General features: G+C 43.8%; 7 protein-coding genes and 3 long non-coding RNA genes across 16 annotated transcripts in view; 6 read left to right on the forward strand and 4 right to left on the reverse strand.

Moving 5' to 3' along the window:
• Window positions 1-6,074: 6,074 nt before the first annotated feature.
• On the reverse strand, window positions 6,075-7,199 carry LOC112268881. Its single transcript, XR_002960371.1, has 2 exons — window positions 6,994-7,199; window positions 6,075-6,490 (listed from the first exon to the last, which is right to left on the reverse strand). It is a non-coding gene; the product is annotated as an uncharacterized LOC112268881 (long non-coding RNA).
• Window positions 7,200-11,052: 3,853 nt separating this feature from the next.
• Window positions 11,053-19,240, reverse strand: LOC112272509. Of its 3 annotated transcripts, XR_002966431.1 has the most exons (5): window positions 19,116-19,240; window positions 18,958-19,037; window positions 12,782-12,948; window positions 12,613-12,705; window positions 11,053-12,520 (listed from the first exon to the last, which is right to left on the reverse strand). It is a non-coding gene; the product is annotated as an uncharacterized LOC112272509 (long non-coding RNA). The 3 variants fall into 3 exon arrangements; XR_002966429.1 differs by having other exon boundaries at window positions 18,958-19,222; XR_002966430.1 differs by lacking the exons at window positions 18,958-19,037; window positions 19,116-19,240 and adding an exon at window positions 17,069-18,942.
• On the forward strand, window positions 12,446-16,028 carry LOC100834345 (serine/threonine-protein kinase D6PK). Its single transcript, XM_003576241.4, has 2 exons — window positions 12,446-14,018; window positions 14,871-16,028. Exons 1-2 carry the CDS (start codon window positions 12,481-12,483, stop codon window positions 15,700-15,702), a joined length of 2,370 nt encoding a protein of 789 aa, XP_003576289.1. The 5' UTR covers window positions 12,446-12,480; the 3' UTR covers window positions 15,703-16,028.
• A 249-nt stretch (window positions 19,241-19,489) lies between the features above and the next one.
• On the reverse strand, window positions 19,490-20,505 carry LOC100839853 (light-harvesting complex-like protein OHP1, chloroplastic). Its single transcript, XM_003576320.4, has 3 exons — window positions 20,227-20,505; window positions 19,886-20,008; window positions 19,490-19,783 (listed from the first exon to the last, which is right to left on the reverse strand). The coding sequence occupies exons 1-3, from the start codon at window positions 20,365-20,367 to the stop codon at window positions 19,715-19,717; spliced, it is 333 nt and encodes a 110-aa protein (XP_003576368.1). The 5' UTR covers window positions 20,368-20,505; the 3' UTR covers window positions 19,490-19,714.
• A 246-nt stretch (window positions 20,506-20,751) lies between these two features.
• On the reverse strand, window positions 20,752-28,952 carry LOC100837107. Its single transcript, XM_003576139.4, has 15 exons — window positions 28,600-28,952; window positions 27,140-27,234; window positions 26,927-27,040; window positions 25,609-25,713; window positions 25,451-25,522; window positions 24,876-24,988; window positions 24,628-24,762; window positions 24,479-24,547; window positions 24,294-24,381; window positions 24,112-24,183; window positions 23,933-24,033; window positions 23,443-23,560; window positions 23,292-23,351; window positions 22,520-22,630; window positions 20,752-21,122 (listed from the first exon to the last, which is right to left on the reverse strand). Exons 1-15 carry the CDS (start codon window positions 28,784-28,786, stop codon window positions 21,015-21,017), a joined length of 1,548 nt encoding a protein of 515 aa, XP_003576187.1. The 5' UTR covers window positions 28,787-28,952; the 3' UTR covers window positions 20,752-21,014.
• A 60-nt stretch (window positions 28,953-29,012) lies between these two features.
• On the forward strand, window positions 29,013-32,051 carry LOC106866784. Of its 5 annotated transcripts, none has more exons than XR_001407664.2 (5): window positions 29,013-30,278; window positions 30,378-30,583; window positions 31,042-31,176; window positions 31,303-31,396; window positions 31,684-32,051. It is a non-coding gene; the product is annotated as an uncharacterized LOC106866784 (long non-coding RNA). The 5 variants fall into 5 exon arrangements; XR_002966428.1 differs by having other exon boundaries at window positions 29,013-30,104; window positions 30,214-30,278; window positions 30,378-31,176; XR_002966427.1 differs by having other exon boundaries at window positions 29,013-29,867; window positions 29,965-30,278; window positions 30,378-31,176.
• Window positions 32,052-43,018: 10,967 nt separating this feature from the next.
• LOC112272510 lies at window positions 43,019-44,759 on the forward strand. The gene is made up of 3 exons (XM_024463550.1): window positions 43,019-43,237; window positions 44,061-44,157; window positions 44,546-44,759. Exons 1-3 carry the CDS (start codon window positions 43,126-43,128, stop codon window positions 44,739-44,741), a joined length of 405 nt encoding a protein of 134 aa, XP_024319318.1. The 5' UTR covers window positions 43,019-43,125; the 3' UTR covers window positions 44,742-44,759.
• A 664-nt stretch (window positions 44,760-45,423) lies between these two features.
• On the forward strand, window positions 45,424-46,574 carry LOC100834639. Its single transcript, XM_003575472.2, has one exon. The coding sequence runs from the start codon at window positions 45,434-45,436 to the stop codon at window positions 46,505-46,507; it is 1,074 nt and encodes a 357-aa protein (XP_003575520.1). The 5' UTR covers window positions 45,424-45,433; the 3' UTR covers window positions 46,508-46,574.
• A 4,846-nt stretch (window positions 46,575-51,420) lies between these two features.
• LOC100841363 (auxin response factor 24) lies at window positions 51,421-57,909 on the forward strand. The gene is made up of 15 exons (XM_010238960.3): window positions 51,421-51,689; window positions 51,790-51,911; window positions 52,699-52,797; window positions 52,899-52,952; window positions 53,034-53,210; window positions 53,329-53,413; window positions 53,809-53,899; window positions 54,017-54,181; window positions 54,378-54,497; window positions 54,604-54,679; window positions 54,762-54,933; window positions 55,017-55,936; window positions 56,958-57,148; window positions 57,242-57,418; window positions 57,526-57,909. Exons 1-14 carry the CDS (start codon window positions 51,647-51,649, stop codon window positions 57,375-57,377), a joined length of 2,451 nt encoding a protein of 816 aa, XP_010237262.1. The 5' UTR covers window positions 51,421-51,646; the 3' UTR covers window positions 57,378-57,418; window positions 57,526-57,909.
• A 9,575-nt stretch (window positions 57,910-67,484) lies between these two features.
• The window catches only part of LOC100835251 (isoflavone 3'-hydroxylase), a 1,981-nt gene continuing 142 nt past the window's right edge, over window positions 67,485-69,323 (forward strand). The window contains exons 1-2 of the mRNA XM_010240647.3: window positions 67,485-68,613; window positions 68,770-69,323. The exon at window positions 68,770-69,323 is cut by the window's right edge and continues 142 nt beyond it. Of these exons, the coding sequence (XP_010238949.1) occupies window positions 67,642-68,613; window positions 68,770-69,323 (1,526 nt within the window). The 5' untranslated portion in view covers window positions 67,485-67,641. The remainder of the gene's footprint in view (window positions 68,614-68,769) is intronic.

Here is a 69,323-nt window from a genome sequence, read left to right on the forward strand (position 1 = left end):
TGGCAGTGCCTATCAAACATGAGAAGAGAGAAGAAAACAGAAAAATTATTGCCAAATTTTTGGTTTCCTTTTTTTATTAACCATTATTGTAGTAAAATAAAATCTTTATATGGACCGGGCCGTAAATTCTACGTGGCGACGACCAAGTCAACGTTTCCCAAGCACGAGTCAAGACGTCCACATGGCGCGGTCAATCTTACGTGGTAAAGAAAAACAAGTCAACAAGTCAAGCCTCTCATGCCATGGTCAAAGGGTCAAATGAGTTAGAGTAGGGGGCAAGAAATGTGTGGGATGAGGCTTTTGGTCCATGGTGGACCATGGATCATCCCTCACTTTTCCCTCATGGTGCGCACAAAAGTTATGGACCAAAGGAGCTACTTTTATCATTTTGCCCTCACTTTTTTCTCTCCTTCAAGGGTACCATGGTCTTTTGCCATGGATCTCTCGGTTATAAATACCCCCCATGGGGGCATGTACCATTCACTCTCACTTGAATAAACTCAAGGGGAGAGGGCTAGAGTGTTCCCTTTAAGGTTCGCTCTCGCGCGCCGCTCTCGACTGAAAGTCGATCGGCTTCGAGGAAGCCTTCTAGGGGACTCTAGTTTCGAAGCTCCGAGCTAACCTTGGTTGGCACGGGCTCGAAGGAGAAGGGGTTGGGTTAGAGTTTCGAGGGTATCCTAACCTCGATACTTGGAAAGACGCGTTCGGTCCAAGTACGAGGCGGCCCCGACGAACCTCTCGTCAAAAGGTGTCTTGGGAAGATCCGCTCGGCCCAAGCCCTTGGCTAAGAACCCCCTCGAAGTCTTTCCTAACATAGGATTAAGTCGCACCCGCAAGGTCGACCGAACCTATTCAAAAAATATCGACGTGTCAACTTGTCCAAGTGTATGGCGACCTTCGCTATAAAGCCGGCGTACACGCCATACTTTTATACCCGCACTTGTGCCATCGAGCATTGGCACCCCTTACTCTAAATGTTTTCGAGAACAACAACAACCATATTGATGGTGTGGAATGTGTACAATGTGCGGTTTGCCAAAACAAAACCAAATTTGGCTACCATTTGGCTTGTCTGCCAACAAACGGACGGATGTCTAGCATTTGGCGAGTCTCGTCGGATGACTACTTCTTGTCCGCGAACAAACCGATAAATGACCAGTGTTTAATAAGTCCCATAAGTAATAAATTGCTTGTTAAACATGAAAAAAGCCCAGTGATTCAGTGAAGTAGCACGGGGAAAATAGTTAAACCCCGCATAATTTCTTAAATCTTCGGCTGTCATCGAAATGGGATTCTTGTTCCATTCTAGGCCAAATAAAAAGACTTCAGTTCCTGTTTCTTTATTTCTTTTTTTTTGCGAGAGAAAAAAAGACAAAAAAAACATCAGGTGTACTCTAAAACACAACATACTGGCAGTTCAGAAAATAAAAGCCATTTAAATATAGCAACCCAGGTTTATACATTGTAAAAATCTTGAAATCAAGAATAGATAAACGGAACATGACTCTGTTCCGCGGTCAACTTGCCGACAAAAATGATAAATTTACTCGAATAACCCAATGGAACAATCTGTAACAGCATCCCAGAAGCTGCTATTAAAAAAGGTACGAGTACATATTTGTTCAATGTCATCTTCATCAACGTATTTGTAAAATGTCATGTTCATCAACGTATTTGTAAAATGTTATCCATGTGGGAATTGGCTATCTGCACCAAAGATGAGGCACAATATCTTCCCTGCTGTCAGTTTCCACGTTCAAAACACCAATATCCCGAGGGTCATCCTTATATATATACACTGATAAATAACTGATATTGTGTGGACTAAACACAATTTGCCCTTAGTTGTGGTTACTCTTCAGCATTGAGGCATAACGATTGGTTCTGGCCAATAAACAGATCATCAAAGCCATTTGTTTCCACAAGCTCTTTACCTGCCATGTCAACTTTATATAACAAGATGTCTTCAGTTTCCAGTATGATCTCATTATCTTTCCACAAATGTGTGTTCTTGTTCCCAGTGAACTTGCAGCACATCACCCAACGGAGTCTCAACAGCGTATGTTTGATAATGAAGATACAGGCGAGATCAAAAGTATGGATTCCTCCGGTTTTCGTGAATGCATATAACAGACCACCCATGAAGATGCAGTCTCAGTAGTAGTCACCTGGCCCCCGCGAGGTCTACTTACAAGCTCGGACCCTTGCAAATGAAAGTTGATATTCGGGACCGTGGAGGAGCACCATCCTCTATTGAGAAATCACAACACAGAAAAAGGAGACCAGACCAGAAGTGGACGAACATGGGATGAGAACAGAGGAAACAGAGATGAGAAGGGTTCAGACTAATTCATTTCATCGACGTGGCGATGTCGATTACAGAGGAGAGTTCGCCTTTCAATAGGCATCTCATAGTTCTTACCAGCATAACCACAAAGTATGCAACCATGAACAGGTCTAGCTGACTGCAAACACTTTTTTCTTTCAGAATTACATATATCTGTAAATTATGTATGAGACCAGAAGGAATAACTAAATAAAGGAGATTTAAACTGAATAGCATAATAGTGTTCGTGATAATATCACTGCACTACTACACTTACCAATAACTCAGACACCAAAAATTAAGATGAACACTTTTTTTTATAACAACGAAGATTCTGCGGGTTATTGGTGAGGAGGGCTTGGCATGGGCTGCGGCTAAGCTCTTTAGGGGCAGTGGCTTTTGCTTTTCACAGTGGGTTGTAAGCTAGTAATCGATAAACTTGGCCCAAGGGCATTGTAACCACCTCGTGGTATTCGTTTTCAATATATGATACACCGGCTTTGGTGTATTCTATAAAGAAAAAAACGAAGATTCTGAACTAGCTACCTAGGAGCATGTCCGGTCCGATCAATAATCCTGTAGAACCTTTGTGTAATGAGTTCACAACAGATGAGCCTTGTGATTTGTGAGGCTTATATACTCCGGTGCCAGTAGCCCCCTAAATTTGTAAGGTGCAGAATTCGAACATAGTTATTCACCCACATGGCCACAGATTTGTATAAAAACCTATATATACACTGCCTAAAGAATAACATATCATATAGAAACAATGCATTGCTTGTGCACCTGGTAATAGCAATGCAAACATGTAATGTTACTATATCTAAACAGCGCAAACATAGCAAAACATAAATTCATCTCAGCCTGGAAGATTTCGCAGAAGCAGCAAGCATTTAAAATATTCAGAAATAAGCAATTAGATGGCGAATGTCTTAATTTTCTGCTCCCTCAACAACCAAACATTCGAACAAGGGACAGTTGGGCAGGACAATAGAACATGACTCACACTCAACACAATCCTAGATGCTACTACTTGACAATGAACCTGCACACCAATTCTAGTCCTACTGTAAAATGGAGCATGCACACACCATGCTTAGCTTTTTCGCCCAATAGGTTTTTCAACAAATTAATCCATTAAGTAAATTATGCGCATGACATATCTATAGATAGTATAATAAGGGTATACAGCAAACACGGCTCAACAAGAATTTAAATCATCCACAGATCATAGAGCACTGAAGACAGAGACAACCATGATAATTATTAGATCTCAACATCTCATAATAACAGGTCTAGTGGACATATACCAATATATTCCTACACGGTTAATATTAAGATGCCATAAAAAAATTGATTAAAGCCGACATAACGACACCCCAGGCATACATTGGCCGAACAAAAAATAAGGTTGTGCCCTAAAATTGAGATGCAAACTTCACGACATGTCAGAATCCATGAGTAGATCCTAATTTTGGCTAAGTATCAGTTTTGCAGTTGAATTCCTTATCATCTTCATCCATAAATGTGTCATGGGTAATTAATGTGGAGATCACAGAAGAGCAATTTTTCTCCCCGAAGATTAGCTTTCTTGAACTTTTGATGTAGTGTATTTCTAGAGCAAACAAACGACGGAATATGTGATCAAAAGTGAAGTTGTTTTTAGAGTAAATTTCAAAAAACCACAGTTCTTGGGGCAGGTTTCTCACAGAACCACACTTTTTTTTAATTTAATCGCAAAACCACACATCTTGAGGCTAATCCTCTCAACTTACCCAAAACTGATGTTTAAACCGTTTTAACAGTTTTTCTTACATGTGGGGCCCGCTGTAAGTTGCCACGTCGGACGCAAACCTGACCCGACCCGTTAACCCGGACAAACTTTCAACTCTTTTTTCCGTCCGTATGGTTTGTTTCTATGATAAAAAAAATACTTACAACAGGCCCCACATGTAAGGATAACTCTTAAAATGGCTTAAACATCAGTTTTGGGTAAGTTGAGACAATCAGCCCGAAGAAATTTGGTTTTGCGAACAAATTACCAAAAAGTGTGGCTCTATGAGAAGTCTGCCCCAAGAACGTGGTTTCTTGAAATTTACTCTTGTTTTTAGGAACTTCATAATTATTGACGTTACATTGTCAGTTGAGGTGATGAGAGACTGTCATATGTGTATCTACACCGAGTGACGTCTATTACAGAAGTTGATTGTTATGGCAACAATGGATTAATTTTCCAACGACAACTGTAGCAGCTGTTTTGATTAGCTCACGTCTAGTTTTGCTGCAAATATTGCTCAACCTAGTGAAAAATTGCTTGCAAGGCGACAAGACTGGCGCTCTATAAAAAAATTTGCTACCGATGCGCGAGGGGCAATGATGCAATGCACCGAACCAACGAGCACCTGCGTGCGCTTCTCTGCTCTGCGGCCATGCATATGGCGTAGCATGGCATGTCCCCTTGTTTGCTTGCGCCTCAAGGGCTGCGTGGAAGAATTATTGCCATGCGCATCAGATGATATAATTTATGGCTCTATACCAAGTTCAGCTTATATATATACCCCACGATGCAGTTTACTACGTAAATGGACACGTAGAAGATGCAGTTTAGTACTATCTCTCTATTGCTAAATGTAAAACGTTTTCACTTCTGCTCCTCCTGCACACACCCTCCCCCAAATTCAAACACAAAAGCGACTCGGACTGCATGATATCCTTCGGTAAGAAAAATAAGATGGCCAATTTAAAATTTATAAGCATATTTCTCTTCCTCATTCCTAGCTCTCTCTCCCTCTTCAGCGCCTGTTCTCTGCCTGCTCTCGATGGCCATGGCGCCGCTCCTCACCTCGCCTCCCTTGGTACCCCTTCTATCCTAATATTTTTCTAATTTTCCCCATCAATTGAATCTCTAATCTCACTTATTTCAAGCTTCGTCAAGCGGGATTCGAAACGCCAACGCCAATCGAGCTGTTGATGCTCTCCAATTGGTGAGTGGTTCCCGTTAGGGGCCCGTTCCCCATGCCGCTTCACCTTCCTGAGGCACGGAATGGTGAGGTCGCAGTCTATGGTCGCTGTTGTTGGTTTCCATGCAGCTCGGATTTTTTTGGCTTTTCCCAGGGCAGCGTTGGCACATTGCAGGAGAGAGGCAGAGACGCCGCTGCGAGGAGGGAGTTGGCAGTGCGGCGAGGGCAGCGCTGGTGGGAGATGATAAAAGTCTGATATTTTTGTTTAATTTCCATACCAACATAAAAAGTCTATAATATACATTTAAGTTTGACGAGGGGTGTACCGAAGCAGGCCTCAAATGTTTTAACTTTGTCTTAAAGACAAACATATTGTATCGTGAAATATGATTATTTTTCTTTTCACTATCCCTAGGAATTTTATGATTATTTTCTTTTTACTATCCGTAGGAATTTAGAAGAAAATTACTATCCGGTTAAATATTTGAACTTTATTTTTACTTTGTCACAAGTATACATTCATAATGTATTTATTTGGCATTGTAAGTATTGATATACGGATGGGATTAAGTGAAGGTGGAAGCTCCGCACGTGAATCTAACCACAGGAAGCAGATCGGAGGGCTATCGTTAATTTGATTGCACGATTGCATTAGTTTGGTGATTGCACAGCAATCAGACCCATACATAAATGTAGTCAAATTTCTCTACGCTTGACTTAGGACAAACCTAAATCTACAACTATTTAGAAACAGAGGGGTATAGAAAAGGAGACGTAAACCAAACATGAAAACACGAACCGTAGATCGATATTGATATTGCAACTCTACAAGGATGCAAGACAGGGGACATTTTCAAAAGTTGTTTGGCTCTTCCGCGGATCTAATAATGCTATAGAATTTTCTCTTGAAATCTTTCTGAACCCTAGGGACTCAGCCATGTGTTCCAAATGGCAATGTGAAAATGCTGCCGATAATATTCACTACTTCAACATAATCCTCTCGGGTCCAATTAATTAAGTTTACCAGCAAACAAGAAACTCGGTAGAGCTGAGCTAGCTAGCACCGAGAATGAATAATCCTTGCTTGCAAGTTGTAGGTTATTATACTCGGCACGCTCAAGCACCAAAACGAGACAAATGACCCCCTCCTGTGACGCCTCTTCGTCGCTCCCGATTAAGTCATTTTTGTCCAAAAATGTGGTGCCTACGTATCAATCAAGCTCGCTTAATTAGCAAACAACAAATCAACCGTGTTTCCTCATCAATTATATTGTGCTCAAGCTCAAGTTTAACTACTGCGTCAACCAACAAAGAAACAAATCCAAAGAACAAAGGCCAGCTAACCCATTTGATTGTAATCATTGGAAGGTGTAGAGATTTCGAGGTGGACCTAACACACTACGAGAGGGCCTATTCACCTGTACCAACTACTTTGGTGTAATTGATTAGTCCCTTTTTATTTCTACTTACTTAGTGCAAGCTTCCGGGCGGCAGAGCCACTCACGTTAAAGCAAGTCTTGAATCGGGACGGCTATGCCACTCACGTTGAAACAAGACCGTTGTGATTCTGAACGAATCCGCTCACGTTAAATCACAACTTATATGCACTAAGTACTTAAAAATAACAATGCCTAACCGGAAGACTTATATGAACAAAGTAGTACTATATTGCTTTAGGAATATTAGTACAAGAGAGAGCATACACACCTTACACTTGCTCACACCTTGTTCTCCACCTTTTTCACTTCCTTATTCTCTACTACACAAGCTGTGAGGCAAGGGCCTTTATTTATAAGACTACATGGCCATTGGATCTTTGACATGTGTCAAAATCTTAGCCATTGATACAAAATATCTAAAGCCTTCCACACACTTCTACATAAATATCTAGGTACTAGAAGGTTTCCTATTTATTTATTTGAAACTCCTATTCTAGAGTATTCCAAAGCTTCTACATAATTCTTCATGCATATCTAAACACTAGAAGGTTCCCTCTTTATTTATTTTATATTCTAGAGTATTCCATAGTAATGTCTTCTTTCTTGTAATATTGAGAACACTCTAGAAGTTTGTATTGTATTCTCCAACAGAAGGCAAAACCGTCCAACACCCAACCAAATTTTGCTCGAATTTCAAAGGCATAATTAATCGTCGGTTTCTAAATTTAAAATGATATTAAAACAGCGACAAGTATTTAGACACGGAGGTAGTATCATTTTGAATTAGGCTACAAGTAAACACATCCCCCACACACAGAGGCAGTGGCGTTGCTAACGAACCCACCAAATGCAATTAGTCACCGCCGTCACCGACTAAGATTCGTTTTTCATTTTCATATGGTTGCGCGGTTTCTTTTGTTGCGAATCTAGGAAGAGTTGTTGTCGTAGTACCCTCCATTTATTAAACAGAACACAGACACATCAGCTTACCTCTGCCTACCTACCCATGCTAGCAATATTTATCTCCGGTTCTCCACTCGTGAGGTAAGCAAATTCTTCGCCACCGAATCACGATGGAACGACTGAATTTGGTCCACGCAGGAGAAGCCCGCAAGTATGTTTTATGACTGAGATTTACAAAGAAAACTAATTAGGCAATCAAAGTTCAGCTAGAAAAATAAAATGGGCCTCTTTGGCTCTTTGGTTCAGATAAAATTCGTAAAAACATTGGAAGATTATATTCCTTAGATTTTTTTTTCTATAGAACTAATTTTAATTTGCATGATTCGGAACCACGTTTTTTTTTTCTTATGCATCATTTTGCATGAAATTTTGAAGTATAATTTGTTAGAATTTTGGCTAATACGGCGCACACGCACGCACGCACGCACTCTTCTTCCTCCGTCGCACCCAGGCCAGAGCGGGTTTTCGAATAGAACAAAAATCATATTTGGAGTCATCATACCTAGAGTCCTCTCGCCCTCAACACCCTATATTGGTCGCATAACTATATCTTCACAAGATCGACGAGAGGCATGCCCCTAGACATATCATCGACAGTTCCTATGACAACTATGACAAGGACCAAATCCTTAAGGGAGTTCCTATGTGCAACCAAACAACTCCATTTTCCTGATTTGTCATGACACGACATCAGAATTTTTATGTTTTTTGCTATCCGTGCATTTTTTTTTGCAATCACTCCAATCAAGGACGCCCCAACTTCAAAGAGATAGAATCTTCATTAGGAGGTCATTTTTTTTGGTATATCATCAAAACCACTAATTCCGTAATTAATTAATTCACCGGTTATGAAAAATGTTAATGTTATTGTCTTTTTATGTCCATACATACAGAGTTTGTAGAAATTTTTAATTTTTGCAAAAAATCACACCGCCCCAACACCATTTAAAAAAATTAATATTCTAAGGCCTTCAAACTTAGTTTATCCAAAGTTCTAATGTGATGTGTTTCACCGGATATTTTGTTGGTCACATGGACATGTAACTTTTCTAGTAACACACAGAGAGAATGAGTGGAAAAAACAACACGTCCGACCGAGTTAAGACGCACCTATTCCTGTGTTGAGCCACACCCAAAGCGCTCTCTCACTTAGCGCACGTGTTGGGGTAATGGATTTTCACAGTACAGTGCTAGCAATGGCGACCAAGAGGCGCGGAAGTGGCGGTGGTAGTAGGGCCAAAGAGGCGATTCTTGCATAACTTGGAAGGCGAGATGGCTCGCACAAATCGTTTCCTACCAGCTGCTCAACTCGCCTCACTCAGTTCGCCCAAATCCCCCTTGCGTGATCACTCGGCACGACATGTGGGACCACCTTGGCAGGAGTGGGGTCAATTCCTTAAATGGGATAAAAGTCTGTCCAAATTAGTCTCTTAATAGGGTAGTTTGGAAAAAAAATCACTAAATAGTGTAAAAGGTGGCATAAAGTTTGCTAGATGTGGGTAAAAGCAAAATTAATTTTTAAGATATCTTCTCACAACTTACAGGTTCCAAGTCCACAAGCCACTTTCTTTACTGCTAGCTCCTACTACCCTCCACGGCTCTACCCAATCTTCCTTTTTCTCCTCCGCGCATTTACATTGGCAGTATCCAGCCACACAAAATAACATTTATTTGCGTCACTTTCGGCGCATGTAAACGTGCCCTCCTTTCTCGTGAGATGAGCAAATTCTTCACCCCAACTTCTTCTTTGCCACATTTATAAGTAGCGGCCTAAAGTCTACGAAAATCTAGCATTTCGTGCAGATCTTTTGCCTCATGCGTACTCCATTGGAAAATCTAGTAAGTAACTTCATTGTTTTTGTATAAACATACAATTGGAAGTAACTCCTCGTGCTTAGCAATAACTCATTTCTAACGAAATTTAGGTGTAAGATTGGACATTTTCCCGTACATGTTTGATAATTGGTGCAAGGAAGGCGACCCTGGGCACTTTAGCTGTGTTTTCTTGGCGACGTTGATTCCTGTCGCCGTCTAGATGGTCGGATCTCTTTCACTTGACAGGCAAACAAAAAATCAGACGTACTGGCCAGGATCTGCGTTTTGCCCATGCAGTTCCAAATTGTGAATGGTTGCCACCTTTTTTTTTTCTCACGATTGCATTTAACAAAACACATTTTTTTAAGAGAATGGTGCAAGGCTGCATGTATAGTAAAAATAAGAGAGTACTATATGTTAAAAAAATTCATATAATTATTGTCTTGGATCAGATGATTTATCAATGTTCTTCTCTCGCTGGTATGTGCCAAATCAACAGATGACGTTGTTTAAAAATGGCACATTGTTATCACGAACTGAAACCTTTAAAAAGGAGTAAACATATTGGTGTAACGAGAATCGTTATGCTATCGCGACTTCGTCAATCTCAAAGCTCCACGACTCTGGTCTTGTGAGAGTGCATACATGTGTGGTGTATGTGCATCTATAATATAATCGGTGTTGAATGTTGTTCTTGCAGGCGTTGTTGTCACGGTTGTTGCCGCCCTGCCGACGGCTTCGGCAACACAGGCAAAACCTTTATAAATCAGCATCTGGCTTAAGAAAAACATCTATTAGGCTTTCAAATAACTACACTAAGCATAATTTTTTTTGCCGAGCCCGGCCAACCGCCCGGGGTGGTAGCTCCACCAGCGTTTGTCATCTAGTGCGGAGCCGTGGTAGCGAGCCAATCAGTGGCGTAGCCAGTATTTTGAGTTAGGGTCGTCCAATTGACAAAAATATATCACATATATACCTATCCTAATATACGCCGAAATCCCTGCCTCCGCGCGCCATTGACCGCCTTGTGTCATGCCACAGAGCTCTTTGCTCGCTAAGATTTGGGGACACCAAACGAAATGGTTGTGTTCGAGTAATCAAGTCTAAAATGGTGCGACCAGGATCAACCAATATACGCTATACAAATAAACAAACATGACTCATACCCAAGAAGATAGCAATCTAGACACCTAGACTTGGATGTGGTCTATATTTTTGTAATTTTTCAGCAAAATTATATAGGCATATGGACTAATGTAAAAATCTCAGGGTGATCCATATAATCTAATATATACCAATGGAGCCAATAAGGAAGAGTGCGATCTTCTCTACCTTAATATCATTTCGAGTTCTAATCTCTGAGATTTGCACGTTGTTTGAGAGTTCAATATTAATTTTTCCATCTTGAATTAATTGATGTGGATTTATGCAAATCCATGCCAGTTAATTCGGGACGGAGGAAGTATAAAGTTTGGTAGGTCTATGCATAGCGCTGAGGAATTCCTTCCTTTAAAAAAATATAATCAATGTTTTTAAAAAATATCACAGCTTGATCAAAAGTGTCTCCGATGAACTAGTCAGTAAAACTTTGAAATCTCATTTATGTCAAAAGAGATTTTATAAAGAGGGAAACATATGTCCTGTGTTTCTCATAACTCGGAGCAGTACTACTGCACTCCGAGATTACTCACCAGCACGTTGATCCCAACCAAATACGGCGCTTCACACAATCACACGGCCAGAATGAGATCTCCTACCACATGGCCGGACCCTCTCCTCACAGAGCGAATCCAGCCGTCCGTGACACGATCTGACGGCCCCAGAACGTGCCAACCGGAACACGGACGTCTGCCCCCCTCTTCCGTGTTGCTCGCTGCAGGGACGATCCGGGAAATCCCTTGCTCTGCTCACTTTAGTTTTAGGCCGATTCGTCTTCGTGGGGCGCACACCCCTCCGGCTCCCTCCCCTTCTCCTCTCTCTCCTCCGAGCCCCCCCCTCTCTCTCTCCACCTTCCCCCCGAAGCCGCCATTCCCGAGATTAGCAGCTCAGCTCAGCGCCGAGCTCTACTGCCCAGAGCCCAGGGAACGCGAGCTGCTCCTAGACGCCGTTTGGAGATCCGGGCGGCCATTTTTTTGCCTGGTAAGCTTCGTCGGCTGCGCTCTGGAGCGACTTCTCTGATCCCAAATCCCGTTTTTGTTGGGTTACCCGCCGTTGTGGTTGGTTTGCTCGCGAAATTTGCTGTTGCTGTGGAGCTTGGGGAGGCTCCCGCGGAATGTAGCCTCGCAGGAGCGCCGCCGGCGCCGGATCTGGGAGCCAAGCTTTGTGTGCTGCTGGAACTCAAAAGCTTTTAGTTTTTTTAACCTTTACTTCTCTCTCCCTCTCGAATTTTTTCCTAGATTTAGCTGCCTTCGTTAGCGATCTTTCTCCTTCTTCTGGGTTGCTGCTTGCTGTCGTCTGCCGCGAGAATTGACTTGGATTGGGGGAGTGAAAATGGGTTCTTGCTGGGAATCTGGCCCTCTTCCCCCAAAATTTTGGCTTCCCGAGTTCCTGATTCACCTGCATCTGCTTCCCGGTTGTGAGTTGTGATAGGAACATCTCCGTTGGTGTGGTTGCTTTTGTACCTTTCTTCTTGGACTCTTGCTTATCGGTTGCCTTCAGATTTCTTCCCTTTTTTAAGAATTTATCAGCAGTTTTTGGCAGATGCAGCTATTGCCATGTCTCGATCACTAACTCTGGATCTCATCATCTTTGCAGGTTGGTCGCGAGCTCAACTTTTTTTTTCTTTTTTTTGAAGAAAACAAAAGTTGTTTCTTTGGCTGAGTCTCCTAGCTGCCGAGTCTTTCCATCTTGGTTGACGTCTCGGTGAAAAGGCACAAATGCAGTAGTATGAACTGCCTGCCTTGGATGGCTCTGCAGACGGTGGGCTAGATAAGTTGCCAACTGTCAGTCTGTCTTGAATTTGTCTATTAGGAGGGTGATGGGGTCATCTGGTTGCTGCTCCGAGATAGTCGAGTCCACTGAAGAATTGGATAATGCACCTGTTAGTGGCTCCAGCTTGCTGCATATTAAAGTGAAACCCGAGGAGAAAGATGGAAAGTGCCGTGGTTACCCCGTGGAAGATGAGCTCGACCAGCTCCTTAAGGCAATCGATAGCAGGACATACCGCCGAGCACTTAGTCCTGGCCAGGCTGGTGCAGATACTCTGTTGAAGAATGCTCAAAAGAAAACGTCTAGGTCAGGGTCATCTCAAAATACAGGGATCGGGATATGCTCCAAACCTGTTAATATGAAGCAGGCGCTGAGAAGGCTTTGCATTTCCCAGGCATCAGAAATGGCTGCCATGAAGAGGTTGTCGATGTCGCCTGGGTCATCTAGTTCATCTGAAGCAGGGACTATCCACAGGCTCTATGCCTCCTTGATAGTCCAGAGCAGTGATGAAAGCCCTCTGCATGATGACGACAAGACAAACTTGATTGAAATATCAATCACTCCGCAAAAGATTAGTAAGAATTCATCTAGAGGAACAAGTGACTTCAGTGAAGACTGTGATTTTGAGACAGCTGATGGAAGTGCAGTCACCTCCCTGCATTCTGCATCTTCTACCTCAGCTGATATACGGAAGATCAGGATCCAAGATGTCATGGGTGGTGATCCTATAGACAGCGAGAGCTCCTTTGTGGAAAATGGAAAATTGGGTGAAAACGTTTCTGCAGCCACTGATGATAGCTCTCCCAGACTCACTATACTGAGCAAACCCATCACAACATCCCGGCTCGTGAAGCCAGTATTTCGGTGCAAGACGAACAGTAAGAGTAAAATGAAAGAAGAACAATCTTCACTGGGTAATTCCTCCAATAGTACTAAATTCTGCTCTTCAAAGGAGTCCATTTCCCTTGCATCAACGAGTTGCTCTTCAGCATCCAGTATTACAAACCCCACCAGCTGTGCGGAAGAACAGAAGACGAATACAGAGCCAGAAATATCTGATGAGAGATCATCTGAATGGTTAAGAACACAGGAAAAGGGTGAGTGTTCTCAGAATTCAAAGAGCAGCATTAGTGAGTATGGATGTAGCACTAGTATCAGCGATGAGAGCCAATTTGGATTATGTGGCTATACCAACAGGCCCCACATGGCGAAGGATATCCGTTGGATAACCATTCGCCAGCTGGCATTGCAACAGGGATCCTTAGGACTCGACAACTTCAAGCTTCTAAAGAGACTTGGATGTGGGGACATTGGAACTGTATATCTCGCTGAGTTGGTTGATTCAGACTGCTTGTTTGCCTTGAAGGTTATGGATATTGAGTATCTGATTAGTAGAAAGAAGATGCTGCGGGCACAGGCTGAAAGAGAGATACTGGAAATGCTGGATCATCCATTTCTTCCTACACTTTATGCCCATTTTACCACGGACAATCTTTCATGCTTGGTCATGGAGTACTGTCCAGGTGGTGATTTGCATGTTCTTCGTCAAAGACAACCTGGGAGAAGCTTTCCGGAGCCATCTGCCAGGTAAATTTCATGTTGTACTTGGAACTTTAGACATGTGAACACTTATTATTACTGTGGAAGAACTTCTGACATATCAACACTCACTACTCCACAAGTGTCCATCATTTGTGTATTTCTTTTCTTGCTCTTATTAATCAATGTGCTAACTTGAAGTTGTCTAGTGATTACACTACCTTACGTTAGCTAGGTCTACAGAAGCAGCTCTTGATGTTCCAAATTTCTTGTTTGCTAGAAACTATACATGCTAAAATCTACAAGCACAACCATTTAGGTCTCTTTGGAGTTTGAGCGTAAACGCATCTTCATGTTCTTTTTCTGCACAAATAGCTAAATTTGGATCTGTGTGGAATCATAACCAAGTCCTCCGTCTGTTCACCATGAGACAATGAAGGTCCTCTTTGTTTCCATATATCTGAATAGTCTTGAATGAAATCTTCTGCATATCATCAGCAAACAAACGACACTAACGCAATTTGCACTTCAGTGTTAACTATAATTACATCATTTTCTAGTTAGCTGTCCTTCGTACTCTTATGTGACTGGCTTTGATTCTGTCTAGTGTCTACGGATCTATTGCATGCTAGATCCTACTACGTGTTAGCTACTCATGGGCATATACTAAATCTGTTACTTAGCGTTAGCTAGCCATATGACATTACTTTCTAAAAAGACTGACCTATTATCATTTTGTCATTGTGCGTGTTTTCTATCTTTTGGTATGCCACTTCACAGATGAGCATTTAGCAATGCCATTCTATTTTTTTTTATGTTCTTGTATTTCTATTTTGAATTTGTGTAGTCGCCATCTGGTCTGTTGCTCTTACCTGCCCTAATTAAATATTTGATTTGCAGGTTTTATGTTGCAGAAGTTCTCCTTGCACTGGAATACCTTCACATGCTGGGAGTCATATATCGTGATCTTAAGCCAGAGAATATCTTAGTCCGCGATGACGGTCACATCATGCTATCAGACTTTGATCTCTCGCTAAGGTGCTCTGTTAACGCTGTGCTCCTGCGGTCATCCTCTGTTGCAGTAAATCAACAACCAAAGAAGCTTGCAGGACCTTGTGCAGAGAGCTACTGCATAAATTCTTCATGCCTACAGCCCTCTTGTGCCCAAACGTCTTGTTTCCGGCCACGTCCCTCGAATCCAAAGTCTCGGAAACCTAAATCTTCTCTGAAGAGGCTGCCTCAACTTGTTGTGGAACCTACAGAAGCACGCTCCAATTCCTTTGTTGGCACACACGAGTATCTCGCGCCAGAGATCATCAAAGGGGATGGTCATGGGAGTGCTGTTGACTGGTGGACCTTTGGGGTCTTCCTTTACGAACTTTTGTATGGGAAGACACCCTTCAGAGGTCCTGGGAATGACGAAACGTTGGCAAACGTTGTTTCCCAGAATCTCCGGTTCCCAGACAATCCAGTGGTCAGCAGCAACGCCAAGGATCTCATCAGAGGTTTGCTAGTCAAGGAGCCAGAGAATAGACTGGGAACGTTGAGAGGAGCAGCTGAGATCAAGCAACATCCATTCTTTGAAGGCTTGAATTGGGCATTGATACGATCTGCTGCCCCACCAGAAACACGGCCTTGTGATGTAGTGACTCTTGCGACAGTGAAGAAGAAGAAAGAAGGCAAATGCCTCGATTTCAGGAGTACCGAGGAGTTGGAATTTGAAGTCTTTTAGCAAGGTCTTGGTACACTTCATCACTATTTCGCCGATAGAGCCTACAATTTTTCTTTTGAGTAGCCAAAGGCTGGGGGTGTACATGTAGATCCTTGTATGTTCAGTTACTACTATATATGTTCCTGTTAATAGGTGTCGCAATTAAAAGGAATGATCAAAGCCCATGACATCATTATTGTCGCATGATGGTTTCTTCTCTTGGAGGCTCCAGTAGATTTAGTTAGACCTGCTCCTATTGTGCAGTCAAATACTGCTGAAGCATGTAAGATTTGCTGCCTTGCTATTTCTTACTGCAAAGAAGGAAAAAGTTTACGTTTCTTCTCAAAGGTGAAAGGAAGCATGAAAGCACTTCAGTTTGATCTGCAAGATGGAGTTAACAAAACAAGTGTTGAAAACTGTGCAATGCTTTGATTTCCACAAAAGATTTCTTTTTCCAGAGAAAACACCAAGCCATCTGTGGATGCTTCCTTTCAGAAGAAAGGTTTCTTTGCACAGGAAACTGATTTTTTTTTGACGGAAATAACTGATTTTGTTTTTCAATCGAGAGAAACCTCAAGAAATGGCCACAGAAGAATCAAATTATTGGTACTCCCTGCAGTGTATCTTTGTCTGGTTCCTCCCTAGGATCCCATCATCCAGGGCATCATCTGCCGTATGGACCCTATCATCATTCATCAGATGCTTGCACGCCAACCACATGCAGTGTTGGATCCATGAACTTCCAGATGTGAACAAGGTGGGAGGGTGTTGGGCACAGGAATTTTCAATTAATTCCTGAATTGTGCAGACGTATGGCATTTCAAGCAGAGCTGGGAGCATGTGGTTCTGAAGATTGAAGTGAACTCGGCTCGCTCCTCTCATCCTCTCTGAGGGTTACACCGCAACTAACCGTCATCAACTGTCGGAAGACAAGGACGCTTTATTTGCCTTTGGCTATGGAAGGAAGCTATCATTGGCGAGATATGACCGACAATGCCCATGATTATGATTAGGGTAAACACCTAACCTAACCTAACCACACGGTAACCGAAACGCTAACTGCATTATATGTTTATTTCTAGGTTCCCTACACCATATGGTCCATATCAGACGGGGAGATTTGATGATTTGCCTCCACTTTAGTTTGACTTTGATAATTTGCCCCGTCTCAGTCTCACTTACAGGTAGTCCGGCAGGATCACTCTTTTCGAAAGAAATTCTTTTTACGAATGATAGTACTCTAGTTTTAGCTCTGTTTTTTTATTGAATATGGCTCATCTAGTGGGAGAAAAGCAACCTAGTATTAATTACACCCTAATCGGACCCTTTCGTACAAGTGACCAACTCAACTTGAAGGCAGATCTGGAAGTTGCAAAGCCTCACTTACCTTTTTGCCTTAGGCATGGAGATGTCCGCAGAAAGCAGTGATGGCCATGAAAGCCTTGAGAAGGTTCAGCTATTTTCCTAGTATATCACAGCGCAGGTCACTCTGCAGCATCCAATGGATGAAATGGGATGACTAGGCAGTTCAGGGAAACTATCAAGTATCCACTCTGCTTTGAAGATTCTTTAAGAGTGCGGTCAAGTACAAGTCTTGTGGGGATCAATCATCCATGTTCTTGCAATGATTAGTCCCATCGGCCGCTACCACTTTCGAGTGTGTTTAAGTAAAGGTGACCTTTCTTTCTAGAAGATGGGGCTGATAAGCGTGCACCGTTGGATCTTCATCGAGGAGGGTGGATTCCGGGGGGGACTTGCAAGTTTCCCTTGAGTTGTGTTGTGAGTTGTGACCGCCGCGCGAGCAACGATGACAAATGACCGGCACAATAACCGAACTGAGTTGACCTTTACAGAATATATTATGACGAGCAAAACCCGCTTTACCATTTTTCGAGTAATATCCATTTTCAACCTTGAATTTCTAGACGATGTTTTCGATGAATTTTATATTTCTAATCTTTCAAGTTAGTACCCTAATCTTCTTAATCTCGTTTAACCTTGACCTGTAGGATCCAAATCTTGTTTGGGAGACCGGGATTGCTTATGTGCGTATAAAAAGAACACCAAATCGATTTGGCGATTGAGAGATTAAGGAAGAAGATAAATGAGAGAGATCGAGAAGAGGATGGAAGAGGTCTAAGTGCATCTAACACGTCAAATGTGCATGCCATCCATCTATTTGACACGTGTTAGAATAATTCGGACATGTGGACATCCACCACTTTCCCCAAAAGATACATGTGGACATGCCACTCGTTCATTTGACATGTGTCAATTTTTTTTTTTTTGACTCATTGGGTGACATAGAATGTCTGAGGACGGTGTTCAGACTTGCCAAATCATCAATGACGAATTTGACATGGGTTTGGCATATCCGCGGACAGATGAACAAATACGAATTTGACACGTCTTGTTGGTTCACTATTTTTCGCCCGCGGATAAAAACAGACGAATGATGAGGTTTTGACATGTACCCTTGAAAATGCCGTAAGACAGGAATTACATGTGAGCCAGCTTAGTAAGCATATTAAAGTGCCATGGCAGCAATCCCGGTCCTAAAACGAGATTTGGTTATAAAACCCGAGAATAGACTGGATCGAAAAGGCGAGAGTACCTACTAACTCGAGGATCAGAGTACGATTCACTCTAGACTTGGTATAGCTTACTCTTTTTCGGCGGTCTTTGGAACAGGTAGCTTCAGATTTATTTTTTTTGGACCGAAGCATGTAGCCTCAGATGCGGTTGCATATCATCCAGCCGCTAGATGTTGCAGACTTCATGTCACCTCGCCTTGGGCCAGCTTAACCTAACCCAGCCCATTGTTGGGCCAGTTGCCGCCCGCTATGGCTACACCATCGTCGGGGAGGCCCGTCTGCCTAACCCCCAACGGCCACGAGAACCACCCGGATCGGAGGAGGCCTGGTCGCCGCCGCCATCGATAACCACGCGAGCTTGCCCAGCGGCCATCTTGGGCGGCGATGAGGGAGAGGAGATAAGTTTACCTACTCCCAAGTCGTTCGTGAGGGATGTATGACACGAGGATCTGTTGGCTCTACACCAATGAACATTGGCCATCTGAATTCTGAAACCCAATTGAAACGGACTTGCTACTTGTCCGCTATCCAAATCTAGTCATTAGATTGATAAGCAAACGCAACTTGCATATCGTAAGTTGTACTCCCTCCATTTCGTAATAAGTGTCTCAGATCTTGTACTAAAAATTATATATAGTACTCCGTGCTAAGTTTGAACTTATTATGAATGGGAGAGAGTCACCTTAGTCTCCGGAAGAAAGGCGCAGCAGAAGAGCGTAGATACTTGTCTACAAAAGAAAAGTGGGTTGTGTACCCAACCCACTTTTGTAGTCTTATCACGCTGCCTTCGATCTGAATGGTGCCTAGACAACTAACTCAAAATCCGTGTGTGATGATTACCGGCAATGAGTGTCGATCTCAAATTGTTCCCTGTTTCTATTCAGTCTATCCTGGACGATACTCCTTTGGCAAAATATTTCGATATGATCATCGAATGCAAAACACATACGTACCTTTGATTTCAGCTAATCCACGACTAAGGCGCAAACCCTGTTTCCAGGAAAACATGTGACCTGAAAACATGTTACAGGTCACATCCATAATTTTCGGGGCATTTTTCTCAACGGAGAACAATTTTCTGGATAGAATCGACTACCATCTCTGTGCGCAATGTTTCTTTAAGAGCAATCTGTTATCATGCAAGTGTTCGTTCTGATTGCAGGGCAGATTCAGGTAGCAACTGTTTGAACTATCACACAATTCATCAGCATCAGTTGAGCAAACGAAAACCTTTTTGCTAATTGCCATAGAGAAGAGAGAGAGAGAAAAAAAAAAGCAAAATAGCAAGCACGATGGAGTGTTAATAATTTATGATGTATATACTCAGTACATAGCATTGCCACCGATGGATCCAGCCATGTTTTTGGTGAAAAAACGGTGCACACATGCACTTTCTTATCTCTGAACATCAACAGCACAGAGGCAGTCAGGGAGAACCACTAGAGAGGGATATCAAGGCCTTTCCCCACTTCAAAACCAATTATCTCAAGAACACCTTTGTTCAGAATCTGAAATCAAAGCCACACCAAATGCAACCATCATCATCACCCAATGCAGGAGGTGAATTACGAGATAAATAGCACTTTTTTTTTCAATTGATAATTTCCTACCAACTCAACGATGAAGGTCCCAATAAGACCCATCATACAGGCTCTGGAGTTCCAGACCTCTGCAGTATTGGTGAACCCCAGGAACGGCTCGCTGAGCTTGGGCTGCACCCTTGGTACTTGGACCTACCAGAAACACCAAAGTTTACATCTTCTCTGAATTCTACTCCCTCCGTCCCAAATTAAGTGACGAAATATTACATGTATCTAGATGTTTTTTGGCTATAGATATATCCATATTTAGGTAAATTTGAGTCACTTAATATGGGACGGAGGGAGTAGTACTCATGAATGAAGGAGAAATAAAGAAGCAAGAAAGATGGTTAGCCATTCTTGCAACTTACTCCTGCAGGAAGCTTTGCTGCCCTGACTCTGAGAGTTGATGCTCTCGGTGAGCAGGCGACAGCGTTCTTCTGGAGTCTGTTGCCGCTGGGGGCTTGATTTGCCTGGAGAAATGGTTGGTGCGCTGTGGAGACTACTGCCATTGCTAGGTAGGATTTCTCTTGCTCTATGTTTTTGTTTTGCAGGAATTTCTCTATGCTTTTGTATGTCTGTGCTCCTTCTTGCTGCTTGTTGTTATCCTCTTAGCTCAGATGAACGTCCACCAACCATGTCGAGAGGCTTGCCAGTGGCCACCAGACAAGGTGCAACTTGCTATCTGCACCTCCAGTTTCTCCAGTATATGTCGACAAACCTTGGCCACACAACTTGGCCTAGGAACTTGTTTGCTTGCTGACGCAACTTTCGGTACAGACAAGCGTTGCGACGGACACAAGTACTTGCCATTCATCTACGTTAGGATTGGTAAGCTATGCTATGAATGAATGGACTGGTGTGTATCTGCAAGTAAATTTGCCAGGAAGGAGAGCTGCAAGGCAGATAATGTTTCAGCTGTTGTTCCTTTGCATCTATGATTGTTATGTACAAGTTACCTGTGCAGAATTTGAACTGAAACATGGCACTTTAATTACACTCACTAAAGCTCACCAGCGGGGGAAAAAGCAGAACCTAGCTATTTGGTAACGTAGCAAAGATAGATTACAAGAAACACATTGCTTCAGGATGAACATGTGCCTTCTGGGTTCTGAAGGGCTCTATATACAGGAGAATACAATTCACACTGATGTGAAGCTTAAGAAGCGGAGTTCTGCTGCGCTCGCAACACCATTTCTTCAGTTGTGGTGCCTATGATCTCATTGGCACGCTTCAATGGAGCACATAAGATCCTTCCAATTGAGTCCTGCGGAGCACAAATTCATTGTAAGCATGTTAGTATACCTTAGAATGGAAAGTAGTTTCGATGATAATTATTCAGCGAACGACTGTTAACGAATGCTGAAAAGCTCTCTGTTATCAAACTAGCATGTAGGTACATAATCTATATAGAACATCAAAAGTTTCCGTTGTTCAAGGATAGATGATCAGCTTCCATAATTCGTTACTACCTCGCTACTATTCACCTGAAGCGCTTTAAATAAGAGGTAATAACGCTGAGCATACACTTGATTTGGTACATAAACTTGCAAAACTTAAATTTATTCGTCCAATAACTTGGTCAATATGGGCATTTTAGTCCAATATTGGGTTCGGAGACCAAATCTTGCCACCGTGGCATGCCGTGCTGGCAAAAGCTCACACGCCAGAGTCAGTTTAGTCATATTGTTTGCAAAATACTCCTCGTCTTTATGTAAATCACATTGCTTGGTCATATAATTCCCTTCTTACAAATCCTCACTCCCTCTCAATCAGTGAAATCTCTAGGCCAAATTCCCCTCAAACTCCCCCAATCCCAAACCACAAATCCCTAGGTCGACCGCGTGCCACCCTAGCTCTTCTTCTCTGTCGACCCTCATTCTCGGGTGACCCCCACTCCCAAGGCCGCCTCGCCTCCTATTGACATGGCTTCATCAAGCACCGTCGGATCCAACCCGCCACCCCCAGTACAGGCCTTTGCCATTCATCAACTACACGAGCTGCGGAGTTAGGGTGGCGAAGAGGTTTACAGCAACACAGAGAAGAACACGAAGCATGATTTTGTGAAATACACTAATCATCGTGGAAGTTGGACATTTTTTATTGGTTTGATTTTGCGGTTTGCTCTGCTGGTTGATTTTCATCCGTCGACTGGTTGCTGCAATTTGTGGTGTCGGATAGGTAAATATGTTGTGTTGTTGCAAGAAAAGGGATTTGTGCCCGCCGGATCACCAATGCTCAATCCAATTGAATATTTACATGCCAGAAGAGCCTGGGCTTTCTCTCACATCCGCTGCGCGTGAGGTTTTGCCAATATGGCATGCCATGGTGGCAAGATTTGGTCTTCGAACCCCAGTTTGGACTAAAATGTTCCCAATGAGCAAGTTATTGAACGATAAATTTGGGTTTTGCAAGTTCATGTACTAAATTGCACGTCGCTGCCAAGTTTATGCATGTGCAGCGTTACGTTATTACCTCTTTATAAACATGAATCACTGAATGAAAAACCAGACTAACTTTTACCCGCCACGAAGGAAACCAGAGAGAGAAATAAGTTCCAACCTACCGGCTAGAGCTAATCCAGTTTCTAAACTGTAGACTTTGGTACAGAGAGGTGCTTGGTATAGATTTTTATATCAGAATGAATTGATTGAAAAAAATTACCCGATGAACAATACCAAGCTTCTCTAACTTCTTTACAGCATCATGAACATCAAAATTGCACTCAGCCCCAAACTCCTCCTTAATTAGCTCTTCACAGTGCAAATCAAGATCCTGGAAGTAACAACACATGGATAAACACTATAAGGTTCCTGAGTTCACATTAGTGAGCCGTAAGAACAAAAAGAAGTATATGAATGAATTCCATTATATAAGCCCATATCGCTACAACCACCCAAAAGTTAATTGTTGCAATAATCTTCACAAAGTGATCTCTGGCTACCATGGTTGGGCATCTAATATTTGATCAAGCAAATAGTTTACCTCGACACAAAAGCTTAAGGATGTTTGCTTTGCAGTTTTCATACATGAGTGTGCTTTCTGTTCTGACAGTGCATGATGATGCATACTTATTAGACACAAGCATCCAAAGACAAGGTAAATTCATGAAAATATGTACTACCAATATTTAGGTTTTGTTTTGTACATTAAACCTTTGGCAAGGGATATGCATGCAATTTTGGTTCTCGGGCAACAAGATGTCAGATATGCATGCAAGTTTGGTCCAGTAAGCACTGACCATGTACATTACAGGACAGCAAGACCTACTGAAGCTAAAGTTAAAATGCAAAAAGGAAAACAAGAGTTAAATAAGTAACAGAAAATTTGATGCAATAGAAGAGATACCTAAAGAGACAAATGGAGATAAATACTAAAATAGATACAATCAAAAAGAAAGGAAGTGATATCACATCACACTAATATTCCAGCTTACTTGCATAGTTGCCTTCCCTTGCTCCATCAAAATGTAGTAAGAAATTATGACTTCTTTAACCTACATGAAAAGACGAGAAGATATCAGTACACATCACATCTTAGATATAGGTAAAACTTGTACTGCGAGATAAGTTTTAATTATTTCATACTTCTTGCTGTATCACATCATCACATAGGTGAAGAAGTGTTCCCTTCCCGCTATCAAGCTGTTTGTCATACATTGATTTTGTAATCAAATTTTGATATAATGTCATATTTTGCTGAAACCTGTATCACAAAAAAAAATCCATCACGTATGATAGATGACAGCAAATACCATATTGTAATATCATATTTAGTCTAACATATTAACAAAATGGCATTGATACAGGTATAAGAAAGTTAGAGTGGCATTTCTCCAAGTCAAGTTTTTGTAATGGCATATCTCCAACTGTGGAATAGAGAGTGGCATAGATCCAATTAACCCTATAAAAATAAACATAAGCGAGCCAACTTTTTTCAGCTTGGATTGACAACTGGTTACATAGCAATGTCTGCAGTCTGGGAAAATTACCCTCATATAAAATGACATTTAGGAAATTAGAAAAATGATGCCTGGGATATAAAGAAATAAAGATAACAATTGAGATAAGAATTTACGTGAAGTAGATCTTAGCACAATATCCAATCACACCAGACATGATTGCTATGACAACCCATACATCAGCCTTCGGCATTTCCAGGGAACCAACAAGAGTGACCTACAAGTAACAAGCAGCTGATATAGTGAAGTATTGCTATAAGTGCATCTAGGGAGAGCCAAAATAGCAGAAACATACCAAACCAATAACAGCAGAAATAAGAAACTTGACCCAATCCATTGGCGTTAAAGTCGGGTTTTTCTTCTCTGGCTACAAAACAAGTTCGAATCTAAGATCCTTAGAAACAACCCACTGAGGCACTGATGCAACTAAAAATATGTTGAATAAATATGGATCGCGCTTCCAGTGATCTATCTTACAAGAACAATTTCCATGTCAGCCATTGGAATATTTTTGAAATGCTTTACAAATATTCCACGATCAGGCTTAGTCTTAGTGCCAGCCCTCCTGTACATATAACATCAGCACGAGAAACTAATATCAGTAAACCAACACCTGAAGCATAGAAATCCTTCATGAATATGCAGGTTGGGTGAAAAGCTACCTGTACACCACAATCATCCTATCAAATGTAGGTTCTTGGATAGTCATCTTACTCATCAAGTTTTTTATGCTGTCACCAATATACCACTCCTGAAGGATTAAAATCAATTATTTTAATACCAAACTTTATCTGATACAACTACTACCAACCTTAGCTCAATTTTTTCTAGCCGAATGCGCTCGACAAATAGATCTTCTTCTTCTGTGTCTTCAATAATTTCATCAGTCTTCTTTGTGTCATTTCTTGACTTCAACTGCGGTTTCTTAGAGAACAATCTATCAATCCTATAACAAAATAAAGTCCATCATGACTATGCATTACAACTATTTTGTATTCTGGGTTAGCTTTGGGGACAAAGAAAAAGTAAAGATATTCAAACAAAAAACAAACTTGATACCTGGTAACCCTGAGCAATGACCTCCAAATTCGGGATATGAGTACATCCACTTTTTCCATGAAAAAGTAATCAGTTGTACGGTCGATCCCAACGCCTCGACGGAATACAATATACTACAAAGAAGCAGCCAGTATGAAATATAGTAATAAACTTATAATTTGCCACCCCAAAGATTGGCATTTAAGGATTTGCCACTCCAGGCACACTGACTAAGATGGCATTTAAGAATTTGCCACTCCATGCACACTGCCTAATATTGGTATTTAAGGATTTGCCACTCCATGGAAACTAACTCGTGGCGCCTGTATCCAGCGCCGCATTTCAGCGAGATATGAAGTGGCATATCCTTGGATGCCAATCTTTGGAATTATACATCCTTAAATACTCCTATTACAATGTGAGACCCCAACATTAGCAAATATAGCAACTTAATACCCTTATCAGACATGCAAGAATAAGGAAAGATGAAAAATCATTGAGAACATGACCATATTACGCACTGCTAATCATATCTTCCTCGAATTAGAAGAGTATGGCATGTGATTAACGGAAAATGGCAAGAAGAAATCAGTTACCTTATCAGCAAATGTAGGCAGATTATCATGTGGGTGCTCTTTAAAGTATGTTGTCAACAACTTCTTGTCTAACTACATTTTAAGGGAAAGAAATTCAGTGAGCTGAACATGTAATTTTTTTTTCCTGATGCTTACTTGGACATGCTATAATTCTGAACCTTAGATTCATCAACTTTGATGGGGAGGTTCAGAAGATATCGTCCAGACTGTGCAATATCATACTCTTCATCAGATAACAACTTGAAGTTGCTCTTTTCCATTATCTGCATAATACAGAGAGCACAAATGTGCACATCTTTTAGTTATCCAACAAGTTAAATGGTAAATATGTCTAAAATATAATTACTAAGATGTCAATCAGGTACTTCTCGTGATTAAAATAACATTGTGTTCTCTTTCCTAGTTCAAAGGATGAAAGCTAATGTAGTAATGTGTCAGTCCCCTATAAACACAGTGCCTTCTCTGAGGGAACCCAATAGCCCAAAGCAACACAGAAAGGGTAAGAAACCAAATTTCCCAATACCAACAATAACGTCTCCTTATGATTTCAACAAACCCATAATAGGATGGAAAATTAAACCCACATGCCAGGGAAGAAGTGCCAATGACAAATAAGGAGGTAAAATGACGAACCACTCCAAGCTTATTTTATAAAACTAATACAGGGTTGCCATGATAATTTTGGATGGAGAACTGTAGTGGAGGCCCCAAATGGCATGTTCAGCGGCTTTTCATGTTAGTTGCATTTAGAAATCATATCTCACTCAGCTAGTCATTTTTTTCCTTCGTGAAGATTTAATGAAACAACACTTGCAAAACGAAGGGAAGTGTCATTTATCAGTACAGTGTCCATACTTTGCTACGAAACCGTCAAGAAAAGAAATCTACAGAATAGATAGGCTATAGACCAATGCATTAAAGCCTGACGATTGACTTTGCTGGATTTGAACTATGAACCCAACCTCATGGAGATTCGAGAGCAGAGGTAGCAGGAAGAGATTGGACATTGGAGAGAGGCAGTGTTTTTTTTTTCTTCTCCTACTCGTGGGTTTGCATTGCCCAACTTGCTAGGGGTGAGAAGAGAAGGGTTGTAATAAAGTGAATAGATGACCACCAACTCCAAACTTTATAAGTAGGAAAGATATGTATAAATAATTCCTACCGCTTTAGGCCTCATTCAGTTATCGTGTTCCCCGCCGGTTTTGGAGGGGATTGAGGGGGATTTGGAGGGAAGTTGAGCTGCAATCCCAGCAAACCCTGTTGATCCCCACGGGGCTAGGTGTAACCAAATTGAGCCTTAAGCAATCAAATTCGCATGTGAACTAAGGCCATAAATAAATACCATGTCCTCCATACAGAGACAATAGGACAATGAAGTTATAGCTCAATGGTATAGAATTATGAAGAACATTTAGCATGAAGAATCCCATGTTCCAAATAGGGCCTTATTGTATGAAGAACCTTTAGTGGGCCAACCTGAAAAAGATATGTCATGAAATTGAACTCAAGAGTGTCAATCTCATCAGGCGGGAGATTCTGCTGCTCTAACCTCTTTCCACCAGAAACAGGATCAAACAGCGAGTACAGTTGCTGCATCAACCAGTACACATTAGGCAACAAGAATCTAGGCCTTTCATACAGAGATCCCATTCGATAGAAACAAACAGAAAAAACTAACAAGATACCTACCATTAGATCCTCAAACTGGAGGAGATACCAAGCCCTGACGGTGTACTCCACCTTCTTGCATAACTTCAAGAACTCATTACGATCCACATCATGCTCTAATCATAAATTTGAAACAAATGAAATGAATTACGGGGAAAACTCCAGCTGAGATTATGTTTTCATTTGATGCATCAAAGAGCACAAAAGTAAAGAAGGTTTGCATCATGATCAATACAATATGATCTTCAGATTGTGCACTTGATAGTAACGAGTAACCTCTATGAGCCCTTAATTTATAATATTGTGTGTTCAAGTTGGGGATGTGTTCTGAAAGCTGCACTCATACAGACAATTTTCAATAAAGCCCTACGCAGCTTTGGTAGATAGTACACACATTCCGCAAAAAAAAGGAACTCAAAATCCCCCTAAAGACCAAGATCTTTGTGTAGTACTCCCTCCGATCCATAATAAGTGTCGCTGATTTAGTACAACTTTGTACTAAATCAACTAAACTTATTATGGATCGGAGGGATTACCTCTGTCACGGGGTTATTCTGATGAAAAATAATCTGGTAAAGCGTAAATGGAGGGGAAGCAAGATTTGTTGCTTTTGCAATGAGAACGAAATGATACAACATTTGTTCTTCTCATGCTAGTTTGCTCATCTGGTTTGGCAGGTCATATTTGTGGCTTTTAACCTACCTCCACCTCTTAATATTTCTAATTTGTTTGGGAAATGAATACCAGGTTGAATAGAACACTGCTGAAACATATTTTAGTGCGGGGGTCCGCTATACGTTGGTCTATGTGGAATTGGCGAAAGTGACTTTATTTTTAACAAAAAGAAAGTTCCAACTTTTCGAAGATTATTCATTTGGCTACCATTTAGCCGTGTGGAGGTGTGGGATTCTTTGTCTACTGGGTGCAGCCATTTAGAGATGGTAGCTCAACACTTGAGCAACCAGTATGGATGGCATGCCAGTAGTAAGCTATGTGAAGGCACGGTTGTATTGGTGGTCTATTACTTGTGTACGTATACCACTCTTTTGTAAGAACCTTTAATAATGAAGAAATGGCCGTGTGCATCACTCGCTCGTGGAGAGGTCGAGGTCACACACTCACACCTCGTTCTTGAACATTAAAAAGAGAGTAGGGGGGTCGAAATGAAAGAACCCAAGTAAAAAATTTCAGCAAACCCCAGTCCACAACAACAATCGCCAGAGAGCAGTCATGCGAGCTACTGCAGGTTGATTGCAGCAACCTGCTTTTGGCACACGGCAGTAACTCCTTGCCTGATCATTCACACCGAAAGCTACCTGGCTACTACACGAGCACAATTGCAACGAAACAAACCAGACAACCCAGCTACTTTATACGTGCCTGCACAGATATACACAGAGATGGAAAGCGAGGGAGGCGGCGACCCCCAAACCCGCAACTGCTTCATGCGTGACGATTAGCGCGCGAGTGCGGTTGCTTACCGATGAGGTCGGCGAGCTTCATGACGAGCTTGGGCTTGATGACGGGGATCACCGCCTCCTTCTCCATCCGCACCACCTCCCTCGCCACCCCGTCCTTCCTCGCGTCCCTAGCTTTGCCCCCAATCGCCATCCCCGCCTCCGCCTCCGCCTCCTGCTTCTTCTTCTTCTCCTCCTCCGCCGACGCCATCCGCTCAATCAGCAGCAGCAGCAGCACGCGCGTAGGCGGATTAGGATTCGTGGGGGAACCGGATTCCGGCGAGCGGCGGTGGAAAAGAAAGCGAGTGGGGGGGTTTGGGCGTTTGGGGTTGCGATGAGGAGGGAAGGAGGGAGAAAGGGGTTCCTAATTGCTGGGTGCACCAAAGTGGCTGCACGGTCCACGTCCGTATAAACAGAAGAGGTGGGGTACACGACTGATGGTGCGTTTACAGGCTGGACATGGCTAAATTATCGGGCCTCGGGGAGCACGTGTCCAAGACGAGTGCTCGAGATGATAGGGTTCGCCTGTTTTACGCTGAGAGGTGGGGGCTTCTGAGATACCGGCCCCACCTGTCAATGAAGGTGTATCATCTCGCAGCAACGGCATGAATTGCAACGTCTTTCCTTGCGTACCAGCGGAACCATCAATCATGGCGATTGATCTCCTGCGGCAACGGTGGAGGTGTGTTAGCGTTCCCTTTATTTAGCTTCCCGTCTCGTTGTCTCCGTATATTCCATTCTCTTCTGTTTCCTCTCTTTGTTCCTTATTCCAGTGGCGGCGACCCATCCGACTGCTGTGAAACCCTACACCAACATCCAGTCGTCCAGGGATGGCGACGGCAAGCGGTCGCTGATTAACAACCATGGTGCTCGAGCAACTTCTGTTGGTACCTTCTTCTCGCGCTGCTCTCTATGTGCAGCAACACCACCACCAACATTAAAGCATAGACACACACCATATACTGGCTAATTTCTTAGTCCAAGAATTCCTTCTACCAATTCTGGTTCCTGGTTTTACTTTATTGAACCACCTCCTTTCTTTATCACGGAAGTATGAGGGAATTTTACTTTCTCAAATTCATTATTTCTGATTGATATTAACTGTGTTGATCACAAGCATTAGGAAGTTTTACTGGCACTAAAGATCCTTAGACTCTGTAAAATCAACACATGACATACACAACGGATGCATTCATATTTCTCAAGTTTTTTAATTGAAAACGTGAAGGCAGATAATGGGCAAGAGTTATGTTGATGACAATGATGAGAAGGGGTGTAGCATTTTCCTTCTGGTAATAGATTATTGAAAGTTCCGGATACAGTTTATGTATTATTGAGGTGCACTAAACTGCTCATGAATGGTAATTGATTATTCGGTTCCAAATGCAGTTTTTGTATTTCTGAGGTGCAAAGCATGATGATGCACTGTACTGCCCATGAATGATATTTTGTGTTTCTGACCAAAGATCGATCGGAGTATATTTTTTTGATAAAAGGGGTGTGAACTAAATTGGCAGTGTAGTTGTAAGGTATCATTGTAGCTTTTCCTTATTATTTTTATCCTGTTGTATATGAATTCCAGGGTTACGGTACCTACATCATGAGCTTCTAACCTTGGTAGTTATTTTGTTGACTCAGTTGTGTTCTGGACCTCTCTAGAGCCAAATGATGTTCATCCTTTTATCGATGCAACTATTCTTCAGGTAAACTGGAATCTGCTAATGCATTATCTATGCTGGTTTATTTACAGATATATTGAGCTAATTTTGGTCGTTTTTGCATGCCATGTCTTTTTTCTGCAGGAGAGTTCCGCGGTGAGCTCTGTAGTTCAAAAGTTCCTTTAATGGGCTGATTTTGGTTATTTTTTCATGCCACATATTTTTTCTGCAGTGAGCTCTGTAGATTTTAAATTTTGTAAGAAGGCCACAAGTTTTTAAAAATGATTGACACCCTGTATTTCAGTGGTAAAGGTGATCTGGCCTTCTGCAAATAGTTGGCTCAGCAGCTGGTAATGCGGGTTACTCTTTCTGCAACAAAGTTCTCCTTATTTACTCCATCATCTTCACAATTCGCATAATATCAATGTGATCCACTTGCTTCATGTCGTTTTGGGCATTTTCATTTTATCTAGGCCCAGGTTTTATTCACAGTTTTTTTTGTACTCTCATGATTGTTTTAATTGATATCCATCCTATAGTCTATGCTACTATTTTTCACATCCTTGTTTTTACTTTCTCTTTTACTTTGCTATCATGTGCTGGCTACAATTCTGAAGTTTATATTATTTTAGATGATGCAAGGCCATTGTACACCTGTTTTATGACTCATCTTAGTATATTGCACAAGAAATTGTCATAAAAACTTCAATCACCATTACATTCCCTAAAAATAAATGTTTCAATTATGAAAACTCATTAACACAGCAAATTCCCTGTATGTCGGTTGATATTCGACAATTTGGTGCAGATTTCTATTAGGATAGCATAATCGACCTTTACATATTAATCCTAAGCTGCTCAGATGTTGTGGCTGTACAAGCATTGGTGACTATTGCATGAATCAACATGATAGAGCCTGAGCGGCACGCCGCGCTCTTTCCAGGTAGGGCGCTTTCCCGAAGACGCGGGGCATGTTCTACGGCCGATTTTGAATTGATCTTTCAGTTTTTTTTCTGCTGTCCTGGGTTTGCATTGGTGATGATCGTTATTTTTTTTACAATTGTTTCAGGAATCGCCAGGCAAGTTGCTGGAGCCTAATTTGCTTTTGAAGGTTCGGGCCGGGGTCAGTGGCCTAAAGGATCGCAATTGCTTCCAGCAGGCAGGTTTGTTCTTAAATCTTCAATCTCACTCCTTTTCTGATTTGTGGCAGGTGTATGGTATTTGGTTGTCAACTGTAGGAAACTAGGTGGCTATTAGTTAGGGTGTTTTGGTTGCAGTGATCGCTCCTATATTACAGCAGGCAGAGGTGTGCTGCACTCACTCTACATTAGAGCATAAATTGGGTGCTTACCATTTGTTGTTGGATCACAGCCACGATGAACGTTTGATTCCCGTCCAAACGGTAGTTGCTGATGTTTAATTTGGTCCTTGAATACTTATTTGCTTGCAGGTAGCGGTCAAATAATTGAAGACGTTCATGGTGATTATTGCAGACCTTGAGTGCTTTTACATAGAAGTTCTGGATGCTTTTTGTAGAAAATAACCTTTGTTAGAACTTCTTCGGAATACATGTGCAAATAAAATCACCTTGCTCTACCAGGACTAACTCCCAACGATCTTAACAACCCCTGCAAATAATGCCTCCTGTATTAAGGACAATCTATCTGCCACGGGATGTTAAGATGGCTTTGTATTGCTCCTTGAGACCTTGATATAGGTGGCCTCGATCTGGTTCTGAGAGTAGAGAGCTCATTCCTGCCTGCAGGGTGTAGCATTTGGTTAGTAAATTTTAGACAAACGAACTGAATTCTGGTTTTATCAGTAAAATTTTCAATTATTTTAGAGCAACTTTGAAATTTTGAGATTTATTTGAATTTGAAACTTGTTTAATTCAACTTCCCTAAAGTTGCACACATAGGCTTTCCGCCAATGCCGTTGGACCTAAGTTCTTTCCGCCAATGCCATTGAACCTAAGTCCTTCCGCCAGGCTACTTTTGACAAAAAAAATTGGAGGAGGTCATTTCTGTCAAAAACGTCAGTGAGGGGGCTAGTTGAGCAAAATATTCGCCATGGCGGGAGCAGAGGCATGTGGCGAGGGGTCGGCGAGGGTGAGGGCGAGGGTAGGCCGTGGAGGCGTGTGTTAGGGCAACTCCAGCCAAGCGACCCAAATAGACCACTTTTTATGGCCGTTTTTGTCTGTTTGGGTCACGGGCCGGATAGAAAATGGCCCGAGTCTGGGCTTCGTCCGTTTGGGTCGTGGCCTGCGTCCAATGGGGCGACCCATTAAAAAAACAGAAGACAAGAACAAAATACCCATTTCATCTTTACTCTCCTAAAAAAGCCATTTGGTGGTGGCGGTATGTCGCACACCCTCTACCCTCCTGCACGTGGGACCACCCTCAAGCGCTACTGGTGCGATATCCCCAATCGAGCGGAACAGTTTCAACCTATTAATTTTACACAGAACAGTTTCATAACAGTGTTCACAGTTCACAGTTCACATACACAGTTCAACTAGTCTGAGAGCACATATATTCAACGAGTTATAATAGTTCAACAAGTAGCACCAACGAGAAGCATGACAGTTATGTAAAAACACATCTACTTCCTAGACCCTCTTCCTCTCTTCGAAGCCAACTTCTTCCTCCGTCGGGGTGGTTCCGCGTCTTCATCATCTTCATGTACCTCTTCCTCTTCCTCTCCTTCTTGCTCTTCTTCGGAGATGCCCCTTGAGCTGAAAGTAGCTTCCTCTGTAGCTTCCTCATCTTCACTGTCGGAATGAACGGCCACCTTCTTCTTTTTCGTCGAATAATCCGATGGTGTAATGTGGGGTCCCTTTCCCTTGTTTCCACGCTGCTGCTTAGGGATTGAACGTTGATAATCACCTAATGTGGTGTCGTCACCCACAGATCGTCCTTCCTGCATTCGATTGCCATGTCAATTGCATAAATGTAAGCACAATGTGAGCAGCATTAATGTAAGCAGAATTCAAACCCAATTGCATTAATGTAAGTAAAATTCAAACCTCCTTGGACAAGTCATCTTGAACATCTTCCTCAGCATCGGTGGGTGAAGACGAACTTGAGAGTGCTGACGATGACATCTCGCGGTCATGGCAACCTCCTATCAGGTTGGCTAACCGCCGTAGCCTATTGCCCTGCCGCTGAATTGTTCAGAAATGAAAAATTGATTTCTCGGTTCACATATATGCAAATACAAAAGACTAGAGAAGCACGCACCTTCATAAACTTCCTTAGTGCACTCTCACCCTTTTTCCCGTGAGGAGTTTCATCGAGAACTATCTCTATTCTGTCGGGTCCTTCCTGATCTCATCACGCTGAAATGAGGAAAATATTAATGTGTAACAACAAAATATTAGAAATTGGGTTTAGACTGGAAAAGCATAACACCGTTACCACAAAGTGCAAGACATTCGCATATGATGTTTGCCTCCCATCCTTTACAAGCGTGTTGTACTCCGCGTTTGCAGCCTCGTCGAATAGGTTGTCTTCTTCCAAAATCTCATGGCTGTACGCGGGCCGGCAAATCTCCGCTCTGGTGTTCTCAAGATACCAACGAAGGTAGTTGTTAAATGCATCAGGATTTGCCGGCCGTTGGGGCGTTCCTTCACCATTCTCCATCTTGGCCAAGCACCTTTTGAAGTTGTCCACATGCACCCTATGTTCCTTAGGCCAGTTTTGTTTGCTCTTCTGTTTTTTTCCTATCAAGCCTACAAATATTTGGAAGGCACCATATTATAGCGGTAAAAAGGTAACACCGGAAAGCTTAATGAGAACAACAAAAACTTACTCATGCAGCTGTATGTTTGTGTCCTTCCACTTTGGGGGATTCGTCTGGAACAACCCAAACTGTTGCATCACATGCTGCGGTTGATGAAGTTCAACCGCCCACAAGCATATCATTGGACATTGCATCAACCACAGATGTCTTTCTTCCAAGCACTTCGGGTTTAGCTCATAATCGAATGGGACTCCGAAATCGTCCCCACTACCATATGGCTGTCATTCCACCTTAAACATATAACAAGCATCGCAATGTTCAGTTAGCATAGAGCACGGAAATCATAATAATTTTCTGCAGTAACAATATTTACCTGCTCAGGGGTTAAAGTGTCGAACTCGTTCGTGTACTGCCTGTACAGAAGTTTAGTGTCGTTCCAGTTTTCTCTCGTACGGTCACACCTGTAAGCCCAAGTGGGTCTCCGCAGCGGGTCTTCTTCATCGTCCCAATCGTTGAATGCAAACGTTTCCGGGCGTCCAACGGGGAAGCGTTCCCAGCTCCAGACAGACTGTAGAAGCAATGGACCACCTATGCCGCTGTCTGGTTTGCTCCTACGACAAGCATCGTCCAACTAAAACAAGAGGCAACCAGGAAATAAATTAAGACATGTCATCAAAGGTCATTGCACATAGAAACAACAATGAAATATTTATTACCTGCCGGTAAAGGTAGGCAAGTGCAGCTGTGCCCCAGCTCCAATTGGAGTCCCATACGGTTAAGGCCTTCAGCCAATGCCATTGAGCTGTCCTGCCACCCCCGTCAGCAAAGAGAGTGCGTGTGATGACATACCACACGTATACTCGTGCGTACTGCTCAACCACCTCGATGGAAGCATCCTCGGGGCACTCGGAGAAGTTCTCAACTATCCAAGTGTACATTGCTCCCGCTGGCACTCTGTCGTTTGCGGGGTCCTCAGGGGCCTCTGGTGCCCGACCAATAAGATCCGCCGTCTGCTGGCGCCATCCCGAAGAGGCCGTGTTGATACACACTGGTTCCCCGCCGATGGGGAGTGCTAGGATCATGGACATGTCCTGAAGAGTGACAGTCATCTCACCGGTCCGGAGGTGAAAAGTGTGGGTCTCAGGCCTCCACCGGTCGACAAGCGCAGTGATTGCACAAGCGTTCATGGCTGGTGTCGACCGGGTCACCATATGGATGAACGGAAGGAGCCCTGTCCTCAAGATGAACGGTGTGTACCGCTCATCGTAAGACATGGCGCCTGAGGAGGCACCGTGAGACCGAAGTTTGAGGGATCCAAGATCCTACAAAACAAGTACAAAAGCAATTAAAGTTAAGATCGTCTCACTTACACATTTGGAACAAAACAATGACAAAAAAAAGAAACATGTAAATGCTCATTACCATTTCTTCATCCCGTAGCAAACGCCCACGGTGCGCCATGTCGTAGTGATCCATTAGGAGCGCCATCCTACATGTTCCAATTAAGACATATTAACAAACGAATGGGACACCCGTACTCCCAAATAGTTGCAACAATTTACACAAATTAATTGATTATAACAGCCATCCCACATGCATGGAAAAGAGCCATTCCACAAAACTACAATTCTCTCATGGTAGCACTTTGTAGAAGATAAACACTTCTGTTTGGTGTTGGTAAGGACTGTAACCAAGTTAGTCTTGTTGTGCCATTTGCAGTTTATAAGATATACCAACTCATGAACTTCCATTTGAGTCTACAACTTACTGCCTATCTTCCGTTCTACTTGAAGAACACTGACAAATACATATATGTGTGTGTGACAGGAGGTGCATGTGCAGTTCAATCCTTGCTCAGTCACTAGATTTCTGTATACATATATGTGTGTGTGACAGGAGGTCCTATCTTGCATGTACAAGGGGAACAAAACAGTGCAATGCTTAAACGCTTTTAATGTTCAAGTATCATGGGCGTTGAAAGTTAGACATTTGTACCTGAAAATTGGGCTCGAGCTAAAGTTTAGATACTAGTCAAGTATTTCAGCCAACTTTTCACAAATCAGAAAAATATTTTCTAATTCAAAAATCTCTAGCTACTGTCCACAGTAAAAACGCAGGAAATTCAATCAATTTTTTGCATATCTTGTTAATGTGTGCTGTTGAAATTTTGTGCCACGAATGCATGTTGCATCTTCCACTGATGTATCAATTGGTAGCACTGAACTGGAGCTTTGTACCAATAAGACCAAGTTTAGCCATGTAAATGTATATCATGTGGAAAATTACTTGGTGGCAACACAGAAACCAACAATGGACGGCAGAGAAGAAGGAGAAAAAAAAAACTTTACCAGAAAAAAGATTGACCAACATGATGACCTTCTAGCCGGATCCTAACATGTCATTTTGTTGAAGATTGTGATTCTATCCGGATCCTAACCCTCGAACCCTCAATGTAGAGAAATTCCTAGGACAAAATGCGGAGGAAACAGAGGGGATCGGAGGAGAATACCTGGGGGGAGCCGATCCGGACGGATTCCACGGAGATTGGGACGAATCGGGGGAGAGATTTCGAGGGGAACCGCCGCCGCCGCCGCCGTGTTCTAACGGCTCTGCGTGAACCCTTCTGTGTTTCCGCCTCTGGCCCGAGCGGTTCGGCCGCTTTAGGGCAGAGGGGTATAGCGCCTGGTGACGAGGCGCTAAACTACCATTATAGCGCTCGTGGACGAGACGCTATAGTGGCTTGCCGTGGGTCCCTGGCGTCGCCACGCTGGACAGGGACGCCACGCTGGCACCGGTGTAACGCACGGCCGCAGGGCATTATAGTGTAGGTATAACGCCAGGTATGCAGACGCTATACAGAAAGGTCAGTTTTATGAAATAGTTTCGCCAGGAATTCATTTTTTAAATTTCTTTGTGTTTTGGGTCAATTCTGTCGAAATTCAGCTTTCAGACCATGCCCAAGTCGAGCGCTTCAAAGTAGCCTAGACTGCTATTGCTAGTGACTGTAAAGAATGACTTGGTGTGATGATATGGGTTTTGCTTCAGGCCAGTGACTTTTTCGCGATGCCTCACCTTGATGTGGCTGGATGCTAAATGATAAAAGATTGGATGTGACTTTGATGTGATTTTGATGTGACTGGATGCTAAATGATAATGATTGGATGTGACTGTGTTTTGTAACTTGAGATGGATTCCTCGAGCGGTTTCTTTTTTATTTGTTGCAATTATAAACATGATACGGTATCTATTCATTTTACTTTACAGGTCAGGAGTGCTAGGTTAGTAGTTTCTTCTTTTGACACTAAATCTCTAATCCCAACAATCCGCTTGCTTATAATTGCATGCAAATTCTAGCGACGACGATGCAGATTGCTGCTCACTTCGTTTTCTATCACTTCTATTACATATATGTAAATGATTTTTAGGTATAAATACATCCGTATTTTTGTGCCGTAGCTCACGGGGTGTCACTTGGCTCTGCGGCATGGGTGGTGGCACGAGGTCCAGGCCATGAAATGGGAAAATGACTGCACAGTCTAGAAAAGGACCAAATTACGGCGCCAATCTAGGGCTATATAAGAGCATCCACACTCTTTAAAATACATACCTCTATAACCACTTCTAAGGTTTGGAAGTTACCTCCAAGGACTGTAAGAAATAAAGTTGGAAACTATCTCTTCATCTAAAGGCAATCTTTAAGGACTAAAATAACATATCATGCTTGGAGAAACACTCAGTTTGAGATGCGAGGACCAATAGTTCATGGCGAAAATGAGTTTTTTTACGACGAAAATGAGTTTTTTTAGACAAGCCGGGACCCAGCTTAGAGGTGAGAAAAGCTTTAAGCATGCAGCAGAAGGTGATAAATGAGGTGATAAATGTGGAGGCAGTGAGCGGATCACAGCAACTTAGAGGCACAATTGACTTAAAAGACTGTGAAGTGAATGCCCTAAAGCCCTCCCCGGCTCCGTCGAAGGCACAGGTGAAGGCGAGGGTTTCTCCAAAGGCACAGTCCAGGAAGGGACCAAATCGTTTGTGTCGTACGTTTCTCTTGTACTAGACTAGACCATTACAAGTTTACAACTCACGCGGAAGATCGAAGGATCACCTGTGACGGAACGGAAGCGGCCCCTAGTCTCATGTCATGCATGGTCGTCCACCGGGACACGTGGTGGGTACAAGGCATTTGTCGCTCCACCGCTGTTGCTTCTGGTCAATATGCTTCCAAACTGAACCAGTATGTTTTGGTTACAGTGAGTAAAATACTTAACCATTTGTCTTTTGGTTAACCAGAAAACCTATCGACTATTCATTAGGCTAGCCCAGGAAAGCTACCCTCTGCTACGCATCGCTTCACTTGCAATCGCACCTCTTGCACATCTTCGTTCATTGAAATTCACACAATCGCACCATAAAATCTACAGCTGGGCTAAACAAATTGTAAACAAATTGCATGAACAAAATTTTCTCACCTAAATTTCGGCAAGAGGCGTTCCAAAACTCGTAAATCCTTGCGATCTAGTTCTGCTTTGTCAATCTACGTCTACTGTTCTGCATGCATTAGCAAACTGGCAATCAGTGAAGCATGAAGGACAAAGCTAGGGAGCGTCTCGTGCAAAACTGAGTCACAAACTTAGATAAGGAATAGAAAATAGCAGCTTCAGACAAGAGACACCAAACTATGATGTTTCAAGGGCAGCTACAGATCTTCTGAACTAAAAAACCCAAGATCTGAGCCAAATAACAAATCAAATTAATCACCGTAGAGAAAATATGAAGGTGCTTTTCTCAATTGTACGGATTACTGTCGATCTAAAAAATTGTATGGATTAGTCTGTCCTGGCCTCTTCGAAGAAACATTCCAGTACTTGTTCTTATCCTGAATTTATTTCATTAAGCATAAGCGTGTGCATCACAGTTGTAGTCACAATTCCTAAAGAAAGAATAGTTTGAATGTCCAAGCCTGCTATCTTGGCTACCTCCAATTGCTGAATCAACGACTGTCAGACTTCTTCATGTGAGGCTTTGCCAATGAAACAAAATTAAAAAAAAAATTCCAAAATGGGCAGACAATACAAACAAAATGAGTCTTCTCTGGTACCCTGAAATCGATATGGGCCGTCCATTTTCCATAATCCTAGGGTGCAGATCGATGCATATTTTCCTGACAAAATGAGCAGTATATGGATTTTTTTTCCGCACGGGCCGGCCCAAACCCCGTCGTCTCACCCCGTCGTGCCCGCTCCCTCCCCCGATCCAGTGCCGCCGCCCTCCTCTCCCCCATCCAACGCCGCCGCGCCCTCCCGCCCTGCGCCCTCCTCTCCCCGATCAAAGGCTGCCGCCGCGCCCTCCCGTCCCCACCAGCTCCTCGATGACCCACCGGGAAGCAGCCCGCCACCTGTACCCACCGCCCCGGCGCCGATCGAGGCGCCCGTCGCCGCGCCTCCCGACCCCGTTGGAAAGGCTCGAAGGACCAGCGGCTGCGCCGTCCAAGGCAACGGCGACTTGCGATTGCACATGTTCCTTTGCTGAAGAAAGTTCCTGAAGCAACATGCGACTGAACCTGCTATTTTTCTGAAGACCGAGTTGTTGCTTTGGTGTACAGGATTTTTCTTATGATGTTCTATAGCTTTGCTGTAAAGACCTAAATCAAGGCATAGATCCTTGCTGTTTTGATTTACCTGAATCAATTTGTTGCTTGTGTTGGTCTTCAAATTGATATACTTGAATAAATGTGAATTTACAAGGAAATCTTTGCTGTTTCATGCCATGATATCGCTCGGCATCTTGAAATTGCAGTTTGCTTGCAAATCTCCATGGATTTTAACCTGTTAAAAGTAAAGCATGGTGCATATATGCCATGAACTAGACAACAATCTTTCAAAACATTCGTTGGATGTAGGCACAAAGGCCATTCTAAAAATTATGCAAAACATGAGCTTCACAGGTTGAAATTTCTGAAGATGAACATTTTCTTTAGAAACATGCACTGAATGTAGGTACAAAAGGCACAAAGGCCATGCATTGAATGTAGGCACAAAAGGCACAAAGACCATGCACTGGATGTAGGCACAAAGGCCATCTAGAAATCATGCAACAATGAGCTTGAGCACTAGGCTGCCTTTTGAGGAATGCATCATAAGATTTCTGAACTCACAAGTATGGTCGAGCATCAACAAAACCTGCAGTTCAAATTGACTTTACGGTTTGGATGATGCTTCTACTTTCTTGGTTGCCTACCATATATTGACTTCAGGTTGCTGTTATTGAATTAATCTAACTGTTGGTATCATCTGACAGTAAGAATAGTTTTTCATCTTCATTGTTTACATGGGACTGCCCCCAGTCAATGGTTGCTGAATTACACGGAACAGAGTATTTTTAGAATGGTTTTGTGCCAGTATTTTGCTACAAGAGACAATATGTATACTCCGTACAACAATACTGGCACAAAACATCCAAAGAAGCTAGAAATTGTAGACCCATTGATGAATTGCTGACTCCTACTTCCAAAAGGCTATGCCACCAAGTGTAAATGAAGCTTGAGCATTTATGTTCTAAAGCTTGCAATTGGCAGAAGCACACACATGTTATACGTCTCAATTTCAGCGAAAGGAAAATTCAGCATTTTCCTTGTGAACTCTTAATACCTGATAACCAGTTCAGTCCAATAAGCACCATATATGGAAAGCACACACCAGGTACACTGACTAACTTTGGAACTCTTCTATTCCTCAGGCCGGAATTACTTGTCGAAATATTACATGTATCTAACAGCTTTTACACATAGATACATCCGTATTTGGACAAATTTGAGACAAGTAATAGCAGTCGGAGGGAGTACTAAAGTCTATTGCATTAATCCATGCTGTGGAGTGTGGCCATTCTATTAGGATTTTTGCACGTCCAGTGTGCAGAAATGCAATTTTCAGCTCCTCAAAATTACAGAAGCTATGAATAGAAGAAAGCAAAAATCAAATCAGCGATAGTAGGGGTATTATCACTATCCATGTCGTTCACATCCTATTAGGTTTTCTGAACAATCCATCATGCAGAAATGCAACTTTCAACATCTGAAAAGACGTGAGATGTGGAACTAAAAAAAGAGAACGTACCAAATCGGAGTGAGAATCAGTTGCTCCTAGGACAGCATGTCTATTTGGTTGGGCCTCAACACATCCTAAATTATCATGAATCCTACCAATCCATCCATGATAACATAAAGACAAACAAACACAACGCAGGGCAAGCATTATGGTTCGAACAATAAGTACTAACTGGCATAAAGAAACCATGCCCAAGTAGTCAAATCATCAGCACACTACGATAATAATAAGATTGTACAATGAAGAATTAACAGGCAGAAACACACACTCTTAGGTAGTCAAAGCATCACATATTGCAGCCCATTCACCCAAACAGCCAAAATAATAATAGAACACAGTTACAGCATCGTAAATTATCACCCATGGCATCGGTTCAGAACCACTTAATTGACTTCATAATAAGTTCACAACCTCATAGACCAACTTAACAGCAAGATCACAGTATCATTCAGACATGGGTGGATCAACCACATAGATGCACGCTGCCTGGTTAATATAGATAAGACGGCCTAGCACTGGCGGTCCGACAAGACCAACAGTTGGATTACAGAGCAGCCTCAACCTTGACATGGTGCTCGCTGACCTCTTCATCCTTTTCGACAAAATCTTCCATGGTATAGACCTTGGTCATCCATTGCTTGCCTTTGAACATTTCTCGGGTGAATTTCTCAAAATCCTCCCCGAGCTGGGCCAGAAACAAATCGAATTCCTCATCGGGGATGGTTGCATCATCTTCTTCTTCTTCTTCCGCTTCCTCCTCACCATTGTATAAGGAATAACTGCTGAGCTTCAAAGACTTTGTCTCACCGGCATCCACCTTGGCATGAGGGGCTGTGACTTCGATCGCTCTGAAGGGCTTCTCCTCCTGCTCACCCATTGTCTTGTCAGCCTCCAGCTTCGCATCATCAGACTTGCCCAACTCAGAGAAGTCTGTTCCCGGCGACCCCTTCTCAGCCCCCACTGCAACTCTGGTGTCACTGACGGCCTGCTCCGCAATCTCATCCATGGTCACGTCGGCCAGAACACCAGCATCAGCAGACTTGTCCAGCTCCTCGGGGAAATCCACGTCCGACGCTGCAATATCTCCCACGGAACAGTCTTCCCCCTTCCTCTTTGTGGCGCCCCCCTCGAGGGAATGCAGATGCCCCGCCGCCGGTGCCTTCCTTTTGGTGGAGCAGAGCTTCAGCGAATACTCCTCAGCCTCCATGCTCTCGGCGGGAAACAGCATCAGCGAACACTCCTGCTTGCCGGTGATATCCTCCTCCGTGCTCTTGGTCGTGCACTGCTTCAGGGAAAACTCCTTACCGGCGGAAGCCCCCACCGCCGCCATACTCCCGGTGGTGCACGGCTTCATCGAGAAAAACTCCTCGAGGCTCTCGCTGCCGCCTTGCTGGTTGCACGGCTTCCGGGAAGCTTTCTCCTTTGGCGCTGCACATCAGTGCACCCTTCTCGCCGGCGACAGCCTCCTCCGCCTCCATAGTTCCGGTGCCGCACGGCTTCATCGAAAAAGACTCCTCCTTTCCAGCCATCGACCCGATCCCTGACCCCCCGCCCCGAGCGATTTCGATGCCTGGTTGGGTGGCTTGGGATTTGGGGATTTCTTCGTGGTTGCTTGAACGCTGAATTCGTGATCAGGGGAACCGGCGGCGTCGTCTCGATGTAAATAAACGCGGAGCAAAGGCGAGCCCTAGCGTTGGCGGGCTCCGGTGCGGAGTCCAGTCCGTATTCGTGTCCAACTCTTTCCCTTCGCCATGGGCCACCAGGCCTTTTTTCCTTTTCCTTCTACAAACTGCTTTCTGTTCGTCCTCTCTCTCAAAAAAAAAACTGCTTTCTGTTCTATTGTTTATTTCCCTCGTTTATTGTACTCCCTCTTTAAATTCCGGTTCCATCCTGTTTCCTTTTTCATGGCCTTAATCTCATCAGCAAATTATTCACATACATGAACATTCTTGACTGCAAGTTAAGTGCTTTTCAAAACAAAATCTCCGTCTTTCACTATATCTGCACATTACCATCACATCTTCCCTAATTCAGCATTGGCAGGGATGATGATTGTAAAACCTCAGCTCGGCCAACGTCAGCCCTCTGCCGTGTCGCACGGCCCTCCGTCCGTTCTGCCATCGCGCCGCCCGTCGACCCTGCTTGTGTCATCACCTGGTAAGCGACTAAAAGGTGTTACTATGTTTGATTGATCGATTCAGAGATGTGGACTCATTCTTCTGCCATTGGATTGATCGTCTCATTGATCAACAACGCTGTATCGATCGAGACCCACAATTTACCTAACTGTAGTTCCCATTCTTCCCCTTTCCACCTCTAGCACATTAATTTGTTTGTTAAATACTCCCTCGGGACAGTCATAGCCCGCCTCCTTATTCGTTATTAATCTTTTGCTCTGTTGTCATCCTTGGATATTCATTGAGCAGCTAAACATGTTCGGCACGACGACACAAACATCTATGGAATGCATAGTATAGAGTTGTATTTGTCTACTTAAGCTTAATGCAGAATTGCATATGACAATAGAAAACAAGTGATGATAGAAGAGGGATTTTTTTTTAATTGTTCACATAGTATGTATGGCATGGCTGTTATCAGAATTTTTCTTTTGCACTGAATCTATTGTGCTTTTCTGTTTACAACTGAAGACTTTCTACAAATAAATAGGCAAGATGATTTCTGATTATGGTCCTGTAAATATGGAGGTAAAGGCAATACTAATCGGCATCATGAGGTTAGGAGACAGTTAGCAGCTCTACAAGCACTGAAATGGGAGTATACGAGTAATATTTCAAGTAATCATGTCGGGACATGAAGTAACTATCTGTCTTTCATGTGGAACAATTCAAACATTTTTTGGGTGTAAATTCATGCATGCTTTAGCCTTAACTTTGGTGAAGTTGCAGAGTGTAATTTCCATCTTTGCTTTGGTGATCCTATTTCGATGAATACTAACACTGATTTTCGAACCATCTCGCAGGACGTCCTCCTTCCGGTCCGATGTCTAAGACTATAACTGTCGGTACCGTGGGCTTCTTTAGGTGCAACGTGAAGAATGTTCCGTTGTTAATTATGAGGTACACTATTTTACTCTGGGCGATATCTAAGTGAAAGATCTATATTAATGTATGGTTCAGACGATATCTAAGTGAAATGTCCATTAGTGTATGGTTCATGTTATATCTTGTACAAAGGTCATATATTTAGGTCGCACGTCTTGCTTTTGATGCATGCCCTCTGATTTTCCCTGTGTCTGAAAATAGATACTCCGTAGTACTGTTTATATACATGAAATTGTACTAGAAAGTTCACTGTTTTTCACTCGCTGAATAAAGAGCATCACCATGATTATTTATTCTTCTCCGCAGGTTTGTATTGCCAAGTTCGCTTCAATAATTGTATGACATGTGTACACACCTGATTTCTATAAATATTTACACTATAACATTTATTTCTCGACTATAGGTACGAGCGCCTAGTTTTCACATATATCTGTGACCGTGTGGTTATGCACTATTTTTTCAAGTGCAAGCCAATAAAGCAAATTTGGAGAAGCCCTTCGGTGGGAGTATATAAGGCAGAAGTTGGCTACGTGTCAAAACCCAAGGATTGTGGCAGAAACCTTCTCAAGACTTCTTATACTCCCTCCGTCCCATATTAAGTGACTCAATTTGTCTAAATATGTATTTTATCTATGCCTAAAAAACGTTTATATATACATGTAATAAAAAGTCACTTAATATGAGACGGATGGAGTAGTTTAATATTGATGATGCTCATGATGCAAATTTTCATAAGGGGCAGGCTCGCTTCAGAATTTATCAAACCCTCTCCATGTTGAATGTTTGTCTCTTCTTCAGGCGATCAATAGAGCCATGCATCCAACTAGGCTGCAGCCAAGTGCGAAACGGACTCCATTGTCTTGAAACAGGCGGTTACAAAAGCCAGTTATGATATTGATGCTTCGTATTTCCCAATCTGGGTGTTCTGGTTAGAGGCAAAGTTCTTCAATTATCTTTTGATGTTGTACAAAGATGGGATAAAGATGGTACGGTGTAATCGATCGTGTTAACTCGGTTGCACATATATACTATGTGCGTTGCAGTTTAGAAGAAAGAAAAGGAACTGACGTATAGGCGTTGTACTCGTACCCGGGGGCTGTTTTCCCAAGATTACCCGGGTACGTGTATACACGATACAGAGTTCAAATAGGTCTAGCTTTACAGTTTAGCCCCCTATATATACAAGTCACGCGACGCACCCCGTTCTAAATAGATCTCCTTGTTGCAGAACTTTTCGCCTCCCAGAGTCCCATCAGAGAAGTATCGATCGATCTTTTCGTCGATATAAGAGATGGCGGAGAAGTCGTCGGACGCGTCCGTGGCTTACCCGCTACTGGTGGTCGTGAATCCAGATCCAGATAGTTCGTCGTCGCAGAAGGTCTTCAGTTTGGCCGACCAGAAGCTACATGACATGACCCCGTTGGAGTCGAACAACAAGATGTACTTCACGACGCCGCAGGGCTGGGTCCTCGTCGTCGTGAGCGATTCCAACTCTCCGTCGGATCACGACGATCCACCAGGAACGACCTACCTTCTGAACCCTCAGGACGGATCAAGAATCGAGCTTCCGGCTCTCAAGGACGACGGCGTGCTCCCGGAGAACTGCAGGTGCATCTTATCCGGCCGCGCCGCCGCCGCCGCCCCGGGCTGCGCCGTCCTCGTCTTCGACTTGCAGAGCCCCGTGCTGTGGTTCTGCCGCGTCGGCGGCCACGACGACGACGACGAGGGCAATCGCCGCCGTCGTTGGACCCGCCACGGCTACGACATCGGCTGCTACGCCCTTCCGGAGGAGTACTGCCCGGTCCCGAAGAAGAAGAACCTCTTCGACATTGCTGCCGTCAACGGGAGGTTCTTCTTCTTCGACTCGAACGGCTCCCTCGGCACGCTGGACTTCGCCTACAACAACAACAACGACGGCGGCGGCGAGCTGGAGGCACGGCTGGGCGCCATCGCCGTGCCCGGCATCGAGTTCTCGGACGGCATCACGTGCACGCACGTCCTGGAGTCCTGCGGCGAACTGTTCCTCGTCAACATCGCGTTCCCCGGGTTCTGCGTCGACGGGCTGGCAGGGGAGCTCAGCGTCTACAGGATGGATTTCTGCTCGGAGCCGCCGGCTTGGCGGCGGACGCGCTGCGTCGGGGATGATCGGGCGTTCCTCCTCGGCTGCTCCAATTTCGCGGCGGCCTGCCCTGCGAGTGGGTGTGGGCTCAAGGCCAACTGCGTCTACTGGGTGAATGGTTTCGGCGAAGAGAACAGCGAGCTGCGTGTTTTTCGAATCGACGACGGCTCGTCTGAACTTCTCCGGCGGTTTGAGAATGGGCAGGGTGATCAGAAACCCTTTTGGATCGTGCCGGTCGTTGCATGATCGGCGCAGGTGCCCGTGTGCTAGCTCTTTGTTTTTATTTCGCCTTCGTCGTGTGGATTTATTACTTTTTGAAACTCGTGATATGACAGGCAAAGCCTCCAAGGTTATTTTCTCTTCACGGTAGTTGTTCTGCGTCCTCTGATTCATAATAAGTGTCGTTGATTTAGTAGTACAATGTTTCGGAGAGAGTATATATCCCTTGCGGCTTTGTTGGCTTTGTGCACAGTTCTTTCTGGCATATTTTCATTGGTCACTACTCCACGGTTTTGATCCCAAATAATTTATTCAGTGGATGCATATTTTGACTCAATTTAGTAAATTTGGGTACGTTGTTGGAAAATTGGACTAGCTATACTGAGAGAAAAATTATGCGGGTTTACTCTTCCGAGTTGGCATCACAATGACAAGCCACGATGGATTTAATACATGAGCGGGAACAACCAGTTAGAACCAAGCAAAATTGTTAGATCGGGTAAAGTGGGGTAAAACTCGACTGCTTTTCTTAGTTGAGAACTAGTTAGAACTGTACCATCAGTCTTAATGCATGAGTTGACCCTTGACTGTTTAGGTGGGTTGAAAAAAATCAGACTATGCTTTGTTTTAAAATAAACTGTTAGTGTTAAGGATTAAAAAAAAATGTAAACCTAGTGAGTTTGAGAAGCTCCTGTGTGAGTCTAGAAACTCGACTGAGCTGAAGATCTCTTGTGAGTTTGAGAGAACTCGTGGGTGAGTTTAGAAATTTGGCTTTGAACGGAAGAGCTTTGATAAAAAACTCATGTGCGACTTAAAAACTCCGTTGGTGAGTCGAAGGTAAGGACAGTGCCAGGAATTCGGAACGAGGAGGGCGAGTCGGGGGGGGGGGGGGGGGAGGGGGGATTAGAGACCTAAGATGTTTTTTAATGATCCGACTAATAATTATTATGTAAAATAAAAATTGGCGCCAGGTTCTCTCGTCTCTCCCTCCATGTGGAGCTGAGCTTTGGCGAGCTCGTATGACCTCTTTGGCACATTTGACGACTTCCTGCACGCCAAAAATAATTGTTTCCAGATCTCAAAGAAGATTCTTTCCGGTTTCACCGATGACGGTGGAACAAAGTTGGCCTACTTATCTCTTGAATCCATGAGTTGATTAGCTGTCCCTCGAGGATTTTACTGCTCACTTCCTCTTGTGACTAATTAACTTTCCGCGAGTTTTCTAACTTGAGAAGACCAACAAAATATGTCGGATGTATCTAGACATGATTTAATGTATAAATACATTTAAATTTAGTCAAAGTTGAGAATCCGAACATGCTCGATTCGCAAGAAGACCTCGTTCGCTCTAATAAAAGAACAAGCATTTTTTTTTCAAAACATCACACAACGTCGCACACGCAACTCCCTGCAGATCCGGACACTCCCAGGCCCCAGCTCACCGGGCAACACCACGTGCCGCAGCGTTACGCCTTTACAGTCGGCCTGTAACCCAGAGGCCCACCTCGTCACGTGACCGCTGATAGCAAGCCGGTCCCTTCCCTGGGCCCTGCTGGCCCAGAGGGGCTACACGTGGATCCTGTCCTGGTCCCGAATTGTCAGTGAGCAGAGTCGGGCCTCGTCGATGCGCGCAGCGACGCTGGGCTATAGCTGCGACCAAGCAGCGGATAGTGTGGGCCTTGTCTGGCCGCCAGCGTTTTTTTTTCCTTTCCGTAGCCGGACGTTACTAATCCCGGATTACAAGCGTAACGGCAGCAGGTAGTTAGTACTAACGGAGTGTGTTAGCGTCGTTGCCTCCCGTTGCCGTCGGCTCTTTTGAAAGGAAACAACAACAACAACAACAAAACTAATGTTCAGCATTGTTAGCCGAAGCAAGGGACACATAACTTCCGATCCCAAACAAATTCCAAGCGCAGTCCTGTGGTTGGTTGGACGTTTTCCCTTTCCTGGCCTTGATCCAAACCAAAACGCCGATGGTTGCGAGGAGGAACGAGCTAAATGCCAAGGCTTTCCACCAACATTTTCCCAAAGTTGCATCGTTGACGCCTTCGGCCCGGCATGGCATCGTCGTCCAAAAATGCACCAACATGCTCCTTCAAGAACGTCACCCTGTCTCTGCATATATTCAAATGCAAAACCATCAATTCTTCTCCCCCTCAAAACCATCCATCAAAAAAGGATTAAACCGCATGGGGAACTCAGCCCCCAGAGGAGTGACCAATCACAACGCCCCAACACATCAATCCAGGCCAACAACAGCTCACTCCTTGGACATTATCCTACTCCCCCGCCCCTACCCCTTGGCATTGGCAACAAAGCACGGCCACCTCTCCAAGGAAAAAAGAGAGGCAGAGCCACCTCGTCTGACCAAAGCCAACACAAGAGTCCATTAAACGGAATCGATTAAGAAAAACCCTGTCCTGCCCCTTGCCTGCGGGGAAGAGACATGTATGAGAGGGAGCATGTTTGGCTCCGGTAATTCCAACTGCACCTGTCTTGTAGCCGGCTCCCCGGTGAAAAACACATTCTCTGAGGTCAAAAACGTTTTAAAAATTCTACTCCATCCGTCTCATATTAAGTGTACTTTTCTATTACATGTATCTAAACGTTTTTTAAATATAGATACAACCATATTTGGACAAATTTGAGTACTTCTTTTTGCTGATGTTAGTGTTTGAGTTGTATATGTGCTTGCAATTTTTCTTGTAAAAATCATCGTTCTTGCACAGTGAGTACACAATTTTAATGCTGAAAAAAAATACTCTACTATTTTAGAGCACTACAGTTTTTTTTATCTCCAAGGACGTAACATTGCTCCTATTTTACACTAAAAATTACAAGTGTGTTAAAGAACCTAACAAGATTAGGCTTGTTTATTATCTTTGACCATCCGTAAGTACTTACTCCGTTTTATAATTCTTGTCGAAATATTACATATGTCTAAACATTTTTAGTAATAGGTACATCCATTTTTGGGCAAATTTTGAGACAAAAATTATAGGGTATATTTTTAAGAACCTACTCATGGATGTGATGTCAAATAGAGGCAGGCGTATTAACCGAGAACCGATCTACCGAACCACAAGAAAAGAGTCCGGACAGATTGGATCGAAACATAAAAATCGAAATAACCAAATAATACAGTATACATGTTTTTTTTTAGAACAACGATATGGCTTTATTGATTCGTGAAACAATTAGTACAATAGATCGACACACGAACGAATACAAAACAACGAAAATACTCAACAAAACTAAAAACTTTATTGTTGTCTTTCGAAGTAAACTTCTCTTGATCCATCCCTCACATCTTGATGCTTTTCCACGTATTCGTTGACAAAATTACAGAATGACATGCTTGCACATGTTGAACTAACCTTAAAAAAATTTTAAGAGCTGCATGAGCCGCCCATTGAACGCGCCATGGCCGGAGACATATTCCTTGCAAGACAAGTTGCAAAACTGCTTATTCGTTGATGAATCAACAAAGAAAAAGATCAAAAACATGAAAAGACGTGTCGTGAGAACCACTAACTTCATGACATAGGTTGCAACGCTTATACCAGGACGATGAAGGAGTCATGCCACCAATCTTCTAGACAACGACGTCACCATCAGCAAGACGCCATCGAGAAGCACACATAAACCTAACAAAAGAGATAGAAAAACTAGATGCCAGACGTTGATCCGTGGTTCCCCTCATCTCTCAACACCAGATCAGTCGTGAGAGACGAGGGAAACCGCTAGAAGAAAGAAGCTTGCTCGAAGACGCCGGCTAGGGTTTCTTTGTTCTCCTGCGATCAATCTGATCTTCACAGTACAATATACATGTGGTCACATACTCACATGCCTTGGGCCGGCCCAGTCGCTTAGCTTTCTTCACTCTTCAGACCCAATCCTAATGGTACGTAGGGGAAAAAACACACCCGAGACCCGACGACCAATACCCAGTACACACAGTTTTTTTTATTAGAACGAAAAATCGAACCGAATTTTGGTTTTAAAAATTTCGGTTACCAATTTTTTCTAGAACCGATTGGTCAGCATTTCGTAAGAACAAATTTCCATGAAAACTGAGTAACCAGATGCCCAGGCCCAAGCGGCGTCATATATTTTTGTTGTGCTGCCATAAATGAGATGTAATATAGTTTGATTCATTTTCCGAGTTAAAAATGGATATATTACACACGCCGGGGGACCAAAATGGCTACTTTCTATTTTACTTCTCTCCGTAACAATTATGGTGCTTTATATGCTATTTAAGGCTAGTTGTACAATGTTCTTGGATAGTTGGAGATTAAACTTATGGATTTGCATATAAGAATATTTGTGTGGAGAGTTGAAGGTCAAACTTGTCATGCGAATTTTCAATGTTATAAAGTTATTTGCATTCTTTGGACTGCATACTAGGACGCAAGTCCTCTGACATACGTCTGCTGACATGTGGGCCCGGACATGTTAGCCACATCAACGAGCCGCCAAGGGATCCTTTTTCGGAAACTAGAATTCAGGAATGGATTTAGCTGTTATAAATTTATTATCTAACATGTGATTTTTTTTTTGAGGACACCTCAAAAGGGGTAGGGAGTTCCTGCATTGCATTATAGAAAAAAAAGTTGCGCAGTTAATTAGAAAAGATGAGGCGAAAACCAGATACAAAGGGCACGAAGCCCCCAACGGTGGTCGACAGAGACCGAGACGACGGGAAAAACGCACCACTCGTTCTGGACGTTTGATTTAGAATTGAGCAATGACTTAAGCGTTGATTTAATTAACAGTAGAGATATTCAGGATATTCACTCGTCCTGTGAATTCTGTTTTTTTGCCGGCAATCCAAACGGCGTTAGTAGTATGGTGGATACGCTCGGCCGGCTCTACTCTGGCGGTAACCTCACCGCTCCGGTAGCGCTTCCCCGGCGACACAAAACTGACACACACAACCCACGCAGCCTCGCACAACAACACTCTCTCACACAAAACTGACGCCGCCTTCACCCTCTGTCGCTCCCTGCTTAAATCCCCGGTCCTTCCCCCAAATCTGCCAGCACGAGCTCCCCGGATTCGCCAGGAAGGAGTAGGACGGAGCGCCGAATTCCGCGACAAGGGGGGGAATTCGAATTCGCGCGCGGGGTGCGGCGGTGGGGGAAGTGGATGTGAGCGATCCCCATGGCTGCTGCAGCGACGGCGGCGGCCGGCCGCGGTGCCGGAGGTGAGTGTCTCTTCTGGCGTTTGCGTGTTCTTGTGCTGCTGCCTTGGTGGGTCCTTGTTGTTTGTGACGAGATTTGTTTTTGTTTTTTGGGGTGGTGCAGGTCAGGGAGGGGCAGTGGATGAGCTCTACGCGGAGCTTTGGAAGGCGTGCGCGGGGCCGCTGGTGTCCGTGCCGGCGGTCGGCGAGAGGGTCTTCTACTTCCCGCAGGGGCACATCGAGCAGGTGAGGACGGCGGCGGTGCCGGATGCGCAAGCTGGGCGACGGGTTGCTACTGCTGCTGCTGCTGTTCGTTTCTCGAGGATTTTACTGTGACCCGCATGTTGGAATTCTTGCGGAATTCGGGGCGTTTGCGTGTTTGTGTTTGATCGGTGCGCAATTGCCATGTTTTCGAGGATTTTAGCGCGGGATTGCGCAATTTGGTCGTCCTGCTTCCCCTCGATTTGCGAAATTGCGAGCCCGCAGGTTATAGGAGCGCGTCGATTTGGAATTCCTGTCTTCCACTGGTGAATCGGGTCTAGTTCTTGGGTTTTTTTGTTCCAGAGAGCGCGTGCCTCTTGACTGAATGGATAATTTTTCTCGTGTTCCCCAGTTTCGTAGGTTTCTCAGCCTGAATTTTTGTCTGTTCACTTCTTTTTCTTGGTTTGTCTGATCGCTACTTCAACCCGAGCTGGGGTTTCGTTTCAATTGGGCTCCTACTCGATTGTTCTTTAATTACTAACCCGAGTTTTTACTAGTACTGATTACTGCTGTGAAAACTTTGCTGCTGAACTCGTTCATTTGAGACTGAAGATTTGGTCTTTCTTTAGTGCTTCGAATGGTAATAGTACCGGTACCTTTTTAATTTTTTAATCGCTGCCCAAAGCCCCCAAAGTCTTGGAACTTCTTTTTAACCGTGACGGGAGACGTGCAAGCAATGATGTCTCGGCCCATTGTTCTTGGCTTCTTGCTCTGCTCTGTGATTTCGGTCGCTGATCCTGTGGCTTCTGCCTGTTTCTGCACCGGTTTTCAGGTGGAGGCGTCAACGAACCAGGTCGCTGAGCAGCAGGGGGCACCGCTCTACAATCTGCCATGGAAAATCCCGTGCAAGGTCATGAACGTCGAGTTGAAGGTAGCAGCAGCTTTGTAGTTTGTACATTAATCTCCTCTGCAATTTACTGTTGTAGTAGCATTTTGTGATGTAGATGAGTGATCCTTGTTTCCTTTTGGTAGGCTGAGCAAGATACTGATGAGGTTTATGCCCAGCTCACCTTGCTTCCTGAGAAGGTGAGTCCTTTTTGGTCATGCTTGGTGTTTATTTTGGTTTGGCGCACTAAATAGTGTTATGTTTATGTTGATCTACAACAGCAAAATGAGCATGCCTCCACAGAGGGGGAGAAGGAGGAGGTGCCTGCAGCGGTGCCAGCTGTACATGAGCGGCCCCGAGTGCATTCCTTCTGCAAGACGCTGACTGCCTCGGATACGAGCACACATGGTGGGTTCTCGGTGCTGCGCCGGCATGCAGATGAGTGCCTTCCGCCGCTGGTTAGGCCCTTGGAACCTTCGGCTTGATGTTTCTTATGTTGCTGTTATTGTTGTTGGCCTAGGCCTGCCTTTTCTTGGGTCGATAACAGTGATGTCTTTGATGTTGCTCCTTGATCAGGATATGAGTCAGAACCCCCCAACTCAAGAATTGATGACCAGAGATCTCCATGGGGTCGAGTGGCGCTTCCGTCACATCTTCAGAGGTGATCCCTCATCCTTCTACTTGTATTGAATTTATTTCTAAAGAATGTGTCATGTTCTTTCATGTTTGTTCCAACTTCCATGGCATCAATGCACACTTATTTGGACAATGCAACTCTATTTGTGTGATGATCTCTTGATGACCAATAACCCATTTATTTATCTTAACTTCACTGTTTGACACAATACATATTCAGATTACTTCTGTTGGACATGTTAGGGACTATCTTATCTTCGGGTAAAAAAAAAATAGGGACTATCTTATCTGAGCTATTTGTGCATTAGGTTTCTTCCATGGGCTGCATTTGGTTTCTTGTGCATGGGCCTTCATTTGATAGTGTGTGTGGATAATGACAATTGTTTTCTAAACTTTCATGTATATGTTTGATGGATACAGGCCAGCCAAAAAGACACCTTCTGCAGAGTGGCTGGAGCGTTTTTGTTAGTAACAAGCGTCTTGTTGCTAGGGATGCCTTCATATTTCTCAGGTTTGGTACTTGCCATGCTGAACAGCTCATGTTGCTTGCGCTATAGTCTCATCTCTGGTCTTGGGACACTAGTTAATCAATGTTCCCTTCCTGTTGCTTGCTCTATTCTTTGATCAGAGGTGAGAATGGGGAACTGCGTGTTGGAGTTCGGCGTGCAATGAGACAACAAGCCAATATTCCATCTTCAGTCATATCAAGCCATAGTATGCATCTTGGTGTCCTTGCAACAGCATGGCATGCTGTGAACACTGGGTCTATGTTCACTGTCTACTACAAGCCAAGGTTTGTGTTAACTGTTAAGTGTAGGCATAGGCATGTTATGTCAGTGTTCACTTTAGGAGCGCATTTTTTACTAGTTATTGGCTTATTGCATGACATCCCAGATTCCTTTACATGATAGAAGAATTTTTTTTCTAACCATTGGTACATTCCTAACCAGTTGCTTGTTTCAAATGTGTTATTTTCACTGGTCTTGCAGGACTAGTCCAGCTGAATTTGTGGTCCCGTGTGATTTGTACTACGAATCCATGAAGCGGAATCATTCAATAGGGATGCGATTTAAGATGAGATTCGAAGGTGAAGAGGCTGCAGAGCAAAGGTAAGTGGCTGTCTGCTGCAGCCTTTAATGAGTATGTGGTGCATTTACTTATGACAGACAGACTGTTCTATGGGAGACGGCATAAACTTTAATTCTCATGTGCCAGATTCACTGGCACAATAGTTGGAATAGGTGATTCTGATCCATCTGGCTGGGCTGACTCAAAATGGCGTTCCCTTAAGGTACACACCTTTTGTTTGCCTGTTTGTCTTATGAAACAAATTGAGTCATATCAGTATATGCTGATATGTTCTTGTGAATTAGGTTCGATGGGATGAAGCTTCTTCTGTTCCTCGTCCAGACAGAGTTTCTCCTTGGCAAATCGAACCTGCTGTTAGCCCTCTTTCTGTCAATCCTCTACAAGCACCCAGAAACAAGAGGTCTCGTCCAAATGCTATAGCTTCTTCACCTGAATTGTCTCCTGTAAACAGAGAAGGTTTGAGTTTGACCTTGTTGATTTTGAAGTTGTGCAATTCTTGTTGCTGCCTTTACTAACACATGTGTTACCTTCTCCTTTAGTTTCTTCAAAAGTCACTGCAAACTCGCAGCACAATGGTCTTCCAAGGGCCTTGCAGAGACAAGAAAGTGAAACATCGACAAGTCGCTTTGGCGATAATAATGTAAAGACTCCTGGGAAGCTTACCATGTGGCCTTCTAGAACAGATCAAGAGAAAAGTAATATTACTGTCCAGAGAAGTTCAGAGGGATGGATGCAGATGCAAAGGCCTGAAGGTTATACTAATATTGTATCGCGATTTCAACCACTGAAAGATGCACAGAACCCACCGTGTTCTTTTCCTAGTCAAATATCTGGGAATTGTTCAAACACCTGGAACATTGTCAATGTTCATTACCCAGACCAACAAGTTAACCGCAATACATTCCCTGGCACATGGTCTTGTATGCCTCCTAACTCTGGTTTTGGGGTGAATCAACATAATTACCTAATGACGCCTGACCGTGCACCCTCTCAGAGGGCAGAAAATGCAAAATTTAGTTGGAATGGAGATTTCACTTCAGTTCAGGCCCGTGGCATTGATGAGCGCTCCCTGGGCTGGTTTGAGCATGCCGAGCCAAATCCTCACATAGATGATGCCTCGTCGAGTGTAATCAAGTCACATCCTTTAGGTCATGCTCTTGGGAAAACAAAAGGCTCTCCGTGCATGCTATTCGGGTTTCCTCTTGATGGCCCTGCAAAATCAGAACCTATGATATCTCCACCAAGTGTTGCATATGATGGGATGCCTGAAACCCCTTGTTCAGAAAAACAGCCTCAACCAGAGGTAATCGAACTGGATAGAAGTCCTGGTACTTCCAAGTTGGTGAGTCCACTTGATGAAAATCAATCTGATTCTGCTATGGCAAAACACCAAACTTGTCCAGAAGCTACAAGAAACATTCAGAGCAAACTGCAATGTTCCACCCGAAGCTGCAAGAAGGTTCACTCCCCTTGCTGCTGTTACACCTTGTTCTTTATTCACCATCTCTAGTGAATATTTTTCATAATATGCTCCATGTGCTGCTGCTTGCTGACTTGTTTCTTCCAATTGAGTTGCTTCTGCAACATATATTTTCATGTATCGAGAAGCTATGTTTTTCACGGCTTCCAACCAAAAACCCTGCTAGTTATTTAATTAAATAGTTATGCCTGTGGTGGTTTCATGTTTGGCACTGCTTTACATCATCTGGAAATAGAATTTTATGTATTGCGCTGTAGCAAACACTTGCCGCAGAAACTTCACTGTGGAAGCGTGTAGCCATGGTCAGTTTTTATCCTTAGCAAATACTATGTTTTTGAATATGTAATTTGGCCTCACAAAATTAACATAAGGATTCATCACCCTACTCTTGGGATATAGGAAGAAAATGATGCATCGATATTTCAGGCCAAAGGGCCAGTATGTAGAGTACAAACACTAGAGAGAAGACAGTAAGTCAAACTAGTAAATTGTTAGACCTACTCTTTTTTTGACAGCTGGTTATATATCATATCAAATGAGATTGCTAACCATGATGTGCCACGCGGTGTCAGGGAAAACCTCTATTTAGTGAAAACTTCTAATCCCAGCCATTAGATCTCGAATAAATGGCTCAGATGAAAGGTGGAAGCTCTAATCACTTAAAGTTATTTATGAAAAACCCCACGAGTTGGGATTCTCTAGGGGAGTTTTCATAAAATGCATCTAAGTGATTGGACATTCCACCTTTGATCTCATCCATTTATTTAAGATCTAGGATAGGAATGGGAGTTTTCAAGTTTTCACTGAATATAGGTTTTCACCTGATATAACAACAAACATTTAAGGAAGCATCATACAAGAAACCATCAAAAAATCATAATTCCCTATATATGCCAGAGGCAATACGGATGACATGAATTGTTCTGCCTTCATTACTTTAGTTTGGATACATTTGATTTTTCTTTTGCATGTTGAACGTGGTGAAACTGCCCATTTTCAGGTCCACAAGCAGGGAATTGCACTTGGCAGGTCAGTAGATCTGACTAGGTTCACCTGCTATGATGAGTTGATTGCTGAACTGGATCGGATGTTCGACTTTGGTGGTGAGTTGAAGGGTTCTTGTGAGAATTGGATGGTTGTGTACACTGACAGTGATAATGATATGATGCTGGTTGGTGATGATCCTTGGAAGTGAGTACTGCCACTGCTCGAAATGTTTGATGTTTGAGATCATCAATATGCAGAACTAATCCTGACTTGACCCGTATCGTTGTGTTCATACAGTGAGTTCTGTGATGTGGTTCATAAGATCTTCATCTACACAAGAGAGGAGGTCAGCAAGATGAATCCAGGTGCCCTAGTCTCAAGATCGGAAGATAGTCTGTCTGCTTCCTTGGACAGAGGGGTTGTTGGCAAATAGCTCCGCCCTGAATTCTGAGAACTGGCTAATTTGTTATGTAGGTGAGTTGCGCCTTTTAGCGGCAATCCTTGGTCCTGGTTATAACTGCAGGCCCATTGATCAAAATTCAAAACGGACTAACATATGGCATGCTGTCCACTTGTTGCAGGTACTGTGTAGCACTGAGAGAGACATGAGGTGGCAATGAGATCTTTTCATGGCGTAATGGTGCTTTCTGTGTATCATAGGGTACGTGACCCATCTGTATCTCGTCTGTAGATGGTGTTTTTCCTGGTTTTAGTCAGCCCGTTCTTCGTTTGCTACAAGTTTTTTGGGTGCACTTCGTTGGTTTAAGTACATTATGTAATGTGACCAGTAGCAGGACAAAGTGTAGCGATGCCAGCAGCTGGCGCGCTTGCTTTGCCTTTGTCTGATCCTCCCTTGTACATGCTCCGCTTGATTCCAGTCTAGTATGTTGTGAAGTGTGAACAGCCGTAATCTATATAAACCTCAAGAAGGCAATATGACCCCTAAATGTTGCTGTGTTTGCTTTTGATCGTTTGGGGATTTTGATTCCACCAACCAACACACATGCATTTCTCCATGTCTTCGTTTGCCAGAGAGTTGGCTGCTTCTTGTGACCGAAGATGCTGGCAAATGCATTATTAAGGCATTTTCTAGGCGCTATGAAGAACACTTCCCATTACGATGATGATTTAGCTACTAATATAAATCATGCTGTGGTATTCCACCTTTCCATACTATGATGATTTTCGCTACTGGTATAAATCATGCTGTGGTATTCAAACTTTGACTAACAATTAACACTGCAATCTGTGAGTTATCTGACAGAAAGTTATTACCGTTGGATTGAATCACGCACATTCAACATATTTTCTTGTAACTATGGATCACGAAATAACCTCGAAGAAAAATTACTAAGTGATGTGGATTTGTATAAGAATCTATACAAAACGGAGCGGGTAGTAAAAGTACACCACATATATTGAAACATTTTATGTATCTTCTTGATATAGTATTACGAAAGACAAAAAGACGATCCATTCCAAGGATACAGGATGGCAAATTTGTGGTGTGTGGTGACTCACATTGTATATTCTACATTGTATATTCTCTAGGACTCGAGTATAGATTCTTATATCGGACGTGGAGAGATTCAAGTTATTCAGTTAGACTCTGTTCCGCCGGAGGCACGGGGCGTGAGTGACAGTATTGAATGCGCTTCCCGGAGATCCCGGTCGATCGTAGATGCCGTTTGTACCTCTACTTACGTCTGCCATTACTAGTGGATCACTGTACATACAGTGCTGCTTGTTGCTTTCCGTTGCGGTACGGCGTAGTACTACCACGACACAGTACGGGCTGCCATAACGGCGGATCAAAGCACAACAGCAGCGAGCGAACGGATCGCGATCTCCGTCTTCGTTCCAGTTCCAATGGAATTTATGGCCGTCGCACGGCGCCCGCCGCCCGCGGCCAACTAATAAATAAATCTGTCTGTATGTTGTTCCCTGTCACAAAATGACAAAATCTTGCGTGCATATTTTGGCCTGCAGTGCATTGTAATCGACGGTCTTGATCGTTTCATTATCCTCTGAACTTCTTCACTAGCTCTTCTTCCTCTCCGGGACTCCTACCTGTACTCGTCTAGGCTCTCGGGCCTCGATGAGGCAAATTGCAGGTATAAGTTATGGATTAATGTAAGGCTCTGAAGAAAGGTCAAGCTGTTGGTCTAGACAACTCAAGAGAATCCCAACAAATGAATTCCGTGGGGATTTTGATGAGAAAATTACATTTGGAGTCACTCAATTTGGCCTTGCCCAAATCATTCATCTCACATTCACTCAATTGTTTTTCTTAACAAGACTAATGTGTTAGACTCCTAGAATCATCTGGGTGCAGATCTAGGCGGTAGGATTAGGGTTTCTGTGATTCGAATGGGATTGATACAAGGAGAGAGAGAGAGAAGAGGAGATATACCTTCCCCTTGGCTGGTTGAGTCCGAGGTGGATGACATGGTCAGCGTGGAGGGAGCGACGGCCGAGGGCGGGTGAGGCGGCGGCGGAGTTTCCCGTCGCTTCTGCGCTTTATCCTTAGATCGATGTTAGGTGTGTTGGTGGGGTGGCGGTGGTGCAGAGGAACCTCGTAGTGCGTGCCCCGACCCCCCACCTCTTTATATAGCGCAGTGCGACAGGTGCCCGCCAACCATATTGGGTTGTGCAACCCTGATCAGGGCTTGTTAGATCTAGGGCCCGGTGGGCCGTTGGGCCCACACGGTGGAGATCATACTAACATTAATCTCAACATTTACTTTTAACTGTATACCTTTTACTTTAATCGTTCCACCACCGATTAGTACGTAGAACATGTTTCATCGTCTCAACGCAATTGCCGATAGAATCAGACAGCTACAACATACCTTTTCGTGTTGAAACAAATTCTGTTTCTTTTCAGGCCTTTCTTGATTCAGGAATCATAGGCTTTCTCATAAACAAGCCGGCTATGGGGTGGTAAGCCTTTCGTAAACGGATCCGCAAGCATATCCTTTATCCTTATATGCTTGAAACTTATAGTGTGATCCTGAATTTTTATCTTTCACAACATAATACTTTATCTTTATTGGTTTGGTAGCATTACTCGACTTGTTGTTGTGAGTATAGAATATTGCAGGCTGGTTGTCGCAGTACATCTTTAGTGGCTTGTCAATACAATCTACCACTTTCAAGTCGGGTATAAATTTCTTTAACCATATCACCTGCCCCGTGGCCTCGTAACATGCTATAAATTATGCATACATCGTGAATGATGCAACTATTGACTGTTTGGAGCTTCTCCATGAAATAGCGCCGCTTGCGAGAGTGAATACGTATCCTGACGTGGATTTTCTATCACTGTCTCCCGCAAAATCTGCATCTGAATCTCCTTTTATTTCTAGGAAATCAGATCTTCTATATGTTAGCATGAGAGGTCTTTTGTGCCTTGCGCATAACACAATGCTTTATTTACCATTTTCCAGTGCTCTATGCCTGGATTTTCTTGATATCTACCGAGTACTCCGATGGTAAAAGCTAAGTCAGGGCGAGTGCACACTTGTGCATATTGTAGGCTTTCAACAGTAGAAACATATGGAACCGCTTTCATTTGATTGATCTCGTATTGGCTTCTGGGACATTGAAATTTCCCAAAACGGTCGACCTTGACTATAGGAGCAGGTGTGGCATTGCTCGCATGCATATTATATTTGTTTAGAATCTTTTCTAAATATGCCTTTTGCGATAGTCCTAAAACCCCATTTTTTATATCTCGGTGAATTTCTATGCCCAAAACATATGATGCCTCATCAAGATCTTTCATATCAAAATTTGAAGACAAGAACTTCTTTGTTTCTAGTAGTAGACTGACATCACTGCTAGCACGCAAGATATCATCCACATATAAAATTAGGAAAATTTATTTCTCACTTTTAAACTTTGCAGAAACGCAGTTGTCCTCAACATTCTCTTTAAACCCAAATTTCTTAATAGTCTCATTGAATTTTAGATACCACTGTCTAGAGGCTTGCTTTAATCCATAAATGGATTTGCTTAGGCGGCATCTCATGTTTTCCTTACCTTCCATGATAAAATCCTTGGGTGGTTTCATGTAGACCTTTTCTTCTAAATCCCCGTTTAGAAATGCTGTATTTACATCCATTTGATGTAGCTGTAAATCAAAGTGCGCCACTAGTGCCATTATGATTCTGAAGGAATCCTTGCATGAGACTGGTGAAAATGTCTCATTGTAATCTATTCCTTCTCTTTGTGTAAATCCTTTTGCCACGAGTCGTGCTTTGTATTTTTCTATATTCCCTCTAGAGTCATATTTGGTTTTGTAGACCCATTTACAGCCTACCGTTTTGGCTCCTTTAGGAATTTCCTCTAAGTCCCAAACTTCATTGGAATTCATCGATTTCATCTCATCTTCCATGGCCTCTAGCCACTTCGATGAGTGAGGGCTACTCATGGCTTCTTCCTATGAAGTGGGATCGTTCTCCATATGAACTCTTTATGTATTATAAACTTTATAATATTTAGGAATGGCTGGTCTTTTAACTCTTTGTGACCTTGTAGGGGCCTCAATTTCTGGCACGTTCTGCGTCTCTACATGTGGCGCATCTTCTGGAGGTGGCTGCTGCAGTTTCCTTTCATGTGCAACAATGGGTTGAGTCGGCTCCTGACGGACAGGTTCCAGACCTTCACTCATTGTTGCCATGTGTGTAGTTGTAACAGGTGTTGGCACCACAATCTCAGAGATTGTTGGTGCGGCAACAACAGGTAGTGAAAATAATGGCTCCTGAGTCATCGGATTAGGTGCATGCACCCTCTTCTCCTCAAGATCAACTTTTCGAGCTAACATGCTTCCCCTCATCATTTCGTCCTCTAAGAAGACGGCGTGTTTTGTGTTCTACAAATTTTGTATATCTTTCTGGACAGTAGAAACGAAAACCTTTTGATCTTTCAGGATAGCCAATGAAATGGCAACTTACTGTCTTGGTATCCAATTTTGCAATATTTGGGTTAAACACTTTGACCTCAGCAGGGCTCCCCCACACCCGCAGGTGTTGTAGAGAGGGCACTCTACCTGTCCACAGCTCGTGTGTTTTGGGCACCGACTTGCTTGATACTCTATTGAGGATGTGAATGACGGTTTTTAATGCCTCCATCCACAATCCTAATGGTAAGGTGGAATAATTTATCATACTGCGCACCATATCCATAAGGATACGGTTACGCCTTTGAGCTACTCCAGTTTGCTGAGGCTCGCCCGGCATTGAATATTGGGCAACTATTCCAGTCTCCTGTAGGAAACTTGCAAAAGGTCCAGGGACTTGGCCATATGGGGTGTGATGACCGTAGTACACACCCCCCCCCCCCCGTCAGATCTTACTATCTTTATTCTTTTATCATGCTGATTTTCAACTTCAGCCTTGAATATTTTAAATTTATCCAACGCTTCTGACCTTTCTTTCATTGGATAAATGTAACCATAACGGGAGTAGTCGTCTGTGAATGTTATGAATGAATCATAACCATCCACACTTTTCACAGGAAATGGTCCACAAATGTCAGTGTAAATAATGCACCCTTTTTGATTTGCTTTACATACTTTCCTTTAACGCAAACTATGCATTGCTCTATGTCTGTGAACTCTAATGGAGGAAGAATTTCGGTTTTAACAAGTCTTTCTATTCTCCCCCTCGAAATATGGCCTAAGCGACAGCGCCATAATTTTGATGATTCATGAGTCCTCTTTCTTTTCTTTTGTGCTTTCTCCGACGTGGCAACATGTTCATTCACATTACACACAGAATATACTTTTTCACGTATGGATAATAAATAAAGCTCATTGTGAAGGAAAGCAACACCCACACAATCATTATTAAACCATATGGCACACTTGTCATGTCCAAAATGACATTCATAATCAACTTTGTCCAAACGTGAAACACTTATCAAGTTTCTATGTAATGAAGGAACATAAAAAACATCTCTAAGCAGAATCGTGAATCCATCAGCAAACTCCAAGGAGATGTCGCCGACAGATTCAACGTCCGCTTGGACTCCATTTGCAACTTCAATACATCTTTCGTTTCTTTGCGTAGTCCGCATCGAATGAAATCTCTGTAAAGAATTTGCAACATGAACAGTTGCACCAGAGACAATCCACCAAGTAGATTTCGAAAACTGTGTATACAAGGATTCATTTACAAAGGAAATGGAGTTTATACCATTCTTTGGCATTATTGACTTGAGCCATGTCGGGGAATCTTTCTTGTAATGCCCGGTCTTCTTGCAATGGAGGCATGTATCTTTGTCCACTGGAAAAGACTTTTGCAGATGCTGATGTTGCATGGGAGCTTTACCATGTGGCTTTGAAGGGGAACCTTGATTGCCTTGATTTAAGTTCTTTTTCTTGTTATCCTTCACATAGTTCAGGAAACCACCATATGAGGATTTAATTATGTCCTCTTCTTGCACACACATGGCTATTGTCTTCTCAATATTCCACCGCTCTGGCTGCATGTTGTAGTTGACAACAAAGGTGTCAAACTCTTTTGGCAGTGAAACCATAACCAGATGAACAAGCATTGCAGGCTTGATCTCTAATTCAGCATCTATGGGTTTCATCTTAGCTGCCATGTTGCTCATCCTGAGGATATGCTCTCTTGTGCCATGTCCTCCTCTAGTGTACTTTTCTGTCACCAGTTGATTTAGCAGCTGGGTAGCATATATCTTTGAAGAGTTTCCCCCTACGGAAGCACACTCTGCAATTGAGCCAACAATAGCGTGCTCAATTGTGTTCTTTATGAAAGCCATGCACTTTTTGTTGGCGGTGAGCCACTTTTTGTTCTCGAGGGTGTATGACATCTCCAATGGAGCATACTCCCTCTTCTTTTTGTCCCAAGAAGCATCATCATCTTTATCATCTCTGACTGGTTCTGTCGGCTTCGGTGGCTGTGGAGTGTCAACCACCCATTCCACCTCAGCACAGACGAAAGCCAGATCAACTTTCTTTCTCCACTCAGTGTAGTTGTCACCTCTGAGGCTTGGCACATCCTTGATGCATCCCATCAAGTAGTACCCTCCTGAAACCACAATGAAGTGAGAAGATAATAACAATTGCATGCATTAATCTAACGTTGGTCAAAAATAATACATACATCTGTTTGTGCAATTTAATCTATATCACCGTTGGGCAGAAAATAGAATTACATGCACATATTAACCATTAATCATGATCATGCTATTAATGACGTTGGTCAAGAAAAATAACAGGATCACAATTATCATAAAACACCTTTAATCATGTTCTTTTAATTTAAACAATACATTTAAACTATTTCGAGCGGAAAAATTCATAACCTTATACTTTTCAGAAGCATTATTTTGCACTTTTCTATTTCCTAAAACAAACATCTCGTTGGTTCAGTTTGAATAGGAGAAAATTTAGACCAAAATGTGCAAAATCTTAACATAAACAGTAAAAAAAATAAAAAAAATACTTCTGTTAGGAACTTTTAGGCGACGGCCTGCCTTCCTTGTGCGGCCCACCTGTGCGAAATTCAAACCACATTCACTCAATTTGTCCTTGCCCAAATCATTCATCTCACATTCACTCAATTCCTTTTCTTAACAAGACTAATGTGTTAGACTCCTAGAATCATCTAGGTGCAGATCTAGGCGGTAGGATTAGGGTTTCTGTGATTCGAATATGGGATTGATACAAGGAGAGAGAGAGAGAGAGAGAGAGAGAGAAGAGGAGATATACCTTCCCCTTGGCCGGTTGAGGCCGAGGTGGACGACATGGTCGGCGCGGAGGGAGCGACGGCCGAGGGCGGGTGAGGCGACGGCGGAGCTTCCCATCGCTTCTGTGCTTTATCCTTAGATCGGTGTTAGTTGTGTCGGTGGGGTGGCGGCGACGCAGAGGAACCTCGTAGTGCATGCCCCGGCCTCCCACCTCTTTATATAGTGCAGCGCGACAGGGGCCCGCCAACCATATTGGGTTTGGCTCCCCCGATCAGGACGCGTTAGATCTAGGGCCCGGTGGGCCGTTGGGCTCACACGGTGGAGATCGTACTAACATTATGATCCTGACCTCCTTAACATGACAAATTATAACATGAAGATCTTTCATACCATCCACGAGTAGGTCAGCAGGCTTATGAGTTTCTGATAGATTGACATGATCAATGAACATAACCAGCTTCTTCTATCTTGTAATAGAAGCTACCATGTCTACCGTGTCAGCATCTTCTCTCAGCCCTCTTAAACTATCTGCAACTGTTTTCTCTAGCAAACACAAGTAAGCTCTCAACTTGTTGTACTCTTCTTCACCATTGCCTAGTTGCTGCAGGAAATCTTGAACCCATAGTAGCCACTAGTGACCAAGTGTCACTCTCCCAGTAATCAAACATGTCCACTTTATCATCCATATACACCTGACTCTTTCCAATCCCACGAAATAAATCCAGCATGATGTGTCTCCAAACTGAAATGATAATCAAAGAACTCTACATTTGAACACCAACATTTTAGAGCCCCAAATTTCACTACCGAGGGTGATGGAAACCCTAAATCATTCATCTATAGCATTCTACGCTGACAAAAACAAAATGCGGCCCTAATCAACCAACTACATGAATGAAAAACGCCTATTGTATCGTCAGATTATCTCAGTCAAATAAAACTCCAAACCCTAAAAGAACACATCAAAACCTTGTCGTAGAACAATAAAAATAAGTAGAAAATTACCGTAGTTGAGATCTTCAAAACTAAATTCAAGTTGGGTATATTTTCTATAACCAATGCAATTTTGCCTCACATAACAGCAACTTTGCATGCGATACTGGCATCTTTGGCTCACATACCTAGTGGAAACTGTTGGCAACTTTGTCTTCTCTGCTGCCAATTTTCCATAATGTGCTAGCAACCTATCGTCTTACAACTGGCATGTGTTTGTCTTTGTGTTGTCTCTTGTTATTGTCTTGTCTTTTTGCGATTATATCTGTCCTGACTTGTCTTATGTCCTGTGATGTACTTTCTAACGCCTTACAATTATTCTTTCATGTATCTTTAGTTTTGTTGTAGTAAAATAAAACCCTTCATATGGGCCGGGCCGTAAATCCTACGTGGCGACGACCAAGTCAACATTTCCTAAGCACGAGTCAAGATGCTCACGTGGCGCGGTCAATTTTACGTGGCAAAGGAAGACAAGTCAACAAGTCAAGCCTCTCATGCGATGGTCGAAAGGAGAATTGAGCTTGAATAGAGGGCAAGAAAGGTGTGAGGAGGGGACCCTTAGTCCATGGTGGATCATGGACCAAGTTCCTCTTTTTCCCACTTGGTGCACACAAAAGCTATGGACCAAGAGGCTACTTTTACCATTTTGCTTTCACTTTTCTCTCTCCTCAAGGGTAGCCATGGTCTTTTGTCATGGACACCTAGGCTATAAATACCCTCCCATGAGGGCATGTAACATTCACTCTCTTGAATAAACTCAAAGGGAGAGGGCTAGAGAGACTCTTTGAGAGGAGTTCTAGTTTCGGGATCTCGGGAAGCCTCGTTCGGTCCGAGCCCGAAGGAGAGGGAATAGGGTTAGAGTCCTAAGGGTATCTCGACCTCACTACTTGGGAAGCCTCGTTTGGTCCAAGTACGAGGCGGCCCCTTTCGACCTCTCGCTAAGTGATTCGGGGAGTTTCGATCGATCCGAACGATTTGGCTAACGACCCCCTCGAAGTCTCTCCTAACATAGGATTAGGTCGCTTCCGCAGGGTTGACCGAACATATTCAAAAAATATCGACGTGTCAACTTGTCCAAGTGTACGGCGACGTTCGTTATAAGGCCGGCGTACACGCCCTACTTTTATACTCGCACTCGTGCCATCGAGTTTTGACACCCCTTATTCTAATTGTTGTCGAGAACAACAACAAGTTTGTTTTTGTATAATACTCCGTAATGTCTTACCCTTTTTTTTCTTCATAATTGTCATGTCTTGTGTCACATAGTGTTCTCCTTTATATTCTCGTCCCACCCTATGTCTCGTGCTATTTTGACTTATACGGTTATACCTCAGGGATAGCCTTGACTTGTGTGTTTGTGGTGCCATGTAGTTATCCTACCTTAGTTGTGACATTTATGAGTAACAACTATGACAAGCTAAAAGACAGTAGCGGCAAGCAAGATATGCAAGTAGGTTTGAAGATCTCGTCGAGAGGATTCTAATGGTGAGAATGTTTGTAATTTGGAAAGCGGCGATTCTACCGTCCCCGTTACCTTCCCGCGACCTCCAAGCCGTTCAATCAGCTCCATTCGCATGTCTGGTGGCTCGAACCACACGTGCGCTATGGCCAGGCACAAATCCCACGGCGAAATGGGTGGTCGGCATCCTTTCAAACCATTAGAATCCTTTCGAACGAGGATTTCAAACCTACTCTGATCCTAAATTCTTGTGATCTTGTCCGTTGTTTAGTACGGAGTATGTTCGAAGTTCTCGTTTTAAACTTGAACTAAAACCACCGGCAAGAATTTAAAATCGGAGAAGCATGTTTGATGTTCTCGTTGGAATGGATTCTAATGAGTTCATCCACTGGCTCGGCATTTGCGTATTGTTTAATCACTCCGAGTCGTGCTTAATCGCCGAGCTAGACAAGATCCAGCAAATCCACGAGCGCCGTGCATCTCCTTCTCCCGTCTCCCTAGCTAGCTAAGTTCCAAGATCCCATCCATGGCGGAAACCGCAGCAGTCAACGTCCTCTTCCTCTCGCTAGCCACTGCTCTCTTCTTCATCCACCTCCTCCTCAGGAACCGGGAACGGCAGCCGCCGCGCGGCCTCCGCCTCCCTCCGAGCCCGCCGTCGCTCCCGGTGATCGGCCACCTCCACCTCTTCAAGAAGCCCCTCCACCGCGCGCTCGCGTCCCTCGCGGCGTCCCACGGGCCCGTGCTCCTCCTCCGGTTCGGGCACTCCCGCCGCGTGCTCCACCTCACCGACCGCGCCGCCGCCGAGCAGTGCTTCACGGCGCACGACGTCGTCTTCGCCAACCGCCCGCGGCTACCTTCCGCGCGCCACCTCTCCAACGGCTACACCACGCTGGGTTCCTCCAGCTACGGGCCCAACTGGCGCAACCTCCGCCGCATCGCCACCGTCGAGGTCCTCTCCGCGCACAGACTCCTCCGCTCCTCCCCGATCCGCGCCGCCGAGGTCCGCGACATGGCGCGCCGCCTCTTCTCCGATTGGGATTCGAATTCGAATTCGAGTTCGGATAATCCCGGGCCAGCGCGCGCGGACGTGAAGGCGCGGGCGTTCGAGCTGGCGCTGAACGTGGTGGCGCGGATGATCGCCGGGAAGAGGTACTACGGCGGAGGGGAGGAGGCGGAGACGGAGGAGGCGGCGGGGTTCAGGGAGATGGTGCGGGAGTACTTCGCGATGCACGGGGCGTCCAACCTGCAGGACTTCCTGCCGGTGCTCGGGCTGGTGGATTTCGGGGGAGCCAAGCGGCGGGCGGTGAGGCTGTCCAGGACAAGGAACGCGTGGGCGCAGCGGCTCATCGACGAGCGCCGGGATGCTGCTGCCGCGGCGGAGGCGGAGGGGAGGAGGAGCCTTGACGGCATTGGCAGGACCATGGTCGGCGACTTGCTGGATTTGCAGGCGTCGGAGCCGGAGGCGTACAGCGACAAGGTCATCAGAGCTCTCTGCCTGGTGAGTACTACCACTCCTAATCTGCTTCATTTGCTACTCCTACTTTGGTTATGCTGTTTCGCAAAATTCCAAGAGTAAGAGAGACTGCATCAGAACCGAAATCCTTATAATTCTGCCCTTGAAAAAATCCTTTTAATTCTTTGATGAACGGAACAGAGCATCCTGCAAACCGGGACGGACACGACGTCGAGCACGATCGAATGGGGGATGGCGCTGCTGCTCAACCACCCGGAAACAATGTCCAAGGCCAGAGCGGAGCTGGACGGAGCCATCGGCACGGGGCGGCTCCTGGAGGAACCCGACCTGCCGAGCCTCCCTTTCCTCCAATCCATCATCACGGAAACCCTCCGGCTCCACCCGATCGGCCCGCTCCTGGGGCCGCACGAGTCCTCGGCGGACTGCGCCGTCGCCGGCTACCACGTCCCGGCGGGGACGATGCTGCTCGTCAACGTGCACGCGATGCAGAGGGACCCAAGCGTGTGGGAGGAGCCGGAGAGGTTCCGGCCGGAGAGGTTCGAGGAGCCCGGCGGCGAGGGGGGGAAGTGGATGCTGCCGTTCGGGATGGGCCGGCGGCGGTGCCCCGGCGAGGCGCTTGGCGTGAAGGTCGTCGGGCTCGCGCTGGGCACTCTCGTGCAGTGCTTCGAGTGGAGGAGGGTTGGGGAAGAAGAGGTGGACTTGACGGAAGGGTCCGGACTCACCATGCCCATGGC

Source organism: Brachypodium distachyon, chromosome 4 (assembly GCF_000005505.3).
Source record: "Brachypodium distachyon strain Bd21 chromosome 4, Brachypodium_distachyon_v3.0, whole genome shotgun sequence".
Lineage (NCBI taxonomy): Eukaryota > Viridiplantae > Streptophyta > Magnoliopsida > Poales > Poaceae > Brachypodium > Brachypodium distachyon.

Bases quoted from the DNA above. Each gene is read 5' to 3' on its own strand.
- LOC100834639 (XM_003575472.2), top strand. From the start codon at position 45,434: ATGGCGGAGAAGTCGTCGGACGCGTCCGTGGCTTACCCGCTACTGGTG.
- LOC100841363 (XM_010238960.3), top strand. From the start codon at position 51,647: ATGGCTGCTGCAGCGACGGCGGCGGCCGGCCGCGGTGCCGGAG. The intron at 54,498-54,603 runs GTAAGTGGCTGT...CTCATGTGCCAG, and splicing joins GAAGAGGCTGCAGAGCAAAG to ATTCACTGGCACAATAGTTG. The intron at 54,680-54,761 runs GTACACACCTTT...CTTGTGAATTAG, and splicing joins CAAAATGGCGTTCCCTTAAG to GTTCGATGGGATGAAGCTTC.
- LOC112272510 (XM_024463550.1), top strand. From the start codon at position 43,126: ATGATGATTGTAAAACCTCAGCTCGGCCAACGTCAGCCCTCTGCCGTG. The intron at 43,238-44,060 runs GTAAGCGACTAA...ACCATCTCGCAG, and splicing joins CCTGCTTGTGTCATCACCTG to GACGTCCTCCTTCCGGTCCG. The intron at 44,158-44,545 runs GTACACTATTTT...TCTCGACTATAG, and splicing joins GTTCCGTTGTTAATTATGAG to GTACGAGCGCCTAGTTTTCA.
- LOC100839853 (XM_003576320.4), bottom strand. From the start codon at position 20,367: ATGGCAGTAGTCTCCACAGCGCACCAACCATTTCTCCAGGCAAATCAA. The intron at 20,009-20,226 runs GTAAGTTGCAAG...TGTTTCTGGTAG, and splicing joins CAGCAAAGCTTCCTGCAGGA to GTCCAAGTACCAAGGGTGCA. The intron at 19,784-19,885 runs GTAGGAAATTAT...CTTTGATTTCAG, and splicing joins GGACCTTCATCGTTGAGTTG to ATTCTGAACAAAGGTGTTCT.
- LOC100834345 (XM_003576241.4), top strand. From the start codon at position 12,481: ATGGGGTCATCTGGTTGCTGCTCCGAGATAGTCGAGTCCACTGAAGAA. The intron at 14,019-14,870 runs GTAAATTTCATG...TTTGATTTGCAG, and splicing joins TTTCCGGAGCCATCTGCCAG to GTTTTATGTTGCAGAAGTTC.
- LOC100837107 (XM_003576139.4), bottom strand. From the start codon at position 28,786: ATGGCGTCGGCGGAGGAGGAGAAGAAGAAGAAGCAGGAGGCGGAGGCG. The intron at 27,235-28,599 runs GTAAGCAACCGC...ATTTATGATTAG, and splicing joins GAAGCTCGCCGACCTCATCG to AGCATGATGTGGATCGTAAT. The intron at 24,184-24,293 runs GTAAGATAGATC...CTTGTTTTGTAG, and splicing joins CTGACATGGAAATTGTTCTT to CCAGAGAAGAAAAACCCGAC.